General features: G+C 50.6%; 1 protein-coding gene and 1 non-coding gene across 2 annotated transcripts; both read left to right on the top strand.

Annotated features, from left to right (window-relative positions):
- The first annotated feature begins 41,806 nt into the window (after positions 1 to 41,806).
- On the top strand, positions 41,807 to 41,944 carry LOC114806704. The gene has a single exon (XR_003754766.1). It is a non-coding gene; the product is annotated as a small nucleolar RNA SNORA7 (small nucleolar RNA).
- A 5,631-nt stretch (positions 41,945 to 47,575) lies between these two features.
- On the top strand, positions 47,576 to 59,604 carry CDKN2AIPNL (CDKN2A interacting protein N-terminal like). The gene is made up of 3 exons (XM_029052283.2): positions 47,576 to 47,851; positions 52,454 to 52,553; positions 59,093 to 59,604. Exons 1-3 carry the CDS (start codon positions 47,589 to 47,591, stop codon positions 59,102 to 59,104), a joined length of 375 nt encoding a protein of 124 aa, XP_028908116.1. The 5' UTR covers positions 47,576 to 47,588; the 3' UTR covers positions 59,105 to 59,604.
- The last annotated feature ends 2,541 nt before the right edge of the window (positions 59,605 to 62,145 follow it).

The following is a 62,145-nucleotide window of genomic DNA, read 5'->3' as shown; positions in this document are numbered from 1 at the left end:
TCTGTGAATGTGTATGTGTGTAGGGAGTCCCTGCAACCCAGACTGCAAGTCCAACCCTCAGGAGACCAGTTTCTCTCCAGGTTGTACGGCTCAGTCCAGGCTTGGGCACTGCCTCTCATCTGACGGGAGACAACACCCACTCTCCCCTTTGGGGGACCTCTCACCCTCCTCTCAGACCAGCCCGTGGATGGGTGGGGGTTGCTCATGAGTCGGGGCATGAGAGAAGGAGGCCTGGGAGGAGGGACCCCATGAAGAGCCTGGGCCAACATCCCTCACTGAGCCAAACCACAAACTGCAACAGGCAAACCGTTGCTTCTCTCTGGCCCGCCCAACTCCCTGGCTTAATGGAAGGGTGACGCTTGCTTGGGAAGAGCGGGAGGCAAATCCACTGAGTCCAGAGCCCTGGGCCGTGCCAAGTCTCAGCCCCCAGAAGCCCCTGGCAGCCCCGGGTGAGCGGTGGAGCAGAATGGCCTTAGCGGAAGGGAAGGGAGGGAGGGAGGGAGGGAGAAAGGAAAGGAGGAAGGAAGGAAGGGGGCTCTGCACAGCTCTGGTAGCACAAGGGAAAAGTGGGATATCCCTTGACGCCCTCCCCGCCCTGAATCCAGTTGCATGGCTCCCACTTCCCCCATTTCCTCTGGGGCCTGGCCGGCTCGCCAGCCCATGGGGATCACTGCCTGATTCTGGAGGACCAGGCTGTGGCAAACTCGAGCCTGCAGCGTTGAGGGACGATGCTCAAGCTGGTGCTGATGGGCTTCCTCTGAAGCGAGGGTACGATGTCTCTGGACTAGACAGCTGATCTGAAGATGACATCCCCTGGGAGTGATAATAGCAATAGTAATAATAATGATAATAAGTGGTGGTCCTTATTAAGCACTTATTATGTGCCAAACAGTGGATAGATAACAAATCAGATATAGTCACTGACCCACGCGGGAGCTCACAATTTTATCCTCTATTTTGCAGATGAGGAAACTGAGGCCCAGAGAGTCTAAATGGCTTATTCAAGGTCACCCAGCAGGCCAATGTCAGAGCTGGGACTAGAACCCAGGTCCTCTGAATCCCCGCCCCTGTGCTGTGTCCATCCACAGAGTAGATGAGGGAGGTGTGGAGAATTTAGGGATGTCTTGTTTAAGGTCTTCTCACTTCTCATCCCCTGCAGAAGCAGTGTCGGCCTCCATCAGAGCAGGGTTGGGGACTTGGATTGGAGGAGACCCAGCGGCTCAACGAGGAGGGGAAGATGCCATCTTCATGTCCTCCCCAAACCAGAGATGGAGAAGTTCTGCTCTGTAGGTATTTCTCTGCCTCTAGCAACTTCCTCTAGAGAGCTAAGGTGTGGGAAAAGGTCCTGGCTAGGCAGGCAGTGACCAGCTCTCCCCTGGGTCTGGCTGAGCCCTGAGAAATACTGCCAGCAGGTGTGCAGCGCATCAAAGTTCAGAGTCTGACTTCCCCAGCTGGATCTCCCATTGTTCCAAGCCACTTTGGAGGGAGTTGGGCTTCTGGCCAAGGAAGTCGAGACTTTAGTCTTGGGAGAATCACCCTCCTCTGGGCCTAGAGTCAGGTGACTGGCAGGATGGGAGGTCAGAGGAGGGGCCCAGGCTGGGGGGAGTGGGAGAGGACCATCAGGCCCCCATCCCCTGAGGCCCAACCATGCTCCTCCCTCCGCAACCTCTCTGCCTGTAACCTGCTCCCCCTGTCCCAGATCCCCTCCCCAGCCCCCAGTCCTCTGTTCACTGCTCCCAGGCCCTTGAATGCAGCTCCCAGTCCCTTACCTGCTGCCTTCCAACATGGGGCCCCCAGTCAGAAAACTGGATAGTAAGGAAAGATTATGAGCCCCTTGTGAGATATGGACTGTGTCCATCCTGATTGTCTTGAATCCACCCCAGTGCTTAATACAGTGTCTGGCACTTAGTAAACATTAGGAAGCAGCGTGGCTCAGTAGAAAGAGCGTGGGCTTTGGAGTCAGAGGTCATGAGTTCGAATCCCAGCTCTGCCACTTGTCAGCTGTGTGACTGTGGGCAAGTCACTTAACTTCTCTGTGCCTCAGTTCCCTCATCTGTAAAATGGGGATTAAGACTGTGAGCCCCACGTGGGACAACCTGATTCCCCTGTGTCTACCCCAGCGCTTAGAACAGTGCTCGGCACATAGTAAGCACTTAACAAATACCAACATTATTATTATTATTAATAAGTACCAGTAAAGAAATAAAAAGAAAGAAAGAAAATAATGGAGACTGGCAGGGTCCACACTTGGCCGAGCAGATGCCCCCTACCTAGGGGGCAAGCGGACCTGGGACCTCGGGGAAGGAGGCTGGCCCCTCACTGCACCCTTGCCCTGTGCATAGTAAATAGAATTAGAGATAAATACGTGTTGTTAATAAAATGAATAGAAAAGCCTCAAAACATCCACAAACCCCTGGGGGGGGGGGGGGCCCTGGAGGGATCTGTGGCCCGGGAAGCCGGGATTTGGGAACTCAGTCTGGGAGCAGAGCATGAGGGCACCCCCAACTGCTCCTGCCCATAGCCCAGACTGGTCCCAGAGAGCCAGAGGCGAGAGAAGGAGGCCATTGGAAGCTGAAAGATGGTGGGTGAAGGAGCACCCGGCGCAGCTGCTGCCTGTGGTCAGGTGTCCGTGGGAAGCAGGAACTGGGCCGTGGTTGCCCAGTGTAACTCAGCCCTACCAGGGTCGGGGCCTCCTGAAGACTGTCTGAACACCATCTCAGGGCTAGCCCAGGGGCCCGGAGGTCAGGGAGGTGGACAGGACATGTCCCTCTGCTGAATCAGAGGGAAACCGAGGGTGCCCCCATAGCATCAATTGGTCAATCAAACAACGGCATTTATTGAGTGCAGAGCACTGTACTAAGTGCAAGGGGAAGTACAAGGTCTGTCCTGGGGGCTGGTGCTGACCTGAGAGCTGAGGAGGAGATGATGGGTGGCCTGGGGGCTCCAGTGCTTGGAGGGGCTACCTGTCTTGGACACTGCTAGTCAAGGAGGTAGATGGGAGAGACATTTCTCCATGGAAGATGGCCCCAGCTCCATCCCCAAGAGCCTCTGGCGGCCCCGAGGGCCTGGCCTAAGGCTGCTCCTGAGCTCTTTCCCGGGGCCCAAGAGCTAAGCAGTGTGGCCTAGTTGATAGGGCACAGGCCTAGGAGTCAGAAGGACCTGGGTTCTAATCCCAGTTCTGTCACTTGTCTGCTGGGTGACCTCAGGCAAGTCACTTGACTTGTCTGTGACTTAGTTCCCTAATCTGTAAATTGGGGATTACGACTGTGGGCCCCATGTGGGGCAGGAACTGTGTCAACCCCATTTGATTGTATGCACCCCAGTGCTTAGTACAGTGCCTGGCACATAGTAAACACAACAAAAACTACAATTATTATTTTAATCATTAGTCAAGGGCCCTTTCCTTCCTCCGCCTCCAAGCCCTAGCCAGTGCCTCGGGGTCTATCCTGGGAGGGCAGGAGGTGGGAGCTGCTGAGCAACCAGCCCTGCCTGCCCTCACACTGCACCGTGGGCAGGGTGGGAGAGGGATCAACAGTGGACCCTTGGACCTGGGCACAGTATGGGCTCACTCTACCTTGGATTCTACTCCCTGATCTGGCTGCCGGAACCCGCCGGTGGGAGGAAGGGGGGTCGGACGCGAGCCAGGCAAGCAATTCCTGTGAGGAGAGGAGGGGCACCCACAGGCTCAGCTGAGGCTCTGTGGTCTTTCGCTCAGGGTCCTGGCCCCTTTAAGGATGGAATGACAGCTAGCAGCGTCTCGTCTGCCTCGGCCACTGGGCCCTCCCAGCCCCCTCCTGGCCGGCCTGGCGGCCACCGGGATCTACTCCCACCGGACGTGGGGAGAACAAAAATAAGAAACGATTATCTCAGCAGTAACTGCCAGGCGGCAGCAGGACCAGCCCCGGCCCCGGCCAGGGTCCGGCAGGGGTTGTCACTCGGTGGTCAGCGGCTCTGCACGGGCCTAGCCCTGGCCCCTTCCTCCGGGGCAGCTGGGGGCCAGCTCGCAGCCGGTGCCAATTAACAGCGTGGAGTTGGCTGGTTCTAGCACTGAAGCTCGCTGCCAGCCACTAAAAGCCAGCCTGGCCGGACGGCATGGGCCTGCAGCAGAGGGCAGAAGCCCCATCCCCCCGCCCCTCCAGGACAGCAGCGGAGCCGTCTGGCTCTCCTGCCCGGCGCTGGGGAACCCTGCCAAAGGCCGGAGCTGGAGGCTGCAACCAAAGGCTGGAGCCTGGCCCAGCTTTCTCTCCGGAAGGCCGGGGTTTTTTGGCGGAGAGAAAGGGCCGAGGGGGAGGTGAGACCCCCAGCAAGACGCACTCCTAGTGAGCCAGCACCCCCCCAACCCCAGGACCTCCCCCAAATGCTTTCACAGTCCATAGACCCACAGGCCCCAACTCAGCTAGGAGGTGGGTGATTGTCATTAGGGGGTTAAAAGGGTTAAGCCAGGAAGGCTTCCTGAAGGAGGGTGCGAGTTAAGAGGACTTTGAAGATGATGAGGGCTTACAGGTGTGGTGGGGAAGGAGAGAGGAAAAGGGGGAAGGGAACCCAGGCAGGAGAAACAGCCTGAGTGAGGGTGGGAGGCTGAGGAGTCAAGAGTCAGACGGAGTTAGCTTGGGAGGAATGGAGAATGGCTCTCCCAGGGTGGGGTGTGGTGGGGAGAGGCGGGCAGAAAGAGCATGAGAGTTTACGGATAATGCATCACCATCTCAACACCCTTTTCTTTATTCCCTTCCCCACATTCAGCACCCTGATCTTTCCAGTTTGGGTTTTTGGTTTGTCCTTAACACATCCAGCACACAGTGTGCAGGCAGGTCTGAGCCCTTCCAGGCCAGACTGGGGGTGGGGCCACGCTCCCTGAGTCTAGAATCTCTCTGGGGGAAGAGGGGGTCATAGCATTCTCCCAGGACTTGTTTCAGGCCAACATGCTTGAGAAGTAGCATGGCCTAGTGGAAAGAGCATGGATCTGGGAGCCAGAAGACCCGGGTTCTAATCCCCACGCTGTCACTTGCTTGCGTGTGACCCTAGGCACCTTGCTCACACCCTCCCTCCTGCGGGGTACTCCCTCCCCGCACATATCCGACAGACCAGCACTCTCCCCATCTCCCACCTCACTTCTCTGGGCCTCAGTATCCTTACCTGTAAATTGGGGATAACATACCGGTTCTCTCTCTCCTTTAGACCCTGAGAGACAGGGACTGTGATGGACCTGAATACCTTGTATTTACCCCAGCGCTTGGCACATAATAAGCGCTTAACAAATACCACAATTATTATGAACTATTATTATTAAGAGGAGATGAGGGGAAGAGGCCAATTGATGGGTGACCTCTGACTTTAGGTGGCAGTGAAACCTCTCTCTTCACAAGGGGAACCCTCCACACCTTTTGTTCTTTTCCAATCAGTGAGGGTGGGAGGACAGGGAGGGGATGGAATTTTTCCATGGAGAATGTGACAGACATTTTCCCAGCATCTGACACTGCCTGAAAAGAGTGAAAAAACGCCATCAGATGGGAGACAAGGAGTCATGGGAGCTGGTCCTCTGGGAGCTGAAAGGGGAAAATATGATCTAGAGTTTTCTGCCAGGCAAGGTTGTATAGGGAGGTAGAGAGTGAGCAATAAATCAGGCACTGAAAAGTAGTGTCAGTTTTTTAAACTGAATTTCCAAGGCTGGGAAACAATTGTACATTAAAGCCCATTGGAGAAAAAAAATCTATTAAAACTTCAAGAGAAATACTTTGCTATAAATTAGATTTTCTTGCCAACCAAGATAATTCAATAATTTCCCCTTGACATTCTAAAGACTGCACTTTGGGGGAAATTATGAGACTTTGATGTGGGGAATTATTTGCTCGCGAGGAGAGATTAGCACTAGTTTAGGGCTGAAACGGCAGGGTGGAGGCAGGAGGGGGGTTGGCTTTAAGCCATGTGCCAGTTCCCCTTCCCATTCACTGACCCCCACAACCTCCCCAGCCTCTAGCTCTGTGACCCCCTGCCAGGCAGAGGGGAGCTGGCAGGTTGAGCGACCTGCTTGGGCATTGGGCAGCCTACAGAGAAGGGAGACAGAGGGTTTCCACTCTTGATGGCAGCTCCCACTCGGGACAGAGGCCCAGGTGAAACCAGACGAGCCTGGTAGGGAGGGGAGCCCTGGGGTCTAGGCACGGTTCCGGTCTCCCCTTTGCCCCTGTGTTCGGGGCCTGAGTTCAGCTTTCTGGCTCCCTTGTGCCGGGAAATGAAGAAAGGGACCCACGGGTGGGGGCTTTCCCATGGGATTCCGGGAATGCCCGTAATCAGGGTGTGGAGTGCATCAGGTAAGAGAAATCCAGTGGCTCTGAGAATGGCATTGCGGCTGGGAAGCCTGCCCTCTGTGTCTTCTCCTCCACCCAGGCTGCCAGGTGTCTCCCATTCTTCCCTACAAGAAGTGGGGTCTCCTGATCATCAGCTTTAAGGTTCTCAGTCAGCTCTCTTCTCTCTCCAAGTCTTGCTCCTCCTTCACTACTCTCCAGCCCACATGCTTGACTCCTCTAACACCAACCTACTCACTGTACCTCGTTCTTATCTCTCTTGACATCAACCCCTTGCTCACATCCTCCCTCCTTCCTGAAACTCCCTCCCCGCACATATTCTACAGACCAGCCCTCTTCCCATCTTCCAAACCCTACTGAAATCACACCTCCCCCAGGAAGCCTTCCGTGATTAACCTCTCATCTCCCCTCACTATTTTCCCTCCCTACTGTGGCACCTATACCTTCGAGTTCATACTCCCTAAGCACTTTGGTGCCCATCCCGCTCCCACTCCCACAGCACTTACATACGTATCCTTATTTCCTGTGGCTTGCCCTATCGGTACTTTATTTTAGTGTCTGTCTCCTTTGCCAGATGGTCAGCTCCTTGAAGGCAGATATCAGGTCTACTAACTACCCTACTCTCTCTAGCTATATTTACAACAGTGACCCACACACAGCATGGGCTCAATAAATATGATTGATTGATTGATTACCACCCAGAGCAGTGATGGAGATGACAAGGTCTCTCCCCCTCACAAGACACAGCTGGGAGCCCCAGACTTACCTGAGGTTTGACACTTGCTCCTTCTGGGTCAGCGGCCCCATTTCTGGGCAAGTCAGTGGAGAGTAGGCACCACAAGCCAAGTGTAGATCAGTAGGAGTAAAAGGGCTAACAGTGGCCCCCATGCCCACTCTTTTTAAGGTATTTGTTAAGCACTTACTATGTGCCAGACACAGTTAATAATGTTGGTATTTGTTAAGCGCTTACTATGTGCAGAGCACTGTTCTAAGCGCTGGGGTAGACATAGGGGAATCAGGTTGATCCCACATGGGGCTCACAGTCTTAATCCCCATTTTACAGATGAGGTAACTGAGGCCCAGAGAAGTTAAGTGACTTGCCCACAGTCACACAGCTGACAAGTGGCAGAGCTGGGATTCGAACTCATGACCTCTGACTCCAAAGCCCATGCTCTTTCCACTGAGCCATGCTGCTTCTCTGTTGTGAGTGCTGCAGTAGATACAAGCTAATCAGGTTAGACAAAGTCCATGTTTCATATGGGGCTTCCAGTATAAATCCCCATTTTACATATGAGTTAACTGAGACACAGAAGACGGACTTGCTCAAGGTCACACAGCAGACAAGTGGCAGAGCTGGGATTAGAACCCAGGTCTTTCTGACTGCCAGGGCCAAGCTCTATCCACTGGACCACACTGCTACTCACTTCCTAAGGAGGGGGAGGCAGGACTCACAGTCTTCCATCCATCCGTTCATTCATTAAATGGCATTTATTGAGTGCTTATTGCGTGCAGAGCTCTGGATCACATATGAACTGGGAGAACATAATAAAGAAAAAAGAAGACCTGGGTCCTGGCCCTGGAGGTGCCCACATAAGGCTGGAAGGTTGGCCATGGGCACTGGAAAACAAATGAAAGGAAGAGAAACCAACGAAAGAAGGCCAGAGCAACGATGAATAAATACAGTAAGAGTTCCATAACACTGTACTTGAAGGAGCCATTTTCAGGCTCCTTGCGGTTACAGCCAGGGTTAACGAGATCCCCAAAGTCACAGCAGCCACAGCCATAGCCCTCGAAGCAATCTAAAACTCGAGAAGACAACACAGCTCCTCCTGCTCAAGTTCTTCCCTGTCCTGCTCGGGAGTGGCAGGTCAGAAGCAACAGCAGCAGCAGCGTGGCCTCGTGGAAAGAGCCCCGATCTGGGAGTCTGAAGACCTGGGATCTAATTCCAGCTTTGCCATTTGCCTGCTGTGTGATGTGACCTAGGACAAGTCAGTTTACTTCTCTGTGCCTCAATTCCCTCATATGCAAAATGGGGATTCAATACCTGTTCTCCCTCCTGCTTAGTCTGTAAGCCCCATGAACAAGATAATCTTGTACCTACCCCAGGACTTAGTACACTGCTTGGCACTTAGCTTAACGAATACCACAATTATTATTAGTAATAGCACTTATTAAGACTCACTGTGTGTAGAGCACTGTACTGAATTCTGGGAGAAAATACATAAAACATGGTGTCTATCTCTCAGGGGGCTCACTGTCTTAGTGGGGGAGAAGGGGATGGTGACAGACATATCAGGGGTGATGAAACAATAAAAGGCTAAAAAAAAAATAATAATGTTGGTATTTGTTAAGCGCTTACTAGGAGCAGGGCACTGTTCTAAGTGCTGGGGGAGATACAAGGTGATGAGGTGGTCCCACATAATAATAATAATAATGTTGGTATTTGTTAAGCACTTACAGAGCACTATGCAGAGCACTGTTCTAAGCACTGGGGTAGGTACAGGGTCATCAGGTTGTCCCACGTTGGGCTCAAAGTTAATTCCCATTTTACAGATTAGGTAACTAAGGTCCAGAGAAGCAAAGTGACTTGCCCACAGTCACACAGCTGACAAGTGGTAGAGCCAGGATTCGAACCCATGACCTCTGACTCCCCAGCCTGTGCTCTTTCCACTGAGCCATGCTGCTTCTCAGGATGAGACAGGACAAATGCACAAATATAAACAAAATCAGCAGGGTGTTGTGTTAAGAGGAGCAGTGTTCCAGGCTCCTCTGGGCTCAGGGTCCAGGATGCACCCGTAGCCACAGTGATGACTCCAGCAGCCACCAGTCTTCCTGGGTTTCATGGTGACCTCGTGCTGCGGCAGCTTTTCTCTTTTCTGCTGGGGAGATTGTAGGCAGGATGGAGCAGAGTCCCTTCGATGGTATGGAGGAGAGCCAGTGCCCTCATTGGAGCAGGGCAGATCCATCAGTCAATCAGTTATCACTGGCATTTACTGAGCACCTACTGTGTGCTGAATGCTGTACTAAATGCTTGGGACACAACAGCATTCTTGTCTTATGCTGTCAAGCCATCACCGACCCATAGCGATGACACCGCCACATCTTTCCCAGAACACCCCACCTCCATCCACAATTGTTCTGGTAGTAGATCCATAGAGTTTTCTTGGTCAAAACACAAAAGTGGTTTACTGTTGCCTCTTTCTACACAGTAAACCTGAACCTCCACCCTCGACTCTCTCCCATACCACTGCTGCCCAGCTCAGGGGAGTTTTGACTTGTAGCAGATTGCCCTCCACTCGCTAGCCACTGGCCAAGCTAAGAATGGAACGGGCATGCCTCTGCTTGACTCTCCCTCCCTTAGCCGAGACTGGTAGAGCACTGGAAACTCTCCAGAGGCCAACAGCTAGGAGAAAGAATCCTTGCCCTGGAGAATCTTACAATCTAGCAGAGGAGATAGGCTCAGAGATAATTTACAGTCTGGAAGGAAGAAGGATAAAGGGATATGTAGATGAGGGAGGGAGGGAGGGTTAAATGACAGGGTTGTAAGGCAATATGTTCAGAAGCCTTCCAGGTGGTTGCTTGTCAACAAATCCGCAGTTGGTGCAGAACTGCTGAGATGGTAGTAGTTAGGGGGATATAGCTGGAGAGAAGAGAAAATTAATGAAGGAAAGCCGCTTGGAGAAGACGGGATTTCAGAAACACTTTGAAGATGAGGAGAGCTGTGGTGTGGGGGATTTGAATGGGGCAGGAGCTTCAGGTAGAAGGAAGGGTGTGAGCAAGGAGTTGGAGGTAAGAGAGACAAGTACGAGGCCCCGTGAGTAGGTGAGCTTGAGAGGAACGAAGACGATCAACCCGAGTGTAGTGGGAGAAGAGAGGGGGTAACTAGGAAGGAGAGAATTGATCGAGTGCCTTAAAGCTAGCGGTCAGGAGTTTCTGCTTGATGAGGAGAAGAATAGGTAACTTTTGGAGATCTGTGAGGAGTGGGGAGATGTGTGCAGAGCAATGTTTTAAAAAATGAATCTGCAGAGAGTAAAGAATGGACTGGAGAGGGGAGAGGCTGGAGGCAGGGAGACCAGTAAGGAGGCTGATGCAGTAGCAAAGCTAAGATATGACAGATACCTGGACCACGGTGATAGCTATTTGGATGGAAAGGAATTGGCAGACCCTAGGAGGACTGTCCTTTTTTCTTACATGGTACTTACTAAGTGCTCACTCTGTGCCAAGCACAGCACTGAGCGCTGAGATAGAGACAAGACAGAAAAGCAGTGTGTCCCAGTAGATAGAGCACAGGCCTGGGAGTAAGAAGGTCATGGGTTCCAATCCCCGCTCTGCCATGAGTCACTTAACTTCTCTGCGTTTCAGTTCCCTCATTTGTAAAATGGGGATCGAGACTGTGAGCCCTGTGAGGGACAGGGACTGTGTTCATCCCGATTTGCTTGTTTCCACCTCAGCGTTTAGTACAGTGCCTGGCACATAGTAAGCACTTAACAAATACCACAGTTATTCAGCACTTAGAACAGCACTTGGCCCATAGTAAGTGCTTAACAAATACCATCATTATTATTATAATTGGGTTCGACCTAGTCCCCGTTCCACAAGGGGCCACATCATATAAGTAGGAGGGAGTAGGATTTAATCTCCATTTTACAAAAACCTTAGCTGAAGTCCAGAGAAATAAAGTGACTCAGGTTCTCTGACTTCCAGGACTGTGCTTTTTCCACTATTCCCTGAAGAGATGGAAGTTGAAGCCATGGGATGGAGTGAATTCCCAAAGGAAGTGAGTGTTAAGTAAGAAGAGAAGGAGACCCAGAATGGAGGGTTTTTTTTGAGAAATTCAATGTTAGGGAGTGGAAGGCAGAGGAAGACCCAGCAGAAGACTCTAAAAAGGAATGGTCAGAGACGTAAGGGGAGAACGAGGAGAGAACTATGTTGGTAAAAGCCCAAGGTAAGGCGGAGTTTCCAGGAGAAGGGGGTGGACCACAGTGTTGAGAGCAACAGAAAGGCCAAGGAGGGTTAAAGCAGAATACAGTTGGGACAGTCATGCTGGAATGAATGACCCCCTCTCTCCCTCATGCGTCATTTATGCACTTGGATCTGTAACCTTTGGACATTTGATATTCGCCCCACCCCCAACCCCATAGCACTTAAGTACATATTGCCAAGTCGAGATTTGTATGATATATTACAAATTGCTTATTTATTCATTTTAATGTCTGTCTCCCCTTCTAGACTGTAAGCACGTTACGAGCAGGGAACGTTTCTGCTAATTCTGTTCTATTGTACTTTCCCAAACACTTAGAACAGTGCTCTGCACATAGAATGCACTCCATAAATACCACTGATTGGCAGACCAATTGATTGATTGAATGAAGTGAGGTGGAAAACAGAGTGCAGAGGGTCGAGGAGGGAATTGGAGAAGTGGAAGCAGTGGGAATGTACAGTTCATTCCAGGAATTGGGAAGCAGTGTGGTCTAATGGAAAGAGCACAGATCTGGGGTCAGAGGACCTGAGTTCCAATCCCAGCTCCACCGCCTGTCTGCCGGGTGACCTTGGGTAAATAGCTTCACTTCTCTGGACCTCAGTTACTTCATCTGTAAAATGGAGATTAAACTGAGAATCTCATATGGGAGATGGACTATATCCAGTTTGATTAGCTTGTATTTACCCCAGGGCTTAGAACAATGATTGGCACATAGTAAGCACTTAACAAATGCCATTTTTTTAAAAAAAGAGGTTTAGGACAGGAATGGAAGCAGCGAACTGTGGCAATAGCTAGATGATCCAGTGGGATCCAGAGAAGGTACGTTAGTTCTGGGGAGACATGGGTGTATTTAAGAGCAGAGGGGAAAGATCCATCAGAGAATGAGTGGTTGAAGATATGGTCGGGGAGGGAAGAAGAGTGAATGCAAAGGTTTTCACAAGGTAAGAAGAGCTGCAATAGACAATGCACATGGAAGGGATGGATTTTGAAAGAAGGAAGGAGATCTACTTTTGAGAGTTGGATGGGAAGGATGAAAGAGAGGGACTTGAAAGGTGAAGAGACTTGGGGGAGTTCACACTGATGATTTCAATTCTGTCAACAAAGGAGCAGGCCAGCAGGTCACTGAGACAAGGGAATGGGGGATTTGGGGAGCTTCAGGAGGGAGTTAAAGGTGTGAAAGCACTTAGTAAATGCTGGAAGAACTCACTAAATGCTAATAAAGACTTAATCCTCATCTTAGAAGCAGCGTTGCCTAGTGGAAAGAGCGCTAGCCTGGGATTCGAAGAACCTGGGTTCTAATCTTGGCTCTGCCACTTGTCTGCTGTGGGACCTTGGGCAAGTCGCTTAACTTCTCTGGGCCTCAGCTTCCTCATCTGTAAAATGGGGATTACATACCTGTTCTCCCTCTGCCTAAGACCATGAGCCCCATGTGGACCTGATTATCTTGTATGTATCCCATCGCTTAGTACAGCTCTTGGCACATAGTAAGTGATAAACGCCCATAAGTAGAAGAGATGGCAGTGTTGTAAGAACGGATGAACTAGAAGTGTCTGAAGTCCTGGAGTCTGGAGGAAATGGACTGTGGAGGTCATCCAGGCCACGGAGTTGGTGGTACGAGAAGGTTGGAAGGTCAGAGGGGAACCAGGGAGTTGGGTTTGGCGGAGAAGCTGGGGATGAACCTGTGGATCAAAAGTAGAAAGGTGAAGGAAGGCGAGCACTTCTTAGTACAGTGCTCTGCACAGAGTAAGCGCTTAATAAATGCTATTGATTGATTGAAGGAGTCCAACTGAGAGGTGATAAGCCTGGGATGAAAGGAGGACTTACTGATTCTGTTGTACTTTCCAAGTGCTTAGTACAATGTTCTGCAACCAGTAAGCACTCAATTAATACCACTGACTGATGGATCTAAAGATGGTCACCCACTCTGCAGGAAGAGAAACGTTATCTGGGGAGGAGCAGCATGAGTAAGTAAGCTGGCTCGGTAGGAAGTGGTCAGAGAATGGTGATTCAGAGGAAAGATTAGAAATGGGATGAAGAGTGATGACAAGACTGAGAGTCCAAGTGGGTGAGTGGGTGAGGTGGTGCAGAGCAGGAGTTGAGTGAGAAGTGGGAGGCTGGGGGTCATCAATTAGACTGTGAGCCCATCATTGGGCAGGGATTGTCTCTATCTGTTGCCGAATTGTATATTCCAAGCGCTTAGTACAGTGCTCTGCACGTAGTAAGTGCTCAATAAATAAATACTATTGAATGAGTTGAGGATGGCCGCATGAATCACAGAGTCGTCAGAGTCGCCGAGGACCGGTGTCGGAGAAGAGAATGAGAAGAGGAAGGAGAGAGAGAGAGTCAGAAAAGTGTAGGCTATGCTGGGATGGTGGAGAGTGGGTGCGACAGATGAGGTCAACAAGTAGGTGTAGTAGGTGGGAAAAACGCTTTGGGGGAGAGCTTCAGAAAGGTGAAGGATGGAGGGCTGCCAGAGTGGCATTGAGTGGGCAGAAGCAAACCCACTCCTCCCATTTCATTCATTCATTCATTCATTCAATTGTACTTATTGAGTGCTTACTCTGTGCAGAGCACCATACTAAATGCTTGGAATGTACAAGTATTTCCTCCATGAGTCAGGGGGAGTGGGAGTAGGTGAGGTGTCCCCTAGTTTGGTACAGAGCAGAGGGGGAGACAGCGGCACCTGAAGGGAGCCGGGTCTCTGTGACAGTGAGAGAGCCGGTGACTTGGTCAGGAACAGGTTCAGGACGAGGGGAGTTTGCCCATGATGGAGCCGGAATTCCACTGGCTAGGTTTTGGGTTTCTTAATGTTATTTGTTAAGCACTTACTATTTGGCAAGCACTGTTATAAGCACTGGGGTAGATACAAGTTAATCAGGTCAGTCAAAATTCCTGTTCCATATGGGGCTCACTATCTAAGTAGGCGGGAGAACAAATATTCAATCCCCATTTTACAACTGAGGCCCAAAGAAGTGAAGTGGAGCTGGGATTAGAACCCAGGTCCTCTGTCTCCCAGGCCCTTGGTCTATCCCATAGGTCATGCTGCTTCAAGGGGTTGTGGGGTGGGGCACGGGAGAGAGGATGGCTTGGGGAGTAGCAGATGGTGTGGAGAGGGGTGAGCTGGTAGAATGCACAACTGGGGTTGCGGTACTTTGGTGGGGCGGGACACAGTGAAGTCCGGAGTCCTGAGCGAGTGAAGCTTCCCAGTACTGGGAGTATAGCCCTGCGATGATGTGGAGGGAGGGCAGCGAAGGTGCCCGGCATCCAGACTTGGCCAGCCAGTGCCATGGGGGAGCCCAGGCCGCTCTCTCGGGCTGTACCTTTGGCCGTGGCCTTCTTTATGGGGAAGGATCCAGTCCCAGCCTGCACACAGTAGATGTACGCAGTCAAGTGTTCCACATACAGTAGGCAATGAGCAAGACTGAGCTCCTCATCTTCCCTCCCAAACCCGGTCCTCTCCCAGACTTCCCTATCACCGTGGATGGCACGACTATCCTTCCCGTCTCTCAGGCCCGCAATCTCGGTGTCATCCTTGACTCGTCTCTCTCGTTCACCCCACACATCCTATCCGTTACCGAGACCTGCCGGTTTCACCTTTACAGTATCGCCAAGATCCGCCCTTTCCTCTCCACCCAAACGGCTACCTTACTGCTACGGGTTCTCGTTATATCCCGGCTAGACTACTGTGTCAGCCTTCTCTCTGACCTCCCTTCCTCCTCTCTCGCCCCGCTCCGGTCTATTCTTCACTCCGCTGCCTGGCTCATCTTCCTGCAGAAACGATCTGGGCATGTCACTCCCCTTCTTAAACAACTCCAGTGGTTGCCTATCGACCTCCGCTCCAAACAAAAACTCCTCACTCTAGGCTTCAAGGCTCTCCATCACCTTGCCCCTTCCTACCTCTCCTCCCTTCTCTCTTTCTTCCACCCACCCCACACGCTCCGCTCCTCTGCCACCCACCTCCTCACCGTCCCTCGGTCTCGCCTATCCCGCCGTCGACCCCTGGGCCACGCCCTCCCTCCTCACCTCCGCCAAACTGATTCTCTTCCCCTCTTCAAAACCCTACTTAAAACTCACCTCCCTCCAAGAGGCGTTCCCAGACTGAGCTCCCCTTCTCCCTCTACTCCCTCTACCACCCCCCTTCACCTCTCCGCAGCTTAACCCTCTTTTCCCCCCATTTCCCTCTGCTCCTCCCCCTCTCCCTTCCTATCCCCTCAGCACTGTACTCGTCCGCTCAACTGTATATATTTTCATTACCCTATCTATTTTGTTAATGAAATGTACATCGCCTTGATTCTATTTAGTTGCCATTGTTTTTACGAGATGTTCTTCCCCTTGACTCTATTTATTGCCATTGTTTTTGTCTGTCCATCTCCCCCGATTAGACTGTAAGCCCTTCAAACGGCAGGGACTGTCTCTATCTGTTGCCGACTTGTTCATTCCAAGCACTTAGTACAGTGCTCTGCACATAGTAAGCGCTCAATAAATACTATTGAATGAATGAATGAATAAATCCAGGACAGCATTCTCTACACAGGAGACTCTCGGGACAGTGCTCTGCACACAGTAGGCATGCAGTACAGTACTCTGCACATATTGGGCATCCAGTACAGCACTTTGGCACTAAGTAGACATTCAATAGATTATTCTACAACATTAGGCACCCAGTATAGTGCTCAGGAAATACTGTAGATTGATGGATTGATTCTAGCTCTGTGTACCTTGGAGACAGAAATGAAGAACCTTAGCAGGGTTTTCAGGAATCCCAGACCAGGGACCAGGGACTAGGGCCAGGCCAGCCCCTCCAGCAGCCAACATTCACTCCATTCCTGGACAGGTTCTGTCCTGGATGATACCGATTCATATCCTCAATGTCCCCAGTGGATCTAGGAGTTAGTTGGGTGACCCTTTGACCCTAACTACCTGACACCTCTAGAGCAATGGTAGACTACTGGAAAAGGGCGTGGGGTTCAGAGTCCCACTTCTTTGCTGTTTGACCTTGGGCAAGTCACCTAATTGCGCTCGGCTTCAGTTTCCTCCTCTGTAAATACTCTGTGAGCCTAATGTGGGAAAGGGACCTTGTTTGATCTGATTATCTACTCCAGTGCTTAGCACAGTGCTTGACACATGGTAAGTGCTTAATTAAAAAAATGATAATTGTGGTATTTGTTGCTGGAGTAGAAACACATAGAGCTAACAGTTTTAAGTAGGAGGGAGAACAGGTATTAAATTCCTGTTTTGCAGATGAGGGAACTGAGGCATGGAAAAGTCAAGTGTCTTACTCAAGGTCACACTGCAAGCAAGTGGTGGAGGAGGGAATTAGAACCCAGTTCCTCTGATTCCCAGCCCCGGGCTCTTTCCACTATGCCATGCTACTTCTCAAATAAATATCTACCTACAAACATGTGTACGTGAATGAAATTCACCATTTCAATCTTGATCATGGTTATCCACTGAGGGCAGGAAGGTGGGCCAGAGGAGATGCCCAGACGGGATGGGCGGGAGGGCAGACCGGAGGAGCTGGCCAGTCAGGATGACAGATTAGGGAAGGAGGACAGATTAGGGAAGATAATAATGTTGGTATTTGTTAAGCGCTTACTATGTGCCGAGCACTGTTCTAAGCGCTGGGGTAGACATAGGGGAATCAGGTTGTCCCACGTGGGGCTCACAGTCTTAATCCCCATTTTACAGATGAGGGAACTGAGGCACAGAGAAGTTAAGTGACTTGCCCACAGTCACACAGCCGACAAGTGGCAGAGCTGGGATTTGAACTCATGAGCCCTGACTCCAAAGCCCATGCTCTTTCCACTGAGCCACGCTGCTTCTCAGATACATTGGGCTGGAGGGCAGACCGGAGGAGATGGCCAGAAGGGATGGGCCAGAAGGCAAACTGCTGGGATAGAAAGCAGAAGTGTCATTGACTGAAATGAGCCCGTGAGCAGTTTTTGTGAGAACCAAGGAGGAATCAAGTGGCTGGAATTTCTAATCCCCATTTTCCAACCCACAAATGAATTTTGGTTTTTTTATAGCATTTGCTAAGCACGCACTGTGGTGTCAAGCACTTTTCTAAGTGCTGTGGCAGATACAATTTAATCAGGCTGGACAAAGTCCCTGTCCCACATGCAGCTCACAGACTAAGTAGGAGGGAGGACAGATATTGAATCCCCATTTATAGCTGAGGGTACTGAGACCCAGAGAAGTTAAAGTGATTTACCCAGGGTCACACAGCAGACAAATCGCAAAGCCGGGATGAGAACCCTGGTTCTCTGACTCTCAGGCCTGTGCTCTTTGAACTGGATCACAATGCTTTTCCGGAATTCTCCGAAGTGTCCTGGGGAGACAGAGATGGACATAATGCTGTGGGGCTAGGAGCAGGGATGGGAGCAAGTCAGGGTGACACAGAAGGGAGTGGATCTGTAAATACAGTGGAATGAATGAATGAAAAGCCTTGCGAACCACTTCCTCTCCAGGGGCCCAGGGAGGCCACCCAGCCTATTGGTGCCCTAATTTACCACAGTGCCATCCCTCCCACCATGACACTTCTGGGGCTACAGTAACCTCAGGCTGGGTGGGGAGGGTCAGGGCGGGGGGGCTTCTGGGGCTGTTTCCCTGGCCGTGGCATCAGTGCCAACAGCGGGTTTGAGCGGGCTCAGAGTATGATCAGAGTAATCGTCTGCCAGGCGGATGGCAGCCCGCAGGGAGAGAGGAAGCGGGTTCTGAAAACCCAGTGTTCAGTTGGTCCTCCAGGAGCCCACCACCGACTTGTGCAGACCCGAAAGGTTGTGTGCGCCTGGCTTTATCTGCTCACATCCCCGTGCCCTTGGCTCCCCTAGGTACATCCAGCTGGCCTGCTCAGAGCATGTGGAGCCTGGCACAGCTCGGGTCTGGGTGAGGCTAATTAACAAAGGTCTCTCTAGTCTGCAAGTACCTTCTGGGCAGGGATCATGTCCACCAAAACTTCTGTATTGTTCTCTCCCAAGCAATTAGTACAGTGCTCTGCATGCAGTAAGTGCTCAATAACTACCATTGATGGATCGAGTAAGCGAATGAGTAAGTGAATTTCCCACTGGCCAATCTATTCAGCCTTATAACTTCAACCCAAGGGAGTCAGATGGGGGCTCTCAGGGTCCAAGCCAGGCAATCTTTCTTGGTGGCTGCATCGATCAGCACACCAACATCTGGCAGGCGTGGCTGGCTCAAGGGCAGTCCTGGACACAAGCAGAGGATTGGCCCGAATGACTCTAACATCACATAAATTCTAATTCTCACAGAGAGGAGAGCTGGAGGGTAATGTAGCCGAAACAGCCAGGAGGTGGAAAGCAGGGGATCATGGGGAAAGGAAGTGGAGCTGACCTCCACCAGGGTCATGGAGTGGAAGGAACACACTTACTGAGGTAGGTTTTCCCCCTGCCATTTGAGGGGAGGGGAGTGGGAGGGGAGAAGGGGAGAAGGAAGAGCAGCCGAGGTGAGGTGGAGGGGGTGAATCGCTGCTTGGAGGTGAGGGAACTCGCTTCAAAGGGGACAAATGACCTCTGACCCTCTGACTCAATCCTCCCCCTGAGGGTGGATTGGTGGGGGAGGGTGTTCAAAGGAAGCGAAACGTTTGCCACACCCTGACTTCAAAGGTGTCAGAGAGACCAGGCAGAAGGCGGGTGTAGACACGCCTCTGGACCCTGAGCTTCCCTGCTTCTGCAAGGGTTGGTTGGCCGTAGAGTTGGAGGCGCCACAGAGACATCTCAGAATCCCTGTCCCTAAAGAAGGATTTGAGGGGAGGCATGGAATTCCAGCTCGATTTGGAAGGAGTGGGCAGGGGCTGATGAGAATGGAGGGTGTTGGGAGGCATATGGCTTTCTCCCTGCTCACTGGAGGCTCAGGGGAAACAGACAGTCTGGAAATCCCTCTTTGGTCCTAAATCCATCCAAGGTGACAGTAGCTGAGTGTCTTTTGGTCTGATCCCGGTGCCCATCCAGACAAACGGTTAGAAGCAACGTCACAGGTGTCTACTGGACCTGCAGTGTAACATAATGATGACATACATGCCTGAAGCCTTCCCCAGCCTAGACCACCTCTAGGAGGACCCCTTGCCCCCACCCTTTGCTCCACATCATCGTTGAATCCCTCCCCAGTCTAGAAAAACACGGCACTGCTCCTGAGCCACGGAACTCGAAGGCCAGAGCTGACAAGGGGGGGGTTGGTCTCCGAATACCCCTGCTTAGCAATCAGTCAATCAATGGTACTTGCTGAGCCCTTACTGTGGGCAAAGCACTGTACTAAGCACTTAGGAAAGTACAGTGCAGTGATCCTTGTCCTCACAAAGCTAACAGTCTTTAGGGACTTATCTTCTATCTACCTCAGCACTCAGTACAGCACTCAGCACATAGAAGGCCCTTCACAAATACCAGAATCAGTATCTGAGAAGGGACGAATGGATCTCTGAACAAATGGCCACCGTGGCCATGGCGGCTTTTCAACGGAGGCCCAGCCTGCCCGATCTGGCAGCCAGACACATGGTTGGGGGGTTTCCGCTCTGTAGCCCACCATTGTCCAGATGAGCCATAGATGGAAGCGTCAGTCAGCCAGACAATCATATTTGTTGAGTGCTTACTTTGTGCAGAGCACCGTACTAAGTGCTTGGGAGAGTACACTATAACAGAGTTGGTAGACACATTTCCTGCCCACAGTGAGCTTACAGTCTAGAGGGGTTAGACAGCCGGGAAGACAGGAGTGCTAGCCCACTTGCCCAAGCCTGGAAAGGGAATCCAGCAGCAGGCCCCACAGAAGCCCAGTAATACCAGCCTCTCTTGTCTGTTCTCCCACCTCCACCCCCACTCACTCTCTCTGGGAATCTGGGAGTGGCTGGGATCCAGGAACTCTGGACAAGTTCTGGGAGTCTGAGAGTAGCAAGGCAGAGAAGGGCAGGAGTGACGTGGGGCAGACAGGAGCAGGAGGTGGCGGTGAGGGGAGAGGGGGCCATGGAGGGCCATTTTGAGCCACGATGAGTTTTGAAGGCTGGTTGGTGGCTTTGCAGCTTTCTAAATGAAAAGCAAAATCAGGGCTGCTGTTGCTGCTGCTGCCACAGTCTGGACTGTCTCCTGGGAGCCCAGTGTGGGGCAGGCAGGGTGGGGTCTTGGGCCCCAGGGGAAGCCGGAGTTTGGACAAAGATCTTCTCACTTGCCAAAGAAGACTCCCCTCCAGGAGGTGGGAAAGAGGCGGGTCACTGCCATCTGTGTCCCATTTCATTTCAGGCAGTTGAATCAGTCAATCATTCAATCATTTATTGAGCACTTTCTGTGTGCACAGCACCATACTAAACTCTTGGGAGAGTACAACATAACAGTATAACAGACACATTCTCTGCCTATAAGGAGCTTACAGTCTAGAGACAAGCTTACTGTCTAGACAGTCCTACAGTCTTACAGTCTACTGTTGGCACGGGAACGGGAAGACCTTGGCTCCCTGCTTCCCAGCTCTCATCCACACGCTTTATTGTTCTCCTCTTGTCTTTGCTCCCAAGAATTCACCTTTTAAGTCCTGTCACTGGACTGCTGAGCAGCTCTGGGCAAGTCACTTAACCTCTCAGCTTAACCTGTTCAGCCTTAGGTAGTCACCCCACGGATCCCCCCTGCACACTTTAATCCTCAGATGTTAACCTTCTCACTGTGCCTCCATCTCTCCTGTCTTGATGCTGACCCCTGGCCCATGTCCTACCACTGGCCTGGAACGCCTTGCCTCCTCAAATATGCCCGACAATCACTCTCCCCCCATTTAAAGCCTTACTGAAGGCACATCTCCCCCAAGAGACCTTCCTAGACTAAGCTCCACTTTTCCTCATCTCCCACTCCTTTCTGTGTCACCCTGACTTGCTCCCTATGCTCTTCCCCCTCTCCCCGCCCCACAGCACTTATATATCTGTCATTTCATTTATTTTTCTTGATGTCTGTTTATTTGTATTGATGTCTGTCTCCCTCCCTCTAGCCTGTGAGCTCATCGTGGGCAGGTCTCCTGATTCCCAAACCTTTAACTTTTCTGTAACTCTAGGTTGCTGTCTTTCCTTCCACACTCCTTCCACACCCCTCCCCTCTCCTTCCCCCTACTCCTTTCACACCCCACCCCTACCGTCCTCACCCCACTCCTTCCCGCCCCACCCCACCCCTTCACCCTACTCCTCCCACACCCACCCCTGCCCCCTTCACCCTAATCTTCCCACACCCCACCCCTACTCCCACCTCACCCTACTCCTTCCATCGCCCTCCCCTGTCCCCTTCACCCTGCTCCTTCCACCCTCCTCCCCGCCCCCTTCACCCACTCCTTCCACCCTCATCCTCTGTCCCCTCCATCCCCACCCTCTCCCCCACATCCCGTGAGCAGTTGAGGTGACTAGAACTATCTAAGCTGCCACGGTCCTCTAGAACAACAACATCCTGCCTCTGGGGAAGGAACGCCCAGTGTCTCATTCGTCAGGTAACAGGTTCAAAGGAAACCGCTTGAACCCTGCCCCCTCCTTCCAGCCGCCCACAGGCTCCCAGTTGCCCCCCGTCCCAGCCCTGGCGCAGACCTCGCCAGCAGCCCAGCTCCCAGCCTCCAGCTTCCTGCCACACATCCACCTGACTTCTTTCCTCCCTCAGCCCCCCTTCTCACCCACCCAATCCCTTTCCCACGCACCTCCAGCAGGCCTGAGGGCTCCAGCCTTCTCGCTCCACCAGTGTCCGGAAGGTGCAGAGATGGAGCTAGGGGGATGGGATGGGGGAAGGGGTGACCTCCTCCCCAAACCCAAATGCACCTTCCCCTGCTCATCTGTGGCCCCTTCCAGCAGGTCCAAACCCAAGGTGGCCCGCCCCGGCCTTCAGCCTATGCAAACCCTTTTCCCGTTGCCGAGGAGGCTGGAGCAGGGAAAGATCTTGGACCCTGAACTCCTCAAGACTTTCCCTCAGGCTTTCAGTGCTCCTCAGCTGACAATCGCCTTGCCCTCTTGGACCGTAAGCTCCTTGAGACCGGGGCCTGAGCCTTTCACTTTGGGAATATGGCCACCAGTGCAGCTGGAGTAGATTCCTCCAGCTCTAGAGCTAAAATCAATCCTGTTCTGGCTTTGGGGAAATTGGGACTCCAGAGTGGGATGAACGGATGGGTTCATTAATTAATTAATTTGCAGGGAGGTCATGCTGGGAGAAAGAGAACTCAATGGTCTTTATTGAAAGCCTACTGTGAGCGGACCACTGTACTACGCTCTCGGGAAGGTACAATCCAACAGAGCTGATAGACATACTCCCTGCTTACAGTGCACTTTCCAGTGCCTAGCTGGCAGGTCCGGTCAGTTCCCTGGGGCAGCCCAGGCCCGGAGGGTTGCTTTCCGCATTGAGCTGACTAGAGTTTTGCATTTTCCGGTGTGCCGTGGGAGGAGGAAGCCTGCCCGCTGCCAAAACAGTGAGCCGCCCCTGCTGCCGTGAGTGAGTCACGCTGCTGGAGTCCCTGCTGGGAGCTTGGAGATTGAGCCTCGGGGCCGGGGCTACTGGTCGGATGGAGAGGTTGGCACAAGAGCCAGCAGAGGTGGCGGTGTTGTCCGTGGGCCGGACAACACCGCTTTCACTGCTCGTAGCACCAGGAGTTGGCCTTGGTAGCCACTGCACCTTCACCACTGAAGTTAACTAGTTATTTTTCAGGCGAAGCTCTCTCCACCCACGGCTAGCCATGGCAGGTTTGTTCTTATCTGCAGAGCCGGGACCAGAACCAAGACTCCCTCTCCCCAGAGTCTCTCTCTGTGCACTGGATCCGCAGCAGGGGCTAACGTGAGCTTTACCACTTTTCAGGAGGTGCACCATTCCCGGGGGTCAGCAAGACCCCCCAGGGCCCTCTCTGCATCATCATCATCATAATTGCAATAATAGTAACTATGGGAGTATTTGTTAAACACTTACTTTGTGCCAAGCACGGTAGTGTCTGTTTATTGTTATTGTGCACTCTCCCATTTGCTTAGTACAGTGCTCTGCCCACAATAAGTGCTCAATAAATGCGATTGACTGTCTGACTGACTGGATATAAGATGACCAAGTCAGACACAGTCCCTGTCCCTCTTATTGCTCCCAGTCTAAGTAGGAAGTTGGGAGAGTCAGTCAATCAATCAGTGATATTTATTAAATGCTTACTATGCACAGAGCATTGTTCTAAGTGCTCAGGAGAGTACAGTACACAGAATTAGCGGAAATATTCTCTGCCCATAATGACCTTACCATCTAGGGATGAGCTTCCAGCCTAGAGAAATTCCCCATTTCAAAAGAAACTGCTTGAACCCATCCCCACCCTCATTTTATAGATGTGACAACTGAGGAACAGAGAAGTGAAGTGACTTGCTCAAGAACACAGAGAAAGTGGGTGGCAGAGCCAGGATGAGAGCCCACGTCCTCTGATTCCCGGGCCCGGGCCTGGGCTCTTTCCACTAAGCCACACCACTTCCCAGAAGATCCAGAAGTCCTGGCCAGGCATCAAAGTCCACAGTGCTTCCTCCTTGTGGCTTTGTGAGATCCCGAGTTAGCATCCCATAGGGAGATGGTTCCACCTCACCTGGGTATCCTGCCATAGAGGAGGGAAGGTGGGGATGGGGTGCAGACATGCCAGGGGAGGCTGGACCCAAGCACAAGTGAGGGAAACCAGGACAGTCTGGAAGAACTGGAGAGGGAAGTTTGGGCAGAGAAGGGAGATTAGAAGATGCAGCGAGGTGGGGAGGTGGGAACCTGGAGAAAGCCCCTTGTGGAGCTGGGGAATTGGCTCTGTTCCTCTGACTCACTGGAGTTTTTGCAGAAAGAGCTGAAGGACGGGAAAAAGGTCGGGCTGGTTTGTGAGGCTGGTTTGTGGAGGTGCAGCATTCTGCAGAATAAGCAGATCTGAGGATGGGAAAATCCTTTATGATCCTGACAATGGAGGTTCCCGGGCCTGGGAGCCACCAGCGTGGTTAAGAATGACACAGGCCAAAAGGCCAGTGGTGTGTGCTTTCTGACTGGTGCTGAAATCAAAAAGAAAACTCTGGTTCTTCAGATCCCACGGTCCCCCTGCACCCCTCCACCCCCTCCCTCTGGACTGTAAGCTCATTGTGGGCAGGGTATGTGTCTGTTTATTGTTGTAGTGTACCCTCCCAAGCGCTTGGTACAATGCTCTGCACACAGTAAGTGCTCCATAAATACGACTGATCGACTCCCTTCACCCGCAGACCTTTGCATGTTCCTCAAACTGAAGCTCTCTGGAGAGTTCCAACATCATTCATTCAATCTTATTTATTGAGCACTGCATTCATTCACTTGCATTTATTAAGTGCATACTGTGTGCAGAGCACTGTACTAAGCTCTTGGGAAAGTACAATACAACAATAAAGAGAGACAATCCCTGACCACAATGAGCTCACAGTCTAGAGGTGGGGAGACAGACATCAATTCAAATGAACAGACATCAATAAAAATAAATAACATTTCAAATATATAATAATGTTGGTATTTGTTAAGCGCTTACTATGTGCCGAGCACTGTTCTAAGCGCTGGGGTAGACACAGGGGAATCAGGATGTCCCACGTGGGGCTCACAGTCTTCATCCCCATTTTACAGATGAGGGAACTGAGGCCCAGAGAAGTGAAGTGACTTGCCCACAGTCACACAGCTGACAAGTGGCAGAGCTGGGATTCGAACTCATGAGCCCTGACTCCAAAGCCCGTGCTCTTTCCACTGAGCCACGCTGCTTCTCCATATACATAAATGTATACATAAGTGCAGTGGGGCTGGGAGAGGCAGGGGAGAGCCAAGGGAGCAAGTCAGGGTGACACAGAAGGGGTGGGAGATGAGAAAACAGGGGGCTTAGTCTGGGAAGGCCTCTTGGAGGAGATGTGCCTTCAGTGGGGCTTTGAATCAGGGGAGAGTAATTGTCTGGTGGATTTGAGGAGGGAGGGCTTTCCAGGCCAGAGACGGGACGTGGGGCGGGCGTCGGCGTGGAGACAGGCGAGATAGAGGCTCATTGAGAAGGTTAGCACCAGAGGAGCGAAGTGGATGGACTGGGTTGTAGGAGAGAAGCGAGGTGAGGTGGGAGGGCGCGAGGTGATGGAGAGCTTTAAAGCCAATGGTGAGGAGTTTTTGTTTGATACGGAGGCGGATGGACAACTACTGGAGATTTTTGAGGAAGGGGGTGGGGGTGACATGTCCTGAACGTTTCTGTAGAAGGATGATCTGGGCAGCGGAGTGAAGTATGGACTGGAGTCGGGAGAGGGAGGAGGTCAGGAGATCAGAAAAGAGGCTGATGCAGGAATCTAGGCCGGTTAGGATAATAATAATGTTGGTATTTGTTAAGCGCTTACTATGTGCACAGCACTGTTCTAAGTGCTGGGGTAGATACAGGGTAATCAGGTTATCCCACATGAGGTTCACAGTCTAGTGATTGTATTAATGTGGTAACAGTTTGGATGAAGAGGAAAGGGTGGATTTTAGCTATGGTGCGAAGGTGGGACCGACAGGAATTGGTGAGGAATTGAATATGTGGGTTGAACAAGAGAGAGGAGTCAAGGAGTTAAGGAGTCAAGGATAACACCAAGACTATCCTTACTGTGTGTACAGCTCTGTACTAAGCACTTGGATATTCAAGTGCTTGCAGAATTGAACACTACCATGCTCCTGGCTCCTCCCTTCATTATGTCTCCTTCTGGTTTTCACCACCTCCAGCTATCCCTGGCTCCACCCTAGTTCAGTCTTTGATGTGGAATGACCTTGCTCCTCACATCTCCCCATTGTGATTGATTTATTTAATTATTTATGTATTTTAGTGTCTATCTCTCCCTCTAGACTGTGATCCTGTTGTTGGGCAGGGATTGTCTCTATCTGTTGTTGAATTGTACATTCCAAGTGCTTAGTCCAGTGCTCTGCACCTAGTAAGTGCTCAATAAATACGATTGAATGAATGAATGAATCAACAAACATACATATTCCCTGCCCACAATTAGCTAACAGTCTACAGGACAAGCTTACAATCTAGAATCTAAACATCCAGAGCCTGTGGGCCAGATCTGAGCTTTCACCATCTGCCAAACCCCCTCTCTCTCCTGGGAGGCCTAGGCTTCCGATTCCCACAGGAAGCTTTCCTGTCCGTCCCAGTTTGGGGTCCACAAGTGGATGAAGCACCCTCCTCCCAAAGGCCTGTGGGAACAGCAAGGCATAGCGGATAGAGCACAGGCTTGGGAGTCAGAAGTTCAGGGAATATAACCCCAGCTCCACCACTTGTCTGCTGTGTGACCTTGGGCAAGTCACTCTGCTTCTCTGTGATTCAGCTACCTCATCTGTAAAATGGGGATTGAGACTGTGAACCCAACATGGACAGGGACTTTGTCCAACCCAATTTACTTATATCCACCCAGCGCTTAGTTCAGTGCCTGGCACACAGTAAGCACTTAACAAATACCAAAATTATTAGTAGTAGTAGTAATAATAATAATAATAACTACCAGGCTAAGATACATGTGGGGCCATTCCCACATTTTCGCACGTGTGCTAAGCTATTCACACCCAGCCTGATTTGAGCTGTACTTCTGACCCGCCTTTGATGCCCACCAAGGAAGCAAGACATCACTAGAAGCACCAGAAAGGCCTGCCGAGCTTTGGCAGCATGACGTGAGATTAGGCGGGAAACCACATGGCCTCCCCCCAAAGCGAGGTGGTGGGCCGCACATTGTAATCAAGAGACTTTTTTGCTGTACGTTGTGATCACCACATTGGTAGGTCCCTGGCTGGTCGTGCACTGCAGAATTTGTACTCTTGGTCCCTCGATTGTTTTCTGGTTCATTGACACGTTTGTTTTTCGAGGCAGCTGCTCTTTCGTGTGGGAGTTGTCTGCTTGGCTCCCCAGAATTCATTTCAACCTACATATCCTTCTGCCGAAGAGAGTTACAGTTGCTCACATAATAATTATCTAATTTTCTCATCAGCGGTAATTCTCAGTGTAATAGAGGCACTTATTACCAAATGCAAGACGTCCAGAGTTCTCTCAGCTTTTGTCCCCTCATGTCTGGCACCAACAGGTCAAATGTCTCATTGCTATTCTCTGCATACATAACAATTTCTCTTTGCACTGCATTTTAGCATCTAAATCAAAGCACTCACTTTTATCTCCTTCCTTCATTTCCTAACTTGGTAGTGTAATAAATCCTCTGGGTCCTACCCCTACCTTGATCAATAACTTGTAATAATAATAATCATGGTACTTTTTAAGTGCTTACTATGTGCCAAGCACTGTACTAAGTGCGGAGGTAGATTCAAGATAATCAATTCCCACATGGAGCTTTCAGTCTAAGCAGGAGGGAGAACAGGTATTGAATCCCCATTTTGCAGATGAGGGAACTGAGGCACCAAGAAGTAAAGTGACTTGTCCAAGATCACACAGGCAGACAGGTTGGGGAGCTGGGATTAGAACCCAGGTCTTCTAGAATGTAAGCCCATTGTGGATGGGGATTGTTTCTCTTTATTGCTCAATTGTAATTTCCAAGTGCTTAGTACAGTGTTCTGCACACAGTACGTGCTCAATAAATGACTGAATGAATGAATGTCCTCTGACTCTCAAGCATGTGTTCTTTCCACTAGGTCATGCTACTTCATGGAGGAATAAATACAGAATTGTTTTTATTGAGTACCTACTGGGTGCAGAGCACCGTTCGAAGAGAATGATAGAATTAGTAAACTGTGATCCCTGTCCTCAAGGAATTTACAATTTAATGGGGGAAACAGACACTGAAACAAATACAGGGAGGAAGAAGCAAAGAAATATAGGTATTGCAGGTGAAATGAAGATGCTGAAGTGGCAGGGGATGGAGAAGTAGGGTGGGGAGATTATTCAGGGAAGGCCTCCTGAAGGAGAGGTGAATTCTGAAAGGCCCTAAAGGTGGGGAGAGCAGGAGAGCAGTTGTCCGTGGCTTAGTGGAAAGAGCCTGGGCTTTGGAGTCAGAGGTCATGGGTTCGAATCCCAGCTCTGCCACTTGTCAGCTGTGTGACTGTGGGCAAGTCACTTCACTTCTCTGTGCCTCAGTTCCCTCATCTGTAAAGTGGGGATTAACTGTGAGCCTCATGTGGGACAACCTGATTACCTTGTATCTACCCCAGTGCTTAGAACAGTGCTCTGCACATAGTAAGCACTTAACAAATTCCAACATTATTATTATTGTCTGCCAGCTGTGAAGCTATTCTGCTAGACTGTAAGCTCCTTGAGCGCAGGAATCGTGTCTATCAACTCTGTTGTACTGAACTCTCCCAAGCTCTTAGCACAGTGATCTTAGCATAGTAAGTGGTCAATAAATGCCATTGATTGATCGGTCAAAGGGAAAGAGAGTTCCAGGCAGAAGGCAGGGGGGCTTGAACAAGAGGCTGGAGGTGAAAGGGAGATGAGAATGAAGCATAGTGAGTGGACTATCTTGAGAGGAGTGAAGTGAGCAAGCTGGAGTGTAGTGGGAGGGGAGAGAGGATAAGAGATAGAGATAAAGCTGGCTGGGTCTCAATGGTCAGGAGTTTCTCCTTGATGCCGAGATGGATGGGTGACCCACAGCTAAAGGCTTTGAGGAGAGTGGAGACAGGCTTAGAATGATGTCTCAGGATGTTCTTTGTTGTCCCAAGCCCTGAGCTCACAGTAAGCACCTAATGAATATAATTGATTGATTGACTGAAAAGGGTCCAGGTAGCAGAATGAACTACAGACTGGAGAGAGGAGATACTGGATTCAGGGAGATCAGCCAGGAGGCCGGTGCCGTCGTCAAGTCAGGATACAAGAAGTGCCAGAACCAGTGTGGAGGTCGTTTGGGTGAATGGGAAGGGGCAGAGTCTGGAAATGGCATGGAGGACAAACCGACGGGATGGCCTGAATAAGAGGGTTGGAAGAGACGGAGGAGTCAAGCATAATGCCACGAGTGTAGAGAGGATGTTGGTGTTGTCAACTGAGACAGGAAAGTTAAGTGCAGGAGCAGCAGCATGGCTTAGTGGGTAGAGCATGGGCCCGGGAGTCAGAAGGGCCTGGATTCTAATCCCGGCTCCACCACATATCTGCTGTGTGACCTTGGTCAAGTGACTGGACTTCTCTGTGACTCAGTTATCTCACCTGTAAAATGGGGGTCAAGATTGTGAGCCCTATGCGGGACAGGAATTGGTCAACCTGATGGACTTGTATCTAACCCAGTGTTTCGAACAGTGCTCGGCACATAGTAAGCGCTTGACAAGTTCTATAATTATTATTATTATTAATGCAGTGACATCACATCTTTTTTGATGTTGAAGGGCAGTTGTATCACCAAGACTGCACTCAATATTCACTGAACATCTATTAAGTGCAGAGCATTCCACTCTGTGTCGATTTCTTTTTTTATGGTATTCATTAAATACTATCAATCCATCGATTGCATTTATTGAGCGCCTACTATGTGCAGGTCGCTGCACTAAGCTTTTGGGAGAGCACAGTACAACAGAATTAGCAGACATGTTCCCTGCCCACAACGAGCTTACAGTCAGTGTGTCAAACACAGCACGTTTCCTGCAGAAACGATCTGGGCATGTCACTCCCCTTCTTAAACAACTCCAGTGGTTGCCTATCGACCTCCGCTCCAAACAAAAACTCCTCACTCTAGGCTTCAAGGCTCTCCATCACCTTGCCCCTTCCTACCTCTCCTCCCTTCTCTCTTTCTACCGCCCATCCCGCACGCTCCGCTCCTCTGCCGCCCACCTCCTCACCGTCCCTCGGTCTCGCCTATCCCGCCGTTGACCCCTGGGTCACGTCCTCCCGCGGTCCTGGAACGCCCTCCCTCCTCACCTCCGCCAAACTGATTCTCTTTCCCTCTTCAAAACCTTACTTAAAAATCACCTCCTCCAAGAGGCCTTCCCAGACTGAGCTCCTCTTCCCCCTCTACTCCCTCTGCCATCCCCCCTTTACCTCTCTGCAGCTAAAGCCTCATTTTCCCCTTTTCCCTCTGCTCCTCCACCTCTCCCTTCCCATCCCCACAGCACTGTACCCGTCCGCTCAACTGTATATATTTTCGTTACCCTATTTATTTTGTTAATGAATTGTACATCGCCTTGATTCTATTTAGTTGCCATTGTTTTTACGAGATGTTCTTCCCCTTGACGCTGTTTAGTGCCATTGTTCTTGTCTGTCCGTCTCCCCCGATTAGACTGTAAGCCCGTCAAACGGCAGGGACTGTCTCTATCTGTTGCCGACCTGTTCATCCCAAGCGCTTAGTACAGTGCTCTGCACATAGTAAGCGCTCAATAAATACTATTGAATGAATGAATGAATGAACTGAGGTAGATTTATGTTCATCAGGTTGGACACAGTACCTGTCCTTCATGGGATTCACAGTCTAAGTAGGAGGGGGGAGGATTTCATCCCCTTTTTACAGATGAGGTAACTGAGGTTCAAAGAGGTGAAGTGACTGGCCCAAAGTCACAGGGCAAGCAATTGGCAGAGCGGGGATTAAAACCCAGGTCCTCTGACTCCCAGACCCCTAGTTCTATCCACTAGGCTACTTGACTTTTTTTTCTATTGTGTGCAAATCAAAGACAGTTGGGAGAAGAGTTAACGCTCTAATGTCACTCCTTCAAGAAACACTGAAACTGAGGGCTGGCCCAGCCCTTCAAAGGTCATCTCATCAATCCCCCTGCCTCCTGGCAAGATTCCCCAAACCACTGGGTCCTAATCCCAGCTCCGCCACTTATCAGCTGTGTGACTTTTGGAAAGTCACTTCACTTCTCTGTGCCTCAGTTACCTCTTTTGTAAAATGGGGATTAAGACTGTGAGCCCCATGTGGGACAACCTGATTACCTTGTATTTCCCCAGTGCTTAGAACAGTGCTTGGTACATAGGAAGTGCCTAACAAATACCATCATTATTATTATTATTATTATTATTAATGATCTCATTTCTCGAGGACCCAATAGATCGATCAATCAATCAATGGTATTTTTTGAGGATCTACTGTGTGCAGAGCCCTGTAATAATAATATTGGTAATTGTTAAGCGCTTACTATGTGCAGAGCACTGTTCTAAGCGCTGGGGTAGATATAGGGTAATCAGGTTGTCCCACGTGAGGCTCACAGAGCTGGGATCCGAACCCATGAGCTCTGACTCCCAAGCCCGGGCTCTTTCCACTGAGCCACGCTGCTTCTCTACTAAACACCTGGAAACGTACAAGACTGTGAGCTTGGGAACGTACAAGACTGTGAGCCCCACGTGGGACAACTTGATTTCCTTGTATCTCCCCCAGCGCTTAGAACAGTGCGTGGCACATTGTAAGCGCTTAACAAATACCATAATTACTATTATTATTATGACAATATAAAAGTGTTGGCGGACACGCTCCCTGCCCATAATAAGCTTGAGGTCTAGAGACTCCAGAGAAGGAGGTCCAACACATACCTTGGAGCATCCACCTAGTCCAGTCTCTCCTTCCAGAGAGAATCTGCTTGGATGCCCACAGTTATTCCTTTAGTGGCATGGGGATTCCAGTCCTCTAGACTATAAGCTCCCTGTGGGCAGGGGAGCATGTCTACCACCTCTGTTGTATTGTACGGACCGAAGTGTTCGGTTGGGTACTCTGCATACAGTAGGCACTCAATAAATACGACTGATCGATGGATTTGATTGACTCCACAGAGCCCAGAACTGTGGAGAGTCAACCAGCCATCTTTCCCCCATTGTGTCTTGTACTTCCCCTGGCCACTAGGTGGCAGTGGAGCAGTACGCATCCCCCTCCGGGGTCTTCCAGGGCCTGAGGCCCCACCCTCTTTGTTTTCCCCAAAACCTGTATTTGTTAAGCGCTTACTATGTGCCGGGCACTGTACTCATCTCTGAGGCAGATGGAAGCTAAACGGGTTGGACACTGTCCATGTCCCACGTGGGACCCACAGACTGAATCCCCATTTTACAGATGAGGTAACTGAGGCCCAGAGAAGCAAAGTGACTTGCTCAAGGTCACATTAGGACCCAGGTCCTTGGACTCCCAGGACCGGGCTCTGTCCTCCAGGCCACACCGCTCCCTCTTGGGGTCTGAGAGCAAGAATCCCACCTTCAGCTCCCACCCTCCGCGCTACTCATCAATGGCCGGGCTTCCGGACAATGCAGCGCAACCGGTACGACGGGTGGAAAAACTCGATTTGGAACTCTCCCTTTTCCCCTGGTAAAAGAGACAGGCCCTCTCTCTGCTTCCATGAATGCAGGCCTCCCCTGTCTCATTAGAAAGAAAGGTACGATACCCATCTCCGTGAAATCTGATGCGTGCATCAGAGCTCCCCTCCACATGCCACATTAAATAATCATGGCGGATGGTGCGCACAGGGCCCGTTACTCCCTCTGCCCCTCCCTTCCCCCACACCGCAGACCATCGTCAGAGATAAATCCAGGTCTGCGGCCTCTGTGCCCGCCATCGGCAACCATCTGGGCCCGGGATCAATCCCCCTGTTCTTGGAAGAACCCCTTCGTTCCAAGGGAGAATTGTGATCCAAGAATTTTGGAACCATCACTCGGGATGCAGTGAAGCTCTATGGGGTCTTTAATAGCCGCCATAATATTGAGATTCTAATCAAGCATTATCACCACCTAGGATATATCCAGGTCCCTCAAGGTGCAAAGGACACCCATGGCCAAGGCTAGCATCCGTCTATTCTCGGCATGGCCATCTCTCTCCGCCCTGAAATCCAGGACCTCTCTCCCAGTGCTAGACTGACGTCAATCGACCCATAGTATTTCTGGAGGCCCTATTGTAGGGCAGGGCGCTGTACTGGGTGCCTACTTTGGGCAGAGCCTAGTACTAATTACTTGGGGGAGTTCAATGAGGCAAAAGACTTCTTCCGCCCGCCCAGGTGTTTTGGGGAAAGGGTTGTATTTTGTGAGCCTACTGGGTACTTTGTAGGCCCGGTGTGTGGCTGTTTTCACAAAAGCCCGTGCTTTGCATTCTGCATCAGAAACTTCTTGCCTAAACCAAGCCGTGAATGCGCTTGTCTTTTGGCTTGGCCCTGCAAGCTCTCGGGCTGACATTTAAAAAGCCCCATCCTCACCATCCTTCTCGGGCCTCTCTCTCCCTACCTCTCCTTTCTCTATCCAAGGAGGAGTTGGTCCTGCTGGAATATGGATGGAAAGCCCCCTTCCCCTCCCCCTGCCTCCATTGGGATGGTCACTGTTGGCTCTCATGAACACAGGGCAGTGAGTATATGTGACACACTCACTACGTGTGTGACCACGCCACAGGCATCATTTTGTGGACACATTCGTTCAGTTGTATTTATTGAGTGCTTACTATGCGCAGAGCACTGTACTAAGCTCTTGGGAAAGTACAATATAACAATAAACAGAGTCCCTGCCCACAACAAGCTTACAGTCTAAAGCCTATCTGAACTTCCCAATACCTAGGGTGCTTCCCCCAGGGAAGTGCTTCCCCTACTTGCTCCAGAGATAGTGCATTTCCCTCCCAGGCTCCTGTAAAACTGTTCGTCGGTTCTGAGGCACGGAACGCAGTGGCAGAAACCTCGGCAGAGGGAGGCTGGGCTCTTAAATTTAAAAGAGCCCAGGACTTAGGACAGAGCTCTGCGCACAAAAGGTGCTCAAAAAATACCACTAATGGTAATACCGAAGCTAAAAGCAGCCGGGGCCGTATTAGTAGCGATAGGGGACCAACTGGCTGGAAAATGGACAAATGGCCACCGTACATTTCAATCCCGGTTCACCGGATGGACAAGGAATATGTCTACCAACTCTGTTGTATTGCACTCTCCCAACCATCTAGTACAGTGCTTTGCACACAGAAACTGCTTAATACATCCCTCGAGACTATCAGCTTGTTAGGGGCAGAAAGCGTGTCTGCTAATTCTGCTGTACTGTACCCTCCCAAGCACTTAGATCAGTGCTCTGTACATAGTAAGAGCTCAATAAATACGATTGATTGATTGATTGATTGAATGATTTTACCAGCGGCACTTCATCAAAGGTTTCCCACTGGGATCAGGGGCTTTGTCATGGATAATCGGAGGGAACATGATTGAAAAGTGAGGCCTAGAGACTAGAAGTTGGAATATCGGGGCTTGAGGCCTGGCTCATTCATTTAATCAATCATTTAATCAAGTATGTACTGACCACTTATGGAGTACTCTACTAAGCACTTGGATGAGTACAATAGAGTTAATAGACAGATCCTTTGCCCTCAAGAGCTCACAATCTACGTTTTGCAGAGCACTACCCTAAACCCTTGGGAAAATACAATAAACATAGTAAACAGAGCCCTACCCTCAAGGAGTTTAAAATCCTAAGGTCAGCAAGGAGGCTGTTGCAGTAATCAAGGCGGGATAGGAAAAGTGCTTGGTTTAAAGTGGGAGCACTGGACTCCTGGTTCCCCTCGCCCTTTCTTGGGGAGGAGCTGAAAGGGCCAGAGGAGCATGTGCCCTGGAAGTGGGCATCTCTGAGAGCACTTCAACACAGCAGGGCTGATATGAGGGAACTTAATAATAATAATAATGGTATTTATTAAGTGCTTACTATGTGCCAGGCATTGTACTAATCATTGGGGTGGATACAAGCAAATGGGGTTGGACACGGACCCTGTCCCACAGGGAGCTCACAGTCTTAGTCCCCATTTTACAGATGAGGTAACTGAGGCCAGAAAAGTGAAGCGACTTGCCCAGGGTCACACAGAAGACAAGTGGCGGATCCGGGATTAGAACCCATAGACCTTCTGACTCCCGGGCCTGTGCTCAATCCGCTATACCATGCTCCTTCTCAGTTAAACTTAAAGGGGTCTGATGGCCACTTTGCTAAATGCAGCTGAAGATGCCTTTCTCTAGGAGCCCCTTCTCCCTTCCCAATGGATAATAATAATAATTTCAATTGATCGTATTTATTGAGTGATTTCTGTGTGCAGCACACTGTACTAAGCACTTGGGAGACTATAACACAAAGTTATAACAGACTCATTCCCTGGCCATAATGAGCAATGATAATAATAATGATAATGGTATTTGTTAGGTGCTTACTGTGTGCCAGGCACTGTACTAGCACTTGGGTAGATACAAGATAATGAGGCTGGACACAGTCCCTGTCCACAAGGGGGTCACAGTCTAAGTAGGAAGGACAACAGATATCAAATCCTTTTACAGATAAGGAAACTGAGGCACAGAGAATTGAAGTGCCTTGCCCATGGTCACACAGCAGACAAGTGGTGGAGCTAGGATCAGAACCCAGGTCCTGTGGTACTTTTCCCACTAGGGTGCCCGATTATCCCAGGAATGACTAAGTGTCCCAAATGGAATTTCAACAATAGCCTGGAGCTGTTCCCACCCAAGTGCCTGATGCTGACACTTTTTTTTAAATGGCATTAGTTAAGTGCTAAAGAAGTGCCAGGCTCTGTACTAAGTGCTGGTGTAGATAAAAGATAATCAGGTTGGACACAGTGAGTGTTCTGCACGGGGCTCACAGTCTTAATCCCCATTTAACAGATGAGGTAATTGAGACTCAGAGTAGTAAAGTAACTTGCCTAAGGTCACACAGCAGGCAAGTGGCAGAGCTAGGATTAGAACCTAGGCCCTCCGACTCCAAGGCCTGAGCTCTTACCACTAGGCCCCACTGCTTCTTACCTGTGATGAAGGCATCAGACCCCTCTCAGAACAACTCTCCCAAACAGTAGCGAGGTGCCTGGATAAACTCTGTCACGCTCTGTCACCCTGTGCTCATGAAAATCCAGTTGGGAACTTCTTCTGGCCCCTTGCCCATGGAGCAAGCATTGAACAGACACCAATGGTTAAGAGGGGAAAGGTCTGCCCTTGATTTGTTTCTGCAGTAGTGGGGATGGTTTGCACAGAGCCATCCACACTCTCTCGCCGACCCCTTTGTGGCCCGTGGCTTGCCTGGTGAGGGAGTTCATAGGTGAGAACAGGTGCTGTCTGTGATACCGAACAGAGTATGATGATGATGGTATTTGATAAGCGCTTGGGCAAGGGTCCTGCCTGAGGGGGGAGGAGCTGGCTGAGAGGAAGGGAGGGCAGGGGGATTGACAGGCTTCAGGGTAGGTTCTGTGTATCAGGGGCCAATCCCCATGGGACAGAGCCCCGGATCGCCCCCTCCACTCCTCACCCATTCCTTTTGTCCCCTCACCTGCCCCGGAGACAGGATGTGGCGACTGTCAAGACCTGCTGGTGAGCCCACCCCCTGCCCTGGGCCCTGAGGGGGACGGGGCAGCTGGGAGGGCCCTGAGGAAGATGGGAGTTGGTGAAAGGGTCGGGGATGGGGGGTGGGGGAGAGGACTAGCACTTTAGTAAATGCTGGGGTAGGTACAAGGTAATGAGGTTGTTCCACATGGGGCTCACAGTCTTAATCCCCATTTTACAGATGAGGGAACTGAAGCCCAGAGAAGTGAAGTGACTCACCCGAAGTCACACAGCTGATAAGTGGGGGAGCAGGGATTAGAAGCAGCGTGGCTCAGTGGAAAGAGCACGGGCTTTGGAGTCAGAGGTCATGAGTTCGAATCCCGGTTCGGCCACTTGTCAGCTGTGTGACTGTGGGCAAGTCACTTAACTTCTCTGGGCCTCAGATACCTCATCTGTAAAATGGGGATTAAGACTGTGAGCCCCATGTGGGACAACCTGATTCCCCTATGTCTACCCCAGCGCTTAGAACAGTGCTCGGCACATAGTAAGCGCTTAACAAATACCAACATTATTATGACCTCTGACTCCCAAGCCCTGGCTCTTGCCACTGAGCCACGCCGCTTCTCTGAGGCCTCAACCTCAGCAACCTCTACTGGGCTCTCGCTCATTGAGTGAGCCAGTGACCTTCCTCTCAGTGTTCCCTACAATCTTCTGTGCCTGGGACTCTGGCTTCAGAATCTCTCCTCAGGGAGGGAATTCCAGAGAAACCTCAGGCAACCTGGAAACGGCTGCCTAGAATCTCCAAGACTCCTCCTCGTTTCAACAGAGCCGAGCCTGTCCCAAATTCAACAGATAAAACAGAGCTGGGGTAGAAACCGTGTTCAGTGCTCTCACATGTCAAAACTCGGGGGCAAACCTCGTGGGTGCCATTAAATCCCTGATTCTCAAATGCCTGTCTCCTGTGAATCACCCATCCCGTCTTAGGTTTTCGGCTCTAAAAGCCTCATTTCTACAGAGCCCCAAATAGCAGTGCTTGGCTGGAGCTTTGTGTGAGGGCCTCTTGACGTGTCTATAAATAGCAAACCATCAACTCAGCTCTCCTGAGCTCATCACAGACTCATTTTTTACCTCTCTGCCTTCCTGTTTGCTCTGCTATCATCGTGACTCAGATTTCCCTGATCTGATCCTTGATGTGGGGAGTTTCCCAGGATATCCCATGGAATCGTGGAGCTATTAAATGACTTAGGCGGATATCACCTAAGCTGCTTAGGCTGATATCACCAGAAATGATATGCTTTTGAAGAACCTGACGTTTGAAGCAGCATAATTACAATCTCGGGCCTCAGAGCTCCTCACCACTTAACTTAGCCGTGTGGGATAGTGTCAATTTAGTGATTAGACCTTGAACCAAGGAATACAATTTGCAAGCCTGCACGTGCAAACGCCCCCCCCCCCATGCACACACTCACCCACACACGCACAGTCCCCCACCACACACACACACACACACTCACCTGCACACACACCCCATTAAGATTTTAATGTAAAATCAATGAATTCTGAGAGGGTCAGGAGTTTTCCTTCAGATTTCTCAACATCCAACCTATCCTTACACTCTGCTATTTCCCCTTTCTGTAATTTGCTCACTGGGGGCAGGGTACATGTTTACCAACTCTGTTATATCGTATTCTTCCTAGTGCTTCATACAGTGCTCTGTACACAGTAAGCGCTCAGTAAATAAGATTGATGGATTGATTAATTGAGAGTTCACATTGCATTTATTAAACCCTGGCACTACAGGCTGATTATCTTGTATCCTCCCCAGTGCTTGACAAGTAGTTAGCGATTAATGAATACCACAGTTATTCTGTAAGCCCTCTAGACTGTAAACTCATTATGAGCAGGGAACATGTCTGCTTATTCCCTTAATGATAATAATTTTGGTACTTGTTAAATGCTTACTATGTGCCAAGCACTATTCTAAGCACTGGGGTAGATACAAATTAATTGATCAGATTGGACACAGTCCCTGTCCCACATAGGGCTCACACTTTTAATCCCCACTTTACAGATGAGGTAACTGAAGCCCAGAGAAGTGAAGTGACTTGCCCAAGGTTATATGGCAGATACAGTAGAGGAGCCGGGATTAGAACGATGACCTTCTGACTCCCGGGCCCATGCTCTATCCACTAAGCCACACTGCTTTTCATCCTCTCCCAAGCTCTTAGAACGATGCTCTGCACCTAGTAAGTGCTCAGTAAATACCACTGATTATCATTCTTCTTCTTACTGTTAGCCAAGTTCTGGGTTAGATTCATGATAATCAGATCAGGTAACGTCCCTGACCCACAGTGTTTAAGATCAGGTATCCTATCCCCATTTTACAGATGAGGAGACTAAGGCTCATAGAGATGAAATGACTTGCCCAAGGTCATACAGCAGGCCAGTGGCTGAGTCCAAGCTAAAAAAAACCCAGGTCTCCCGGCTCCCTGGCCCAATGCTTTTCCCACCTTTGATATGAACCTAACCACTCTAATTTCCTTAGAGTTGGGGCCCCACTCCCCACCCCACCTGCAGGGCGGAGGGGCTGAGAGCTGTTCTTGGCATAAATATGGGGGTTCCTAACCCTTCCCCACAGTTGCCTGAAATACCTAAGTCATCTCCAAAAGGATAAAGGAAACAAATTCCTAAGATTCCTTAGATTCAAGCCAGAACGGAAATACCTCATGCAGCTTGGCACCATCCAGACAGGACCCACTGGCCTTTTTAAGAATGAAGCCTGTGAAATTCTGCTAGTTGGAGCCCTGAAACGTTCTCAAATTCTGGCCGAGCCTCTAGGTAGGGTGGAGATGCCCCGGCTCTATTCCCACACAACTCATCTCAGGAGATACATCTTGTAAGCAGAGACAGTAATGAAGGGGGTTTCACATTGTCAGGGTCTCTGTATGCCAAAGGAAATCCATAGTCCACACATCAAAGCACCAGTCATCTGTAAATAGATAATAGCAAGTGATGTGGATCTCATGATTAATTCAAAGGAGATGGTATTTCTGTTTTCCCTTCTGCTTTTGTCCAGACACAGAAGACAAAGCAGCTGCCCCAAGACGTCTGAACGGAGATGTCCGCGTTTCAAAGCTAAACTGTCCTCTCTCTAGCCCAACACCCCCCCGCCTTAAAGGAAGAGGTTGGAGCCTGGCGCCTTCTTGCCCTGAAGATCAAGGGCTTTTTAACTTGCCTCATTATAAGGTTTTGGGGGACTGAGTGGAGGAAAAAAAAGAAGGTTCTTCTTTCCCAAGTGTAACAACCCTAACCAAAATCCAACAAGGAGTGTCAGTGCTGAAAAGAACAGGGGTTCTTTTCAAGATTTACCACCAATTCTTTTAGAGACAGCTCAGAATCGCTGCTGGGAATTTATGAACTCCAGTCGTGTGGTTTACTACCCCCCTCTACGATCCTTTCCTTTTAACGTGGAGAACGGTCGTGTATTTTCTTCTCGAGACATTTTTATTCAAAATTGTGACATCTTGTTGCACTGGCCACATTTTTATATCTTGTTGCTAAAAATAAGATATAAATTAGACCGTTCAGCAGCCACGAATGTTTATTGAGTTCCCCCCAGGTGCATAAACTACTCCTGACAGAAGACTAGTGCTGTTAATGCCCAAAGCTAAGCTGGATTTAACGTCGAGAAAGAAATGTGGGCCAACCAGTTGCTCGATTTTATAGAGCTCGGGGGCTGCTTTCTGCAGATTGGCACCACGGCTGGGAAAGATTTCTGGGAACGGGGGATGAGGGGAAGGGGGGCTGGGCCTCTCCCCATCTTCCCATCCTTCCTCTCCGAACTGCCTCCAGAAGGTTCTCCTATTGGTGATTGGCCAGAAGCAGCGTGGCTTAGTGGATAGGGCAAAGGCCTGGGAGTCAGAAGGACCTGGATTCTCATCTCTGCTCCACCACATGTCTGCTATGTGACCTTGGGCAAGTCACTTCACTTCTCTGGGCTTCAGTTACCTCAACTGTAAAATGAGGATAAGAATGTGAGTTCCATGTGGAACAGGGACTGTGTTCCAACTGAAAACTTGCACCTACCTCAGCACTTAAACAGTGCTAGGCACATAGTAAGTTCTTAAAAAGTACCCTTATTATTAATAACAATAATTAATAATAATAATAACAATAATGGCTCGGCCACTTGTCTTCTGTGTGACCCTGGGCAAATCACTTCACTTCTCTCTGCCTCGGTCATCCCATCTGTACAACGGGATTACGACCGTGAGCCCTTTGTGGGACTGGGACTCTGTTTTACCTGACTATCTTGTATCTACTCCAGTGCTTAGTACAGTGCCTGGCACATAAGTAAATGCTTAACAAACACTATAAAAACACACAAAAAAGAAACCAAAAAACCTTCTCATGCACACTCAAGGGTTCCTAGTAACCATGCAACTCCTTGGTAGCCAATTGTTCCCCCTTTTCCCCTTTGTAGGTAGAACCGAGGCCTGGGAGTCAGGAGACACCCGTTCTAAGCCCCCCTACTCTGTGACTGGCCTGCAAGGGTGTGAACTTGGGTAAGTCACTTAACCTCTCTGGGCCTCAGTTTCCTCCTCTGTAAAATGGGGATGACACCTGGGGATAAGTCAGGAGGACCTGGGTTCTAGTACAGGCTCCACCGTGTGTCTGCTATGTGACCTTGCGCAAGTCACTTCACTTCTCTGGGTCTCAGTTTCCTCATCAGGAAAATGGGGATTATGACCATGAACCCCATGTGGGACAGGAAATGTGTCCTACCTGAATACCTTGAATCTACCCCAGCGCTTAGAATAGTGACTGGCACATAGTAAGTGCTTAATAAATACCATTTTAAAACAACCAACCAAACAAAGAGCATTTCATTTAAATGGGGGAATGAGTGCTGCATCCAATATAGTCAACCTGCCTCTACCACGGTGTTTTGGAACATATTAAGCACTTAATAAATACCACAACTAACTAACCTCTGCCCCTGTGGGGCAGGTTCAGGCTCAGATTTGGAAGTTGACCGTTTCCAGGACTTCTTTCAAAGTAATAAAGAGGCAGTTTGAGCTATCATTAATGGAATGGCTCGCCATGTCCTCATACTCTCACCCCAGATGGAACCAGAGGCTCTGTCTGGGAACCGGCACCCACATTCCCCCGGTCCACGAGCTCGTCCAAGGCTCCACCCAGATCTCCTCATTAATCATCGTCGATGGTCTTTGCTGAGCGCTTACTGGGTGATGAGCACTGGACTAAGCACTTGGGAGAGGACAATCCGACAGAGTGGGTAGACAGGTTCCCTCCCCGCAATGAGCTTATGATTTAGATCTCTGGGTGGCTTTGAGGCAGGATAGGGAAGGGACTGTGTTCAATCTGAATATCTTGTATCTAGCTTGGGGCTTCCCCTCTCAGGGTTGCACCTGGAGAGTTTCCAGTCCTCTACCGGTCTTGGCTATGGGAAGGAGAGTCAAGCAGAGGCCTACCCATTCCAATCCTAGCTTGGGCAGTGGCTAGCGAGTGGAAAGCAATTTGCTACAAGTCAAAACTAACCCAGGCAGGGCAGTGGCGGCAGGGGAGAGAGTCAAAAGTGGAGACTCGAGTTTATTATGTGGAAGGCAGAAATGGTAAACCACTTCTGTATTTTTACCAAGAAAACTCTGTGGATACACTACCAGAATGATTGCAGATGGAGAGCAGGGCGTTCTGGGAGAGATGTGTCTGTGGTGTCGCTATGAGTCGGAAACGATATGACGGCATAAGACAGACAAAAAGCTTGGGGCTCATCACAGTATTTGACACACAGTAAGCACTTAAATACCACCATTATGACTGTTACTATATAAATTATTTACTCCTAATTATTATTAGGAGACTAATGTCTGTCTCCTCCTCTAGAAGGTAAGCTCAGTGCTGGCAGGGAACACGTCTACCGAACTCTGTTATTTTGTATTCTCCCAAGCTCTGAGCACAGTGCTCTGCACACCAAAACTACTCTGCAAATCTCATTGATTATAATAATAATGATGATATTTGTTAGGCAGTTATTCTGTGCCAAGCACTGTTCTAAGTGCTGAAACAGATAGGGTTGGACACAGTCCCTGTCCTATGTGGGGTTCACAGTCTCACTCCCTATTTTACAGATGAGGTGACTGAGGCACAGAGAAGTGAAGTGACTTGCCCAGCAGATAAGTGGAGATAAGTGGCAGAGCCGGAATTAGAACCCATGACCTTCTGACTCCCAGGCTTCCGCTCTATCCAGTTAGCCATGTTGCTTCTCCTCATGAAGGGTGACTATACGTCACACTCTGGGCCAGCCACCCTTAGCTGTGGAGGTGATGGCGGAGGGGAAAGTTGGGGAATGGCTGTGGTCACCATGACTGTGCCCACCATCACATCACCGAGGGTCCTCTAGCTTTTCTCTGGGCCGTCATTGTCAACCGTCATTATTGTCATCATCATCGTCATCATCACCGACCTCTGGTGGCGGCGGTATCCGGCTCCTCAAAAGCTCCACTCCCATCCCTCCGAAATGATCAATCTTCCTGGCCCTTTACCAACATGTAAGACAACAATCATAACCTCAGTCAGAGGATCCAAAGTATTTATTGAACCCCTACTGAGCATAAAGCGCTCTACTCATCTCTTGGGAGGCAGCACAGCCTAGTGGAAAGAGCAAGGGGCTGGGAGCCGGGAGACCTAGGTTCTTATCTCAACTCTGCTGTGTGCCCCAGGACAAGTGACAACCTGGTGGGACCTCAGTTTCCTCATCTGTAAAATCATCAGTGGCATTAACTGAGCACTTACTGTGTGCAGAGCACTGTACAAAGCGCTTGAGAGAGTACAATACAACAGAATTGGTAGACATTTTCAGTGCCCACAGCAGTGAAATGGGAATAAGACGCTTGCTCTCTCTAGCCCTTAGTTCAGAAGTCACTGTGGATCTAGGACATACTCCAGTGCTTGGCACGTAGTGCTTAAAAATTACCATCGCTAGCTTTTATGTCCATCCTTACTGTATGACCTTGGGTAAGTCGCTTCACTTCTCTGGGCCTCGGTTTCCTCATCTATAAAATGGTGATTGAGGCTGTGAGCCCCAAGTGGGACAGGGACTGTGTCCAACCTGATTTGCTTGTATCCACCCCAGCACTTAGTTCAGTGCCTGGCACATTGTAAGTGCTTAACTAATATTATTATTATTATTACTATTATTGTTACTGAAAGGAAAGGTACTGAGCGAAGCAGAGGATTTCTGGGAAAGGTGATTCTGCTCAGGGGACCAATGTGAATCAGGGTGAATCAGCAGCACTAAGCCCTGGGGTAGAAGAGACAATCACTGGGCCCTGAGATCCGAAGGCCAAGCAAGAACCTGACTGAATACAGGAGCGGGAACAGCAGAGCTGGGCTGGACTGTGCTCCCCTCCAAAGAGAGGGAAAAAAATCACAGTGGAGGAAGGATCAAGTGCAGAATGGTTAACCCCGGGGTGCAAAAGCCACCAAAGCCAAGCAGGACCCCTTCCACCAGACTGTAGGCACAGAAGCTCTGACTTGGCCCTCCCACCAAAGACGGTGGATGATCTCTTCGGGAAAACAGGTGTGGCACTGACCACTAAGCAATTAATGGACAAGACCTGCTAAGGATGAAGATTTGTATAAAAATAGATCACGATGGAGACTGATGGAGCCACCACCACAGGAGCGGCTCTGGGGATTCTCCCCCCACTGGAGACATTAACTCTGGCCTCACGTGGCAGAGCCTGGGGCTTCTGGGGCGCTTCTGTGTGGCCTGGCCTGAGTTTGAATGTGGGCTCCACCGCTCGCCTGCTGGGTACCCTTGGGCGATCAATTTCTCTGTGCCTCAGTGCTCCCTTTTGTAAAAACAGGGGTTTGATACGTGTTCTCCTGCCCCCTCAGACTTAGAGCCCCGTGTGGGACAGCAACCGGGACAGACCCGGTAATTATAATAGGTAGACACCACGCTACTTCTCTCCGCCTGGGAGGAAGGAGAGGGAAAAAGAAGAGCACGGAGGAGGGGTAGAGGAGAAGGAGGAGAAGGGGGGAGGTGGGGGAAAGGGGCAGGACCAAAGCCACCACCATCAGCAGAAGGGGCATAGGGTCTGTGAGGAGGGACCACGGGAGAGGACAAGTAGGAAGGGCTCTCTGTGGGCAAGGAACTTGTCTGCTACCTGGTGTACTCTCCCAAGTGCTTAGTGGAGTGCTCTGCACCTAGTAAAGGCTCCATAAATACCACTGACTGATAGATTGATTGATAAATCGATTAAGGGCGAGGGCAGCCCAGAGGCTGGGTTGTGAGGGAGTTCGGGACCTGTCCTCCCCCAAGTAAGACTGTGAATTCCAGGAGGTCAGGGGTCAAGTCTGCTAATTCCGTTGCGTTGTACTCTCCCAAGGGCTTAGTGCAGTGTTCTGCACATAGTGAGCATTCAATAAATTCATTCAATAGTATTTATTGAGCGCTTACTATGTGCAGAGCACTGTACTAGGCGCTTGGGATGAACAAGTCGGCAACAGATAGAGACAGTCCCTGCCGTTTGAAGGGCTTACAGTCTAATCGGGAGAGAGGGACAGACAAGAACAATGGCAATAAATAGAGTCAAGGGGAAGAACATCTCGTAAAAACAATGGCAACTAAATATAATCAAGGTGATGTACATTTCATTAACAAAATAAATAGGGTGATGGAAATATATACAGTTGAGTGGACGAGTACAGTGCTGAGGGGATGGGAAGGGAGAGGGGGAGGAGCAGAGGGAAAGGGGGAAAAGAGGGTTTAGCTGCGGAGAGGTAAAGGGGGGGTGGTAGAGGGAGTAGAGGGAGAAGAGGAGCTCAGTCTGGGAAGGCATCTTGGAGGAGGTGAGTTTTAAGTAGGGTTTTGAAGAGGGAAAGAGAATCAGTTTGGCGGAGGTGAGGAGGGAGGGCGTTTCAGGACCGCGGGAGGACGTGGCCCAGGGGTCGACGGCGGGATAGGCGAGACCGAGGGACGGTGAGGAGGTGGGTGGCAGAGGAGCGGAGCGTGTGGGGTGGGCGGTAGAAAGAGAGAAGGGAGGAGAGGTAGGAAGGGGCAAGGTGATGGAGAGCCTTGAAGCCTAGAGTGAGGAGTTTTTGTTTGGAGCGGAGGTCGATAGGCAACCACTGGAGTTGTTTAAGAAGGGGAGTGACAGGCCCAGATCGTTTCTGCAGGAAGATGAGCCGGGCAGCAGAGTGAAGAATAGAGCGGAGCGGGGCGAGAGAGGAGGAAGGGAGGTCAAAGAGAAGGCTGACACAGTAGTCTAGCCGGGATATAACGAGAGCCCGTAGCAGTAAGGTAGCCGTTTGGGTGGAGAGGAAAGGGCGGATCTTGGCTATATTGTAAAGGTGAAACCGGCAGGTCTCGGTAACAGATAGGATGTGTGGGGTGAACGAGAGAGACGAGTCAAGGATGACACCGAGATCGCGGGCCTGAGAGACGGGAAGGATGGTCGTGCCATCCACGGTAATAGAGAAGTCTGGGAGAGGACCGGGTTTGGGAGGGAAGATGAGGAGCTCAGTCTTGCTCATGTTGAGTTTTAGGTGGCGGGCCGACATCCAGGTGGAGACGTCCCGGAGGCAGGAGGAGATGCGAGCCTGAAGGGAGAGGGAGAGGACAGGGCAGAGATGTGGATCTGCGTGTCATCTGCGTAGAGATGGTAGTCAAAGCCGTGAGAGCAGATGAGTTCACCAAGGGAGTGAGTGTAAATGGAGAACAGAAGAGGCCCAAGAACTGACCCTTGAGGAACTCCAACAGTTAAAGGATGGGAGGGGGAGGAGGCGCCAGCGAAGGAGACCGAGAATGACTGGCCAGAGAGGTAAGAGGAGAACCGGGAGAGGACGGAGTCTGTGAAGCCAAGGTGAGATAAGGTTTGGAGGAGGAGGGGATGGTCGACAGTGTCAAAGGCAGCAGAGAGGTCAAGGAGGATCAGAATGGAGTAGGAGCCATTGGATTTGGCAAGAAGGAGGTCATGGGTGACCTTAGAGAGAGCAGTCTCGGTAGAGTGGAGGGGACGGAAGCCAGATCGGAGGGGGTCTAGGAGAGAATGGGAGTTAAGGAATTCTAAGCAGCGATTGTAGACGCCTTGTTCTAGGATTTTGGAAAGGAAGGGTAGTAGGGAGATAGGGCGATAACTGGAGGGGGAAGTGGGGTCAAGAGCGGGTTTTTTTAGGATGGGGGAGACGTGGGCATGTTTGAAGGCAGCGGGGAAGGAGCCATTGGAGATTGAGTGGCTAAAAATAGAAGTTAAGGAAGGGAGGAGGGCAGGGGCGATGGTTTTAATAAGGTGAGAGGGGATGGGGTCCGAGGCGCAGGTGGAGGGGGTGGCACTTGTGAGGAGGGAGGAGATCTCCTCTGAGGATACTGCAGGGAAGGATGGGAAAGTAGGGGAGAGGGTTGGTGGGGGGGGAGGGGAGAGGCGGAGGGGTGACTTTGGGGAGCTCAGACCTGATTGTGTTGATTTTCGTGAGGAAATAGGTGGTCAGAATAAATGCCATTAATTAATTGAGTGGTGCCTACCAACCTCATTGCACTCTCCCTAGCGCTCAGTGCAGTGTTCTGCAGCCCGTAAGCCAGCAAGAGATGCCATTTTTCGAGGGTTACTAATGGCCCTCCCCCCCGTTCAAAGGCTTATTTTTAGGCACATCTCCTCCAAGAGGCCTGCCCAGACTTCGCCCCGCTTTTCCTCCTCTCCCACTCCCATCTCCGTCGTCCTCTGCTCTTCCCCCTCGTCCCAGCCCCACCGCACGTAAGGACATGTCTGTCATTTTAGTGACTTGGATTGACGTCTGCCTCCCCTCCTCTAGGCCGTGAGCCGGCTGTGGGTAGGGAATGTCACTGTCTACCGCTGCATCGTGCTTTCCCGAGCGCTCCGCTCTCCGCTCACGGTGAGCGCTTAATAAAGACGACCGAGGACGGACGGGCGGGCGGACGGGCGGACGGGCGGACGGGCGGGCGGACGGACGGACGGGCGGGCGAAGGAACGAAGCGGGTAAGGCTGAGCCAGCTGGGGAGTCAGTCCTCCAGAGCAGCGGAGACGAGGCTGCCCGAGCAGTAGAGACGAGGCCGCGGAGGCGGCGGGCGGCGGCGCTCTAGCGGCGGCGGGCGCGCGGCGCGGTGGGCGCCGGGAAGGCGGCGGGCCCGGCGCGGGCGGGCCCGGCGCCATGGTCGGGGCCGAGGCGGCGGCCGTGGCGGAGCTGGTGAAGGAGAGCCGGCAGGTGGCCGAGCTGGCCGAGCGCTTCCGCGCCTACTCGGAGAGCGAGAAGCACTGGAAGGTCCGGATGGAGTTCATCCTGCGCCACCTGGCCGACTACCGGGACCCCCCGGCCGGGACCGGGGGAGGAGGGGACCGGGGGGCCCGGCGGACCCTCGACCAGCTCCTCGCCCTCTCCATGGTCTGGGCCAACCACCTCTTCCTCGGCTGCAGGTGCTGACCCCTGACCCCCGACCCCCGACCCCTGTCCCTCCCGACCTGGGCCGCCCCCTCAGGCCTCTCCGCCTCGCCGCCCTCCCTTTTGCCCTCGCCCGCCTCGGCGGCCGGCAGGCCGAGGTCGTCGGTTCGACTCCCGGCTCAGTCCGAGGTCGTCGGTTCGACTCCCGGCGCCGCCACTTGGCAGCCGGGTGACTCTGGGCCGGTCACTTCACTTCTCTGCGCCTCACTTCCCTCGTCTGTAAAATGGGGCTGAAGACGCTGAGCCCCACCTGGGACAGCCTCGTTACCTTGGATCTACAGCAGGGCTTGGCACATAGGGAGCACTTAAAAATGCCGTCATTATGATCGAATGTCTATAATTATCGTTATTGTCTAATATCTAAGAGATTAGATCCTCGTGGATTAAGAGATGCGGCTCGGTTTAGTAGAGGGTACCGGCTCGGGAGCCGGACGTGGTGGGTTCTAATCCCGGGTCCTCCACTTGGCTGTGTGACTTGGGGCAAGTCGCTTCGCTTCTCCGTGCCTCAGTTCCCTCATTTGTAAAATGGGGATGAAGACTGTGAGCCCCACGTGGGACAACCTCATTACCTTGTATCTACCCCAGCGCTCAGCGCAGTGCCTGGTACATAGTGGGCACTTAACAGCTACCATCATTAGTACTAAACCGGTCCAGGCTCTAACCATCCTCGCCCCCTCCGCCTTCGCTTTCCTTTGGGGGTGGGAAGGGAGATGGAGGGAGTTTGCAGCCCAAACTACTGCTCTCTCTCTTCTTCTCCCTTCCAATCAATCGATGGTATTCATTCATTCATTCATTCATTCATTCATTCAGTCGTATTTATTCATTCATTCATTCAATAGTATTTATTGAGCGCTTACTATGTGCAGAGCACTGTACTAAGCGCTTGGGATGAACAAGTCGGCAACAGATAGAGACAGTCCCTGCCGTTTGACGGGCTTACAGTCTAATCGGGGGAGACGGACAGACAAGAACAATGGCACTAAACAGCGTCAAGGGGAAGAACATCTCGTAAAAACAATGGCAACTAAATAGAATCAAGGCGATGTACAATTCATTAACAAAATAAATAGGGTAACGAAAATATATACAGTTGAGCGGACGAGTACAGTGCTGTGGGGATGGGAAGGGAGAGGTGGAGGAGCAGAGGGAAAAGGGGAAAATGAGGCTTTAGCTGCGGAGAGGTAAAGGGGGGATGGCAGAGGGAGTAGAGGGGGAAGAGGAGCTCAGTCTGGGAAGGCCTCTTGGAGGAGGTGATTTTTAAGTAAGGTTTTGAAGAGGGAAAGAGAATCAGTTTGGCGGCGGTGAGGAGGGAGGGCGTTCCAGGACCGCGGGAGGACGTGACCCAGGGGTCGACGGCGGGATAGGCGAGACCGAGGGACGGCGAGGAGGCGGGCGGCAGAGGAGCGGAGCGTGCGGGGTGGGCGGTAGAAAGAGAGAAGGGAGGAGAGGTAGGAAGGGGCAAGGTGATGGAGAGCCTTGAAGCCTAGAGTGAGGAGTTTTTGTTTGGAGCGGAGGTCGATAGGCAACCAACCACTGGAGTTGTTTAAGAAGGGGAGTGACATGCCCAGATCGTTTCTGCAGGAAGATGAGCCGGGCAGCGGAGTGAAGAATAGACCGGAGCGGGGCGAGAGAGGAGGAAGGGAGGTCAGAGAGAAGGCTGACACAGTAGTCTAGCCGGGATATAACGAGAGCCCGTAATAGTAAGGTAGCCGTTTGGGTGGAGAGGAAAGGGCGGATCTTGGCGATATTGTAGAGGTGAAACCGGCAGGTCTTGGTAACGGATAGGATGTGTGGGGTGAACGAGAGGGACTGAGCTCTTGCTGTGTGCCGAGGACTGTACTAAGTGCTTGGGAAAATACAGTACAACAGAGATGGTAGATGCACTCCGGAACCAGGAGGAGTTTACAATCTCGAGGTGGAGGCAGACAATAAAAAAGATTATGATTAGGGGAAATAGAGGATAATCAGATCTGCGTAAGTCTTACGGGGACGGGATGGGTATAGTACGGAGGAGAGGGCCAACGGGGGAAATAAAGGGCTTAGTTTGAGAAGGTGTCTTGGAGGAGCTGTGATTTTAGGAGGGTTTTGACGGTGGGGAGAGTGGTGGACTGTTGGGTGTGAAGTGGGAGGGAGTTCCAGGCCCGAGGGAGAATGTGGTCGAGGGGTCGGTGGTGGGATAGGTTGCTGATAGAGGAACAGAGTGTGCAGGCTGAGCTGCAGTAGATGGGTGAGGCGAGGTAGGATGGGGCAAGCCTATCGAGTGCCTTAAATCCGACGGTCAGGAGTTTCCGTTTGGTACAGAAACGGATGGGTAACCCTGGAGGTTTTTGAGGAGGTGAGTGGTGTGGACTGAACATTTTTTCAGGAAAGTTATCCCGGCGGCAGAGTGAAGTGTGGATTGGAGAGAGGAGAGGTGGGGAGGCTGATGCAGGGGATGAAGGAGAGGAAGGAATGATAGATAATACCAAAGTTGAGTTTGAGAGATGGGGAACTTTGGGATGTTAACAACTGGGATGGAGCAGGAAGCCTTTATTGTAATAACAGTCATGATTTTTATTTTCTTCCCATTTTACAGATGAGGAAACTGAAGCCCAGAGAGCTTAAGTGACTTGCTCAAGGTCACACAACAGGCCAGGATCAGAATTGGGGTCGGAACGGGGGGTCTCCTGACTCTGGATCCCCTGCTTCTCCCACTAGGTCAGGTTGCCTCCCCCAAGAGTTTTTTTTGGATTGTTGGTGTGAGTGGTGTGGGCAGGTTGTTTTCCCTACCACTCCAAGTGAAAGCCCAGAGAAGCAGAGCAATGGTTCGTTTTTGGGAATTGTTCAAAGAGCAAAAATGGTTTCTCGTATTTGGAAAAGGCCCAAAGAAAACAGATGCTCTGGCCCGAGACACTCTTGAAACCCAAACCCGACAGCCTTGATTGGATTAACTGGTCAAATAGAGCAGCCTTTTGTGTAGAGTAGCAAAACATTGGGTAGAGTCCCCTCTACCCAATTAAAACCCCTTCCTGTTTCTAGGGGAGGCAAGTTGGATGATTTTTGCCATCAGTTTCCTCCCAGATATTGGCTTCTGTGTCCTTCAGTTTTCTCAGCTCTAAAACGGGAATTTGCTATCATAGCCTCCTCCCGTGTAGATGCTGCGAGGCCGAGTTAGGTGCCCCGGAAAGCGGTTGAGCCTCTGAAGAAACCACTCGTGATTTTGAAAGTGAGGGACAGGTGGGTTCCCCACCGATGGTGTCTGAGTGAGTCCTCAGTGGAAAGCCCCGAGTCCCAAGGATGTCATTGAGTCCTGTCCTTTGCTCCTGCCCTCAGTCCTGTTTTGTTTTTGTTTTTAATGGTATTTGTGAAGCACTTGAATCAGGCCCTTAAGCACCAAGGTAGATACGAGCTGACCAGGTTAGGCACGGTCCCTGTCCCACATGGGGGTTCACCGTCTTAATCCCCATTTGGGAACTGAGGCCCAGAGACGCGAAGGAACTTGCCCAGGGTCACACAGCAGACAAGTGGCGGATCCGGGATTAGAACCCAGGTCCGTTAAGCTCCCAGCCCCGGCCTCTACCCACTAGACCATGCCGCTCCCTGACCGACGCGAGATTCCCCGGGCTGCTCTTAACCTCGCCTGGCAGACCCCCAGCCTCCTAGGCCCAACTCATCTACTCACGGGACGAGGCGAGGGCGGGAGCAAAAGCATTCCATTTGCAAACTGGTGGGAAGGGAGAAGCCCAGTGGCCACAAGTTGCGGAGACAAAGGACCGAAAAGACCGTGAGAGGCAGTCCTAGATTGGAAGCTTCTTGAGGGCTAGGATTGTGTTTACCACCTCTGTTGTACTTCTCCCAAAGAATTTACAGCATTCTGCCACAGGGCCAGTGTCTCTTCCACCCTTCATGTGAGGCAAAGACCACTCCTTGTTCACCTTGGGCCAGGGATAGAACGCCAGATTTTCTGGGACAGTTTTCCATGAAATCAACCTGCCTCATGCCAAAAAGCCCCCCCTTCTTTTATAGTTGTAATAATGATATAATAATTGTGGTATTTGTTAAGTGCACACTGTGTGTCGGGCACCATACTAAGCACTGGGGTGGATTCAAGCAAATTGGGTCAGACACAGTCCATGTTCCACATGGGGCTCACACTCTCATTCCCTACTTGGCAGATGAGGTAACTGAGGCCCAGAGTAGTGAAGTGACTTGGCCAAGGACACACAGCAGACAAGTGGCAGAGCCGGAATTTCAACCCACGACCTTCTGACTCCAGGCCCGTATTCTATCCACTTCGCCATCCTGCTGGTTGTAGTCCCACGTGAAGAAAGATGCTTTCAGCATCGTTCTCCAGGCCTCCCCATTGTCTGATCCTGAAGTGTCGGGTTCCGGGCCTCTCCTCGACCTCCCTCCGTGGGCAGCCCCCAGGCGGAGAGGAGCCATTCCGTAACCCGAAGGGCCCCGTGCTTCCGCTGGTGGGTTTCCCCAGTGGTATCGTGTTAGTCTGGGGATATGGCCCAATGCATCCTGTTTCTTATTAGTCCTCTGCTCTCAGTCATTCTTCTTTCCAGGCTTTTACCTGACTTTTTATCGTGCAGCTACAACAAGGACCTCTTAGACAAGGTGATAGAAATGGCCGAGGGGATTGAAGTGGAAGACTTGCCCCACTTTACGACCAGAGACGAATTAATGCAGAAGGTAAGTGGAGTGTATTTTGGAGTGCAGTTTGATTAGTGCTGTTGGCTTTCACTGTCAAGGTGGGAAGTGCCGTTTAGAGTTCCTTTCGCACATTCGACACGTTTGGAAAAGGAGACCCCAGGTTTTGTGTTGGAATGTGTTTTTGCAACCCAGCAGCAGTAGCAAGCGCTCTCCCTTTTTCGGTCGTTGTTTTATTTTTTATTCTTTGTTCAGTGACGTGAGCCTTTTCAGAGCTCCATCGCAGAAACACTGTAGCGGGGCAATAAATTCTGCACTGTTGATAGAGTAACAAGCAGCTGCGACCTCTAGTATTTGCCACGCTGCAGCTCTGAGCCCCTGAATTTATCTAGTGAGTAAATGTTGCCAGGATATGCGTAAATAACAGATCATCGTAATGTCTCTTATTCTTTGCAGTGGCTGGTAGGGATCGTCTGGCCAGATTAATTTTAAAGTTTGCAGATGTGAATGCAGATGTTTCATGACCCCTTAGGACTCAGTCCAGCCACATGGGCCGAATAGTAGAAACAAACTCTGACCTAGCCGGGCCCAGCTGCTGGCCTCACAGTGAGCGGGAGGGGGTGTGAAACCAGAATTATGGGGTCGGTTTCTCCCCTTAAGACCCGGAGCCCCATGTGGTACAGGGACCATGTCTGGCCTAATTGTTTTGTCTATTTTTTTTTAAAGTGGTATTTGTTAAGCATTTACTATGTACCAGGCACTCTTCTAAGTAGATAAAAAGGATAAACAGGTTGGACAAAGTCCCTGTCCCACCTGGGCCTCAAAATCTTTATCCCCATTTGACAGATCAGGGAATTGAGGCACAGAGAAGTGAAACAGCTTGCCCAGACTCACCCAGCAGATAAGTGGCAGATGCGGGATTAGAACCTAGGCCCTCTTCACTAGGTCATGCTGCTTCTCTTTTCCAGCGCTTACTCCTGTACTTGGCACATAGTAGACCCTCAACAGGTTCAGAGCGCTTCGGAAGTAATAATGTTGGTATTTGTTGGTATTTGTTAAGCGCTTACTATGTGCCGAGCACTGTTCTAAGCGCTGGGGTAGTCACAGGGGAAGTACAAAACAAGCGAGTGATACATTCTCTGCAAGTAACCAAAATAAATAATTGAGTGTACAATTGAATAAGCATATATGAGTCGAGTACAAGGCAACTGTTTCAACATGTCTATTACGCCAGCCGTGGGATGTGTCTGACGTCCTGGCTAGATAGAAGACAGTCAGATCGGGCCCAGTCCCTGTCTCACATGGACTCACATTGTCAGAGGGAGGGAGAGCGACTATTTATATCCACTTTGCAGTTGAAGGAACTGAGCCCCAGAGAGGATGAGTGACTTGCTAAAGGCCACCCCAGCAGATCAGGGCAGAGGTGGGATTAGAACCCACCTCTCCAAATTCCCAGGGTCGACCGCCACACCTTACCGCAGGGAACAGCAGAGGAAAGCTGCCATTCTGGGTCAAAGGGAATCTTTTGGGGGTAAAAAAGGGTTACTGGTCCCCCTGGCCCAGGCCATGGGCAACCCAGGTGGTCTCGAACTCCAACCCGGCTTGGGGCTTCTCGGGGATATGGCCTTGCCTAGTGAGGCTGTTCTCCACTGGCTGGGGAAAGGAGACAGAGCCTTGCTCAGGGGCTTTTGGAAGGAGGTGGAATTTCCAGAAGAGCCATCAGCCCAGGGTTTGAAATCAAACGGTCACAAGGTGGGGAATAATAGTAATAACAATATGGTATTTGTTAAGCTCATACTATGTACCAGGCACTGTACTGAGCGCTGGGGCGGGTAAAAGCAAATCAGGTTGGACACTGTCCATCCCGTGTGGGGCCTCACAGTCTCGATCCCCATTTTACAGATGAGGTAACTGAGGCACAGAGAAGTGAAGTGACTTGCCCCAGGTCACAGAGCAGACAAGTGGTGGAGCCGGGATTAGAACCCGTGGCCTTCTGACTCCCCGGCCCGCGCTCTGGCCACTACACCATGCTGCTTCTTACTGTTAGCCAGGGAACCTGGCCTGGTGGAGGAAGTTTTCCCAGTCTCCATGGGCCGATCGAGGTTTCGCATCACACTTAGGACTCAGGGTTTTGACAAGGGCAATGATTATCAAGCACCTGTTGTAAATTAAAGGCATCTATGAGGTGTTCTGTGATTTCACACCGCCTCTCCGAAGTCTTCTCCCTCATGGGCACCACCATTTTTCTGTCCCTTTTGGGAGTACCGTGAAACTAGTGGGAAGAACATGGGGCTGGGAGAACGGAGGTCTGGGTTCTAGCCCCAGTTCTGCCACTTGCCTGGGTAAGTCACTTAATTTCTCCGTGCCTCAGTTTCCTCATCTGTAAAGTGGCGATAAGATACTAGCTTCCCCTCCCACCTTAGAACGTGAGCCCCATGTGGGGCAGGGACAGTGCCCAACCTGATGATCCTGTATCCGCCCCAGCACTTAGAACTGTATTTTGTACATATTAAGCACTTAACCAATACCCTTGTTTATCATCATTATTACAGCATTCTTGAGAATTTACTCTTGCCAAGCCAGTGAATATAGTATGGTCCCAGTAAGAGAATGCCTTTTAAGAAGCTTAGATTCACTATGACTTTAAAAGAAAAAATCAATGCCACCTCAACCCTAAACAGCCCTGAACTATTTGCAATTTGAGGCCTGCTAATTTTGGGATCTCCGGAATAAGCTTGTTCCATGCTTGTGTCAACTTCCTTCAAAGAAACCTCCCGCTTTCATAGTAGCCAAGTTTAATTTTAGACCGTCGATGAGACTTCAACCTAAACTCAGCCAGTCCTGGAAAATGAGATACCGAACCGGGAGGGAACATGATGTCTTGCCAGTTGTCAGAACCTGCCCCAGACGAGCACGTTCGGAGAACAGGTTACCTTTTGTGTGGCAAAGAGGCTTTGGGTGTCCCCTTTCCCGTGGAAGGAGATCCAGGAGGGACCAGTAGAAGAGGGTTGATGGGAGCCAGGTACTTTACAGCAAGTTCTTTTTTAAAACATTTTTTTAATGGTGTTTTTAAACACTATGTGTCAAGCACAGTTCTGAGCGCTGGGGTAGACACAGATGGATCAGGGTAGACACAGTCTATCCCACATGGGGCTCACAGTCTAAGTAGCAGGCAGAAGAGATGTTGAATCCCCCTTTTATCGGTGAGGAAACTGAGGCACAGAGAAGTTAAGTGACGTGCCCAAGGTCACCCAGAAGATAAGCGACGGAGCTGGGAGTAGAACCCAGTTCCTCTGTGCACTTTCCACGGGGCTACACTGCCTGTGTGTGTGTGTGTGTGTGTGTGTGTGCGTGTACACGCACTGCCTCTCATTTGCTCCTGTCGTGTGGCCCAGAGAGGCGGAGACGGCAGTGGTGGTGTTAGCAAATATTAGGAAGCTGTACTTGTCCGGGGACAAAAGAGACCGATTTGGCACAGTCCTGCTGAAAATATCTCTGGCTTTTCCTCCCCAAATGGATTCTTCGAAGTAAAATGAAGCTAGCCCAGCGGAGACAGACTAAATAACTGACATGGGATTGCCAGATGAGACAGTGGGAAGGACTTGGGATTTTCCCCAAAGGGTTTATGTAAATTCATTTTCTCTCTCTCTCTCTCTCATGCTAGCTCTGTGGCCACCATCCATCTCTGTGGAGTGGATAACAAGAGCAATAAAAAAGTGGCATGATCTAGTGGAGTCAGAAGAACTTGGGTTCTAAACCTGGTTCCACCACTTGTCTGCTGGGTGACCTTAAGCAAGTCATTTTGCTTCTCTGGGCCTCAGTTCCCTCATCTGTTAAGTGGGGATTAGGACTGTGAGTCCCATGTGGGACAAGGAATGAGTTCAAACTGATTAGTTTGTATCTGTCCCAGCACTTAGTTCAGTGCCTGGCACATAGTAAGCGCTTAATTATTCTAAAAAATAACAATAGAAATTGGAGTACTCATTAAGCACTGACTGTCTCCTACCAAGCACTGAGGTAAATACAAGTCCTGCATGTGGCTAACAGTCCAAGGGGGAGGGAGATCCAGGTGATGATCCCCATTTTACAGATGAGGAAACTGAGGCACGGGGAAGATAAGTGATTTGCCCAAGGTCACAGAGCAGGCAAGGGGTGGAGCCGGGAGTTGAACCCAGGTCCCCTGACCTCTAGGTCCAGGTTCTCACCCCAAGGCCTCGCTGCTTATGGATGTGGAACTGTGTGGGCCCATTTAGCCTGCCTTCTTTTCCCCCTCTGAGCAGATCAATCCAGCCCGTCCCCAGTTTGAGACAGGGAGGATTTGGCAGACTGTAGGGATTACGGCTCTTCCAGTGGGAGAAGGAAGCAACGGAAACTGAAATGACAAATGAAACAGGTCTCACAAACAATCGTAATTACCAGAACCCCCATTCCAAGACACATTGTGTGAGCTCATGTTCTTGGCCCACTTGCTCCTTAATGAGCTGGGCCCCAAATTCTTTGATTGATTGATTCAGTCGTATTTATTAAGTGCTTACTGTGTGCAGAGCAGTATACTAAGTGCTTGGGAAACAATAAAGAGTGACCATCCCTGCCCACAAAGACCTCACAGTCTAGAGGGGGGAGAAAAACATCAGTACAAATAGACATCAATATAAATAAATCACAGATATATACTTAAGTGCTGTGGGGCTGGCAGTGTGGCCACAGCCATGTTAGAAGAGAGTTATTTCAGCAGCCATCAGAGTTAATACTTCCAAGGTAGTGTCGCGATTTGGCAGAAAGAGCAGCCGAAAGAGGAGAAAGATACCATATTGGCCTGAAGGAAAAAGTTGTCAGCATCTCTATGTTTTATTTGCCTGAAATCTCTTTAAAGCAGAAGGGAAAGAGGCATGCATGAGGAATGAGTGGGAATCACCGGCGAGCAACATAACTGTAAAGGAAAGGTGGACGGGGAGGTGACCCGGATGGTGGCCATTTTAGGACTCTGCGATGACCCCTTCACCTCGGCGATTCCAGTGGGAGGCAGAGGTCAAGTGGCATTAGACGCCCGCATGACGGGATCCCAACAGTAGCAGGGTAGCGGCAAGGAATGTGGGCACCTTATGGCCTGGGCCCACAGTCCCCCAGGGATTCCCACCCTGGACTGTGTTCTCCTCAGCCCCCTCCTGCTGCTATTCACAATAGCGATAAGCAGAAAGGGAGACATAAAAGCCACGAAGAAGTAAGTCAGTCAGTCGTATTTATTGAGCGCTCTCTGTGAGCGGAATGGCAAGGCCAGGGGCTTGGGAGTCAGGGGACCTGAGTTTTAATGCCGGCTCTGCCACCTGCCTGCTGTGTGACCTTGGGCAAGTCACTTAGCTTCCCTGTGCCTCTGTTGCCTCATCTGTAAAATGGGGATTAAGACTGTGTCCAACCTGATTAGTTTGTATCTACCCCAGCACTTAGTATAGTGTCTGTACATAGTAAATGCTTAACAAGTATCACTTAAAAAAAAACAAAACCTACCCAAATCATTCATTGGCACCACCAAGCTGCTCAGAAATCTTCTCGAATATGTGGTTATAGCCACATCGATCCCCTCGCGCTATGTGGAGTCATTATCCAAAGATTGGTTCACATTGACTTGAAGCCATTGGAGGGGATCCTGGCTCGAAATTGATGCTCTTCCCGTCTTTACCATTTGCAGACATGTGTTTACAGTTTCCCTCAGTGTAGAAAATATAAAACCTCCAATCACTTAATATGGTTTTTTGTTTTATTTTGTTGATTTCCTTTTATGGTATTTGCTAAGCGCTTACTTATGTACAAGGCACTATTCTAAACCCTGAGGTAGATACAAGGTAATCAGGTAATCAGTCCCTTTCCCATGTGGAGCTCACAGTCTTAATCCCCATTTTACAGATGAGGTAACTGAGGCACAGAGAAGTTAAGTGATTTGTCCAAAGTCACTTAATTTGAAGTCACTCTCTTCTGCATCACCCTGACTTGCTCTCTTGGTTCTTCCCCCCTCCCAGCCCCAGAGCACTTTTGTACATATCTGTAATGTATTTATATTAATATCTGTCTGCCATGCTCTAGATTGTAAGCTCGTTGTGGGCAGGGACTGTGTCTGTTTATTGTTGTATTGTACTCTCCCAAGTGTTTAGTACAGTGCTCTGCACAGAGTAAGTACTCAATACGATTGAATGAATAAATGAAAGTCACACAGTAGACAAGTGGTGGAGCCAGGATTAGAACCCAGGTCCTTCTGACTCCCAGGCCCGTGCTTTACCCATTACACCACGCAGCTTCATGTGGGAGTAGGAACAATTAAGGGTTTGTGTTGTTTCTGCTTTTTAGAATAGTTTGTCCCAAAACAACAGAGAAAAAGGTAGAGTTTAAAAGTGTTTCCATTTGCTGCCTGAAGTTGTAGTCTAGTGTAGGCCTGAGTGTCAAGGCAGGAAAGGAGGACGTTGGCTAGCATTCTGCCCGACTTTGGGGGGTAAAACTTTAGAATCTCTGGACAGAAAAATGAGACTGAATCATTTCAGCTTTGGGATGTAGAGACTCATTTTAACTTGTCTTCCTAATTATTTTTGCAGCACCAACGCTAGCACAAAAGACACCGCATCACGTTTCTATCCCAGCACCGAGTCCTTGAAAATGGAAGATCGGATGGATGTGCTACTAGCCACGCCACCTCGTACAAGGGCTCCAGAGAAGTCACACTCGAAGAGAGATGGGAATTAAACGGAATCATTCAGGGTTGTTTTTTTAAAACCGCCAGTCTTGTGGGGGGTGTCACTCTGAATAGCAAGTAAGACTCTTCTGCTTGCCGATGACGAAGTCAAAGGCACACGTCACCGAGAGAAACCCTCTGCCCTTTTTTATTTTCAGTTTTCATGTCGTTTTCCATTTTCAAAAACGACTTAAATGATTTGTTTTTAAAATGTATGACAGGAATGGTCGGTTTCAGTCATATAACTTAGTATTCCAGTTTTTATACTTTTATGCAACAGTGTCATAGGATAGCTTATTTTCCCATGGAAACAACAGTTCACAGTTTTTTTTTTCTTTTATATCCATGTATTGTTAATAAAATAAGAAAACGAAACATGCAGCCTCTGCCCGTCACAGATGGGTATCTTGGGCCCGGGAACTGGATTAAACTGTAGAATTCTCAGGCCGGCAGAGGCCTGAGAGATGTCTTTAATGCAAAGGCATAGACATGCAGGACAAACTTGGACCCTTCCGTTTGGGCTGGGGAGAGGGGTGTTCCTTGATTTCGGGGGCAGAAGCAGGTGAGGGTTCTTACTCGAGAACACGTCTGGTGCTGCTGATGACGGTGGCAGGCGTGACTGACAGGCCTCTGGCCTTAGTGTTTTGAGTGGAATCAAAGGCGGCTGAGAGTGCAAATGGGGACCGCACTACCCAGGAGGATGATGGAACCGTAAAGGTATTGGCTGAGCACCTGCTGGGTGCGATGCCCTGTGCGAACGGTTGGGAAAGCCCAAAGGTCTGTGAGCCCTTCCTTGCCCCGCCCACCACTATGGGTTCCTGGCATGCAGGGTCACAGGTCCTCATGTGTTGAGGGGAGGGAACCCCACCCAAAAATGCTGGGGAAGAGCTGCTCTTCTTCGTAGACCCCATTATCCCCTGCCTTGCCCTCCCGTGGAACTGGCCAGCCAGCCCAGGTAGCCAGGAAGCTCTTCACAATAGAAGACCTCACCTCTCACACCCTGCTCCCTCTCACGCCCTCCTGCCATGCTTAGATTGAGGACAACACCCATCAGCCATGCCTTCCCTGGGTCGGAGCCAAAGTCCATAATCCCTATTCTCAGGACCCTTGGACTGGTGGTGGGATGCGGGTTCGCCAGACACCCTACCCTCTTTTTCTGGCCACGGTAGCGGTTGAGAACATCCAGGTACCCCCTTCAGCATTTCACACCCAGAAAGCCGATATTAAACCACCTCCCAGCCTTTCCTCCCCCCGAGGCGATTTCCTTGGTACCTTGGGCGTTTCTTTGGGGATCTCGCTTGCTGGCCCTCGACCCCACTCGTGGCTCTCCTTGGCCCTCCTGCCCCCTCTCCACGAGCCCAGCACCGCACTGAGTCTTCCAGGAATTTGAGCCGGGCTCTTCCTTGGTGATTCCGACCTGCTGGACTCCCAGGATCCTCAGGTAGGTTTGTACAACAGTGGGACAATCCCAGAGTTGATGGAAGGAGCGCAAACCACCTCTCCTACGTCCTGCCTCCATTGCTCAGATCCCCCTCTCCTCCCACCATGTTCCCCAAGGTCTCACCCTCTCCCACCCGCCGTGACTCAGTCTCCCCCAGACTCCTGAGGGTTGTGCAAGCCCAGACGCTCAGCCACCCTCGTCCCCCCTCACCCAGTCTGGCTAACAAAACTGGTTCCAGGAGCCAACATCCAATGGAGGGGTTGGCTTAGTCCACGGGCCCTCTGCTTAGGGAGTTTGTGCCGTCAGCTGGGCCAGGGGCTACAGGGCTGCCGTGGTGGGGCAGGATGTTTGGAAGCACTGCCACAGGGTTGACCTGTGCACTTCTATCATCCCTGCTGAGTCCTGGATTTTTTTCCCCCCATCGGATTTGGATACATCCGGTATTCCTCCCTAGTTTGTATTGCCCCCTAATTTCCCCTTCCCCCCATTGTATACCACTCAGACCTTAGCCTGGATTGAGTTACTTTTTGGCCACTTCTCCAGCCAACCACGCTTCCTTAGAATTCACATGTCCTAGCTTCTGTTTCTCCCCTCCTTTCCCTTCCTCTCCCCACCATTTTCCTTTTCCCCTCTCTTTTTCATCCTTACTCTCCTTTTTTCCCCACCTTTAGCGTCTTCTCCTTCCCCCCACCTTCCCTCTCCTCTCCTCCTTTGCCCTTTCCTCCTTTCCCTCCTTAACCCTTTCCTTTCTTTTCCATAGGCCACGTGGTATAGTGGAAAGAGCACAGGCCTGGGAGTCAAGGATTTGTGTTCTAATCTGGGCTCTGCCACTTCTCTGCTGGGTGACCTTGAGCAAGTCATTTCCCTTCCTCTGTGCCTCAGTTCTTTCTTCTGCAAAATGGAGATTAATACTTGTTCTCCCTTCCTACTTAGACTGGAAGCCCCCGTGGGACCTAATAATAATAATAGTGGTATTTATTAAGCGCTCATGATGTGGCAAGCACTGTACTAAGCCCTGGGATAAATTCAAGATACTCAAGTCCTAGATGGACTTCACAGTCTAAGTAGGAGGGAGAATGGGTATTGAAACCCCATTTTGCAGATGAGGGAGCTGAGACCCAGAGGAAGTGAAGCGACTTGCCCAAGATCACACAGGAGATGCGTGTTAGAGCCAGGATTAGAACCTAGGCCATCTGACTCCTAGGCCCATGCTCTTTCTACTAAGCTGTGTTGCTTCTCTTCTGATTATCTTGTATCTACCCCAGTGCTCAGTTCAGTGCTCGACACATAGCCAGTGCTTAACAAATTCCACAGTGAATTAATTCCTCCTCCCCTTGATCTCCTTTCCTCTAGCTTCCCTTCTTCCTCCTCCCCCATAGCCTGCTTTCCTTGGAACACTTACCCAAATTTCCTCAGGATGGAGTCTTCCCTCCAGGAGTCCGTCCAAGTGCCAGGACCTTGCCTCGGCAGGATCG

The sequence above is a fragment of the Ornithorhynchus anatinus genome, chromosome X1 (assembly GCF_004115215.2).
Source record: "Ornithorhynchus anatinus isolate Pmale09 chromosome X1, mOrnAna1.pri.v4, whole genome shotgun sequence".
Taxonomy (NCBI): domain Eukaryota; kingdom Metazoa; phylum Chordata; class Mammalia; order Monotremata; family Ornithorhynchidae; genus Ornithorhynchus; species Ornithorhynchus anatinus.
Note: the sequence above shows the minus strand (reverse complement) of the source record. Positions and strands in the feature narration are given on the sequence as shown.

Coding starts and splice junctions, on each gene's coding strand:
- CDKN2AIPNL (XM_029052283.2), top strand. CDS start 47,589: ATGGTCGGGGCCGAGGCGGCGGCCGTGGCGGAGCTGGTGAAGGAGAGC. Junction 47,852..52,453: donor CACCTCTTCCTCGGCTGCAG/GTGCTGACCCCT, acceptor TTTATCGTGCAG/CTACAACAAGGACCTCTTAG.